This window comes from Ylistrum balloti, unplaced genomic scaffold (assembly GCF_031769215.1).
Source record: "Ylistrum balloti isolate Yb309-2 unplaced genomic scaffold, AGI_CSIRO_Ybal_v1 Utg370056, whole genome shotgun sequence".
Taxonomy (NCBI): Eukaryota; Metazoa; Mollusca; class Bivalvia; order Pectinida; family Pectinidae; genus Ylistrum; species Ylistrum balloti.
Genome location: NW_026782106.1, coordinates 2,183,276 through 2,255,364, shown reverse-complemented (window position 1 = coordinate 2,255,364; position 72,089 = coordinate 2,183,276). Strand labels below are relative to the sequence as shown.

Sequence of the window (72,089 nt, the reverse complement as noted above, 5' to 3'; positions counted from 1 at the left end):
TGTATGACTTTGCTTCTTGTTTTGAATATACAATGAGTGCAGCCAAGCAGAGAGAAATTGTACCGAGACACCCAGTCAATTCTACCTCCGGAGAGAAATCTCAATACAGAATTGTAAGCATCGCTTTCATATCAAATGATACACTAAACATTTCTTTGTTTAATATGATAATTTAATGTTAATATTTACGTTTATTATGTTGTTTGTGATATTTACATTTATACTGATTATGAGCATGAAAAGCATATATATATATATATATATATATATATATATAAGGGCATCATAAATGTGAATATTGACAGTATATTAACATTTCAGAGACAGAACAGTTTGTCTTTAGATACACCTGTCTTCCACCAAACACAGCTCGTTAGTGTTAGTAACCCGACTTGTTCACTCGTATGTTTTCTATTTTATCAACTCGGCCTTTTGATATTTCTGTTCAAACAATACATTACATGTACCCGTATGACATACCAGAGCCAGCTGTCCTTTACAGTATTTGCCTTGGAGTATATATTGCGGTCCAGTGTTGTTCACCATGTCTGTATATACTAATCCCTCTACAGAGTTACACTGGTCGTACGAGCCAATCCAATGTACGTTTCCGTCGGTCAATCCACTGCCTGGCTTTCCAAGAGAGTCGATTACTGAGAAGAAAGAATATAGCATGAAATACGACATAAGTACTGTTTTAATCATAAAGATAACCTTCTGACAAGTAAAATTATTTTAATTCAAACTCTAATATTTACAAAAGTCAGATTTGTTCCGCGACCCCTGGAAAAGCGTAAGGAGAATAAGACCAAGTGTTCTGAAGAGTAAACGTCTACTGCTTTATCGATGACACTCTCCATATAATGAATGGTCAATCCAAAGTAATTGATATCACGTTATCAAATGAGAACAAGCGAATGATTGTGCAACCAGCATGCATACTAAGATCTATACACATTGACTCTTTAGTAATTGAAGATAATATATACTTATTATTGGTAAAAACGAAATGTCGAAAGAATCCTTTATAGAGACTCTCAAGATATGGAATCTTGTACAAATTTCGTTGTACTCCAGCATATGTTATAGTACTAGACAACTTGTGCGGTTTCTGCTAATTCGTTCCAAGTCTTCGATACGGGGACACAAATGCTCTCGTGTTTAATTTTGTCCTGGTTAGATATTCACTGTGATGACACTATACAACCAATCACCATCGTTCTAAATATTCATGGAACCTTCTTTATAGGACTTTGACTGTTGCAAGGACGTAAAGCCCAAACAGATTAACAAATAATGTATACTTACATCGTGAGGCCCAATACTCCCTTCTTTGAAAACCAAGTATGATTTGTTTTGTGTCCCTCAAACAAGTGTCAGACACGTTATACATCTCTGCGGCTTCAGCATCGAAAGTAGAAAGAGCGTCACTAAGCTTCTGTTGATATGGCTGCAGCACATCACTAGAAATACTGTGAAGCAGTTCTGTCTTTTCCTCCATTTCCCGTGCAGTCGAATGTTTTCTTTTAGCAAATTCCAAAAAGTTTGCAAACATTTTGTTGTATTGTGAAATTTCATCTGCTTCCGTGGATTTTGATATAACGATGACGCATGGTACTACCAAGAGAATAAGTCTTTGGAAAAACATAGCTGAATTCTTCTAGGTTCGTGTTCTGTGTTACTAACGTGAAAGAAAAATAAACGCTCAGAGGTAAACCGTGTCTATATACCCGGAGCTGTATTCTGGTTAGATAAGTGATGTAAACTCACGTGATAATGACATTGCCCGACCCAAATTTTCACGTCACGAATTGTGTATTACAAAATCACCAAGCGATTCCTTTGTGTACATAAAGGTTTGGCGTGATATTTTTATGGAGATACGGATTATACCAAATATGGTCACAAACAACAAGTAAAATTGACGTTGATATCTGTGGCCAGTCAGTGCTTGGCAAATAAAACATTATCAAGTTATAATGATCTATTTATAAAATTGTACCCCATATAACATACCTTACCTGTGATTACTGGTCTTTTCTTGGAGAAAATTATTTTCACCAAAGTTGAACTCCTGTCCTAATTTGATAACTTATCTTAATCTTTCTTTGTATCTTATATTTCATTGACCATCAACAAACAAATCAATGCTCCTCTCGTTGTTGATGACACCCATTATACGTCCGTAAAGAACATCTTGGGTGTTGTTGGGATGTCCAAGGCAATTAAATAAACGAGTCGGTTCAATGTCAATTGCAAATATCTTAATATAAACACGATAATGTTGGTGAACAATTAACAATACAGCACTGACATATGGCTTACTTGTTCTAACAAAACATAATTTAAAACTGAATGTCAAGTATGGAGAAGTGTGAATTATAGATTTAGGTTTCCTTATAGTAGACCACATATAGACTTCCAGCTGAAAGTGCGCTGTGCACATAAAGCATTGCCAAATTTAAATAGAGATATTTAAGGAATGCAGCATATCAACGGTTAATACTTCGGTGTCACCCAGACACGAAAGCATATCATTAATTCATGTAAAAAAAACAAATACGGATGAATACTGTATCTGATAATATTAAATGTAAACTGGTAAAATAAACTTGAAAATTCAAGGTTTGTTATTTGGTTGTTTCTCCTTAATAAAGGGAGATGTACAGCATTTAGAAATGTCTGTTCGTGCGTCCGTAATTTTGATACCAGCGGGACAAAAATAAACTGAAACCTACCATTTTTGAAATTTAAAAAAATAAAAAATGTAAGTAAAAACAAAAAAAAACCTTAAAGATCTCATCCTCGACAGATTTAATTGGTATTTTATGTATTAGATCATGTTCTCAAGACTTGTCACCCCGTTAGGTTTTTGTGGTCATTACACGACTTAATAGGTCTTTCGAGTCACTTCAGAATAAAACAGATTTTAAAGTAGGGGTAAATCTACGCGACCCCTTGTTCACAGCGTTGTTAAACTCTAGAAAATTGATGCATATGTATAAGTTGAAAATATCTTGATATAAATTTAAACACTTTTCTTGTGAAAGGAATTCCTTACTGTTATTGGTTATTGTTTCCTGTCCAAATAAAGCTGATGTGAAGGTGAAGAAAACAACAAAGCGTGGCTGACAGCTGATCGGTGTGTATGTTAAAGGTTCAAGGTAAGCGGATCATAGTCATGTCAGCTATTATTTATGTAACTGTAAGATTCGTAAATAGATATCAAAGTTTTCAATGAGCAATATACTGATATATGACCCAGTCATCCGAGTTCGTCCTAGATAGATTAGGCTGTAGTATTTCACCAAAGTGGTGACATCCCCATATATTATCAATGATCATATTAGTCATCAATTACACGGGAATCAGACGTGTACACATATCTTTCTTCATCTTGTCTGGAGATCCTCTTTAATATTTTAAGCCCTTGTCATCATTCAGTGTTTTATTTTCACAGTTGTTTTCTCTTTTACCATTTTAATCCTGTTTTGGTGTTTCCAATTTCTTATCGATTTATTTGAAATTCGCAAGGGCCAATCATCACGAAGCAAAGAAATTGTGTTTTACAGGAGACATGTTGATTCGACAACTCTTACAAGGGTTCTTGTCGTTTCTGTTAAGGCGTGTGTGTGTTGTGTTGTGTGTGTAGGTGTGTGTAATGTCTTGTTACAAAACCTGGATAAATCTATTGAAATTTCGAACTATTTTTGATGATGGAATGATTTATAGGTGCCTTTTGATCAGGCGACTACATGGTTACATTCATATTTTGATTTCTCTTTTTTTCAGGTACCTTGAAAATTTATGTATTTCCCTTTGGCGTCGGATGGGTTTATCGCCATCCTATTCGATATTGGTCAATGATATAAGTATGTACTTTTATATTATAAGCATCATATCATGCCATGATAAAGGTCAAGGTCATCTTTATCTTCATCATATACATACAATATATTAAAAGTCACTGACCAACAATATTTTCTTTTTGTGTCTGGAAAATTCCACATCCAAATTTGTTAACTTGTAGTTTCTTGTAGTGTTCGGTAACATTTGCTGTGACTTCACGGAAGAAAATTTAACACATCACAATTTGTGTTGTAACCATGTATGACAGTACACATTTTTTCATATCATTTTCTAGTGTACATAAGGAAAATAGACATATCAGTGTCTGGTGCATAAATGTGGTGACTGGGTAATAGATATGTCAGTCTCTAATGTCGTTAGGTGATGACTGGGTAATAGATATGTCAGTCTCTAGTGTAGTTAGGTGATGACTGGGTAATAGATATGTCAGTCTCTAGTGTAGTTAGGTGATGACTGGGTAATAGACATGTCAGTCTCTAGTGTAGTTAGGTGATGACTGGGTAATAGACATGTCAGTCTAGTGTCGTTAGGTGATGACTGGGTAATAGACATGTCAGTCTCTAGTGTAGTTAGGTGATGACTGGGTAGCAGACATGTCAGTCTCTAGTGTAGTTAGGTGATGACTGGGTAATAGACATGTCAGTCTCTAGTGTAGTAAGGTGATGACTGGGTAATAGATATGTCAGTCTCTAGTGTAGTTAGGTGATGACTGGGTAATAGATATGTCAGTCTCTAGTGTAGTTAGGTGATGACTGGGTAATAGATATGTCAGTCTCTAGTGTAGTTAGGTGATGACTGGGTAATAGACATGTCAGTCTCTAGTGTAGTTAGGTGATGACTGGGTAATAGACATGATGCCAGTCTAGTGTCGTTAGTCAGTCTAGTGTGTAGTTAGGTTAGGTGATGACTGGGTAATAGACATGTCAGTCTCTAGTGTAGTTAGGTGATGACTGGGTAGCAGACATGTCAGTCTCTAGTGTAGTTAGGTGATGACTGGGTAATAGACATGTCAGTCTCTAGTGTAGTTAGGTGATGACTGGGTAATAGAAATGTCAGTCTAGTGTCGTTAGGTGATGACTGGGTAATAGATATGTCAGTCTCTAGTGTAGTTAGGTGATGACTGGGTAATAGATATGTCAGTCTCTAGTGTAGTTAGGTGATGACTGGGTAATAGATATGTCAGTCTCTAGTGTAGTTAGGTGATGACTGGGTAATAGACATGTCAGTCTCTAGTGTAGTTAGGTGATGACTGGGTAATAGACATGTCAGTCTAGACTAGTGTAGTTAGGTGATGACTGGGTAATAGACATGTCAGTCTCTAGTGTAGTTAGGTGATGACTGGGTAGACATGTCAGTCTAGACATGTCAGTCTCTAGTGTAGTTAGGTGATGACTGGGTAATAGACATGTCAGTCTCTAGTGTAGTTAGGTGATGACTGGGTAATAGATATGTCAGTCTCTAGTGTAGTTAGGTGATGACTGGGTAATAGACATGTCAGTCTCTAGTGTAGTTAGGTGATGACTGGGTAATAGACATGTCAGTCTCTAGTGTAGTTAGGTGATGACTGGGTAATAGACATGTCAGTCTCTAGTGTAGTTAGGTGATGACTGGGTAATAGACATGTCAGTCTCTAGTGTAGTTAGGTGATGACTGGGTAATAGACATGTAAGTCTCTAGTGTAGTTAGGTGATGACTGGGTAATAGACATGTCAGTCTCTAGTGTAGTTAGGTGATGACTGGGTAATAGACATGTCAGTCTCTAGTGTAGTTAGGTGATGACTGGGTAATAGACATGTCAGTGTCGTTAGGTGATGACTGGGTAATAGACATGTCAGTCTCTAGTGTAGGTAGGTGATGACTGGGTAATAGATGTCAGTCTAGTGTCGTTAGGTGATGACTGGGTAATAGACATGTCAGTCTCTAGTGTAGTTAGGTGATGACTGGGTAATAGACATGTCAGTCTCTAGTGTAGTTAGGTGATGACTGGGTAATAGACATGTCAGTCTCTAGTGTAGTTAGGTGATGACTGGGTAATAGACATGTCAGTCTCTAGTGTAGTTAGGTGATGACTGGGTAATAGACATGTCAGTCTCTAGTGTAGTTAGGTGATGACTGGGTAATAGACATGTCAGTCTCTAGTGTAGTTAGGTGATGACTGGGTAATAGACATGTCAGTCTCTAGTGTAGTTAGGTGATGACTGGGTAATAGACATGTCAGTCTCTAGTGTAGTTAGGTGATGACTGGGTAATAGACATGTCAGTCTCTAGTGTAGTTAGGTGATGACTGGGTAATAGACATGTCAGTCAGTGTAGTTAGGTGATGACTGGGTAATAGACATGTCAGTCTCTAGTGTAGTTAGGTGATGACTGGGTAGCAGACATGTCAGTCTCTAGTGTAGTTAGGTGATGACTGGGTAATAGATATGTCAGTCTCTAGTGTAGTTAGGTGATGACTGGAAAATAGACATGTCAGTCTCTAGTGTAGTTAGGTGATGACTGGGTAATAGACATGTCAGTCTCTAGTGTAGTTAGGTGATGACTGGGTAATAGACATGTCAGTCTCTAGTGTAGTTAGGTGATGACTGGGTAATAGACATGTCAGTCTCTAGTGTAGTTAGGTGATGACTGGGTAATAGACATGTCAGTCTCTAGTGTAGTTAGGTGATGACTGGGTAATAAACAGGTCAGTCTCTAGTGTAGTTAGGTGATGACTGGGTAATAGACATGTCAGTCTCTAGTGTAGTTAGGTGATGACTGGGTAATAGACATGTCAGTCTCTAGTGTAGTTAGGTGATGACTGGGTAATAGACATGTCAGTCTCTAGTGTAGTTAGGTGATGACTGGGTAATAGACATGTCAGTCTCTAGTGTAGTTAGGTGATGACTGGGTAATAGACATGTCAGTCTCTAGTGTAGTTAGGTGATGACTGGGTAATAGACATGTCAGTCTCTAGTGTAGTTAGGTGATGACTGGGTAATAGACATGTCAGTCTCTAGTGTAGTTAGGTGATGACTGGGTAATAGACATGTCAGTCTCTAGTGTAGTTAGGTGATGACTGGGTAATAGACATGTCAGTCTCTAGTGTAGTTAGGTGATGACTGGGTAATAGACATGTCAGTCTCTAGTGTAGTTAGGTGATGACTGGGTAATAGACATGTCAGTCTCTAGTGTAGTTAGGTGATGACTGGGTAATAGACATGTCAGTCTCTAGTGTAGTTAGGTGATGACTGGGTAATAGACATGTCAGTCTCTAGTGTAGTTAGGTGATGACTGGGTAATAGACATGTCAGTCTCTAGTGTAGTTAGGTGATGACTGGGTAATAGACATGTCAGTCTCTAGTGTAGTTAGGTGATGACTGGGTAATAGACATGTCAGTCTCTAGTGTAGTTAGGTGATGACTGGGTAATAGACATGTCAGTCTCTAGTGTAGTTAGGTGATGACTGGAAAATAGACATGTCAGTCTCTAGTGTAGTTAGGTGATGACTGGGTAATAGACATGTCAGTCTCTAGTGTAGTTAGGTGATGACTGGGTAATAGACATGTCAGTCTCTAGTGTAGTTAGGTGATGACTGGGTAATAGACATGTCAGTCTCTAGTGTAGTTAGGTGATGACTGGGTAATAGACATGTCAGTCTCTAGTGTAGTTAGGTGATGACTGGGTAATAGACATGTCAGTCTAGTGTAGTTAGGTGATGACTGGGTAATAGACATGTCAGTCTCTAGTGTAGTTAGGTGATGACTGGGTAATAGACATGTCAGTATCTAGTGTAGTTAGGTGATGACTGGGTAATAGACATGTCAGTCTCTAGTGTAGTTAGGTGATGACTGGGTAATAGACATGTCAGTCTCTAGTGTAGTTAGGTGATGACTGGGTAATAGACATGTCAGTCTCTAGTGTAGTTAGGTGATGACTGGGTAATAGACATGTCATGTGTAGTTAGGTGATGACTGGGTAATAGACATGTCAGTCTCTAGTGTAGTTAGGTGATGACTGGGTAATAGACATGTCAGTCTAGTGTCGTTAGGTGATGACTGGGTAATAGACATGTCAGTCTCTAGTGTAGTTAGGTGGTGACTGGGTAATAGATATGTCAGTCTCTAGTGTAGTTAGGTGATGACTGGGTAATAGACATGTCAGTCTCTAGTGTAGTTAGGTGATGACTGGGTAATAGACATGTCAGTCTCTAGTGTAGTTAGGTGATGACTGGGTAATAGACATGTCAGTCTCTAGTGTACTTAGGTGATGACTGGGTAATAGACATGTCAGTCTCTAGTGTAGTTAGGTGATGACTGGGTAATAGACATGTCAGTCTCTAGTGTAGTTAGGTGATGACTGGGTAATAGACATGTCAGTCTCTAGTGTAGTTAGGTGATGACTGGGTAATAGACATGTCAGTCTCTAGTGTAGTTAGGTGATGACTGGGTAATAGACATGTCAGTCTCTAGTGTAGTTAGGTGATGACTGGGTAATAGACATGTCAGTCTCTAGTGTAGTTAGGTGATGACTGGGTAATAGACATGTCAGTCTAGTGTAGTTAGGTGGTGACTGGGTAATAGATATGTCAGTCTCTAGTGTACTTAGGTGATGACTGGGTAATAGACATGTCAGTCTCTAGTGTAGTTAGGTGATGACTGGGTAATAGACATGTCAGTCTCTAGTGTAGTTAGGTGATGACTGGGTAATAGACATGTCAGTCTCTAGTGTAGTTAGGTGATGACTGGGTAATAGACATGTCAGTCTCTAGTGTAGTTAGGTGATGACTGGGTAATAGACATGTCAGTCTCTAGTGTAGTTAGGTGATGACTGGGTAATAGACATGTCAGTCTCTAGTGTAGTTAGGTGATGACTGGGTAATAGACATGTCAGTCTCTAGTGTAGTTAGGTGATGACTGGGTAATAGACATGTCAGTCTCTAGTGTAGTTAGGTGATGACTGGGTAATAGACATGTCAGTCTCTAGTGTAGTTAGGTGATGACTGGGTAATAGACATGTCAGTCTCTAGTGTAGTTAGGTGATGACTGGGTAATAGACATGTCAGTCTCTAGTGTAGTTAGGTGATGACTGGGTAATAGAGTGTAGTTAGGTGACTGGGTAATAAACAGGTCAGTCATGTCAGTCTCTAGTGTAGTTAGGTGATGACTGGGTAATAGACATGTCAGTCTCTAGTGTAGTTAGGTGATGACTGGGTAATAGACATGTCAGTCTCTAGTGTAGTTAGGTGATGACTGGGTAATAGACATGTCAGTCTCTAGTGTAGTTAGGTGATGACTGGGTAATAGACATGTCAGTCTCTAGTGTAGTTAGGTGATGACTGGGTAATAGACATGTCAGTCTCTAGTGTAGTTAGGTGATGACTGGGTAATAGACATGTCAGTCTCTAGTGTAGTTAGGTGATGACTGGGTAATAGACATGTCAGTCTCTAGTGTAGTTAGGTGATGACTGGGTAATAGACATGTCAGTCTCTAGTGTAGTTAGGTGATGACTGGGTAGCAGACATGTCAGTCTCTAGTGTAGTTAGGTGATGACTGGGTAATAGACATGTCAGTCTCTAGTGTAGTTAGGTGATGACTGGGTAATAGACAGGTCAGTCTCTAGTGTAGTTAGGTAATGACTGGGTAATAGACATGTCAGTCTCTAGTGTAGTTAGGTGATGACTGGGTAATAAACATGTCAGTCTCTAGTGTAGTTAGGTGATGACTGGGTAATAAACAGGTCAGTCTCTAGTGTAGTTAGGTGATGACTGGGTAGCAGACATGTCAGTCTCTAGTGTAGTTAGGTGATGACTGGAAAATAGACATGTCAGTCTCTAGTGTAGTTAGGTGGTGACTGGGTAATAGATATGTCAGTCTCTAGTGTAGTTAGGTGATGACTGGGTAGCAGACATGTCTGTCTCTAGTGCAGTTAGGTGATGACTGGGTAATAGATATGTCAGTCTCTAGTGTAGTTAGGTGATGACTGGGTAATAAACAGGTCAGTCTCTAGTGTAGTTAGGTGATAACTGAGTAATAAACATGTCAGTCTCTAGTGTAGTTAGGTGATGACTGGGTAGCAGACATGTCAGTCTCTAGTGTAGTTAGGTGATGACTGGGTAGCAGACATGTCAGTCTCTAGTGTAGTTAGGTGATGACTGGGTAATAAACAGGTCAGTCTCTGGTGTAGTTAGGTGATGATTGGGTAATAAACAGGTCAGTCTCTAGTGTAGTTAGGTGATGACTGGGTAATAGATATGTCAGTCTCTAGTGTAGTTAGGTGATGACTGGGCAATAGATATGTCAGTCTCTAGTGTAGTTAGGTGATGACTGGGTAGCAGACATGTCAGTCTCTAGTGTAGTTAGGTGATGACTGGGTAATAGACATGTCAGTCTCTAGTGTAGTTAGGTGGTGACTGGGTAATAGACATATCAGTGTCTGGTGCATAAATGTGGTGACTGGGTAATAGATATGTCAGTCTCTAGTGTAGTTAGGTGATGACTGGGTAGCAGACATGTCAGTCTCTAGTGTAGTTAGGTGATGACTCGGAAATAAACAGGTCAGTCTCTAGTGTAGTTAGGTGGTGACTGGGTAATAGATATGTCAGTCTAGTGTCGTTAGGTGATGACTGGGTAATAGACATGTCAGTCTCTAGTGTAGTTAGGTGATGACTGGGTAATAAACAGGTCAGTCTCTAGTGTAGTTAGGTGGTGACTGGGTAATAGATATGTCAGTCTCTAGTGTAGTTAGGTGATGACTGGGTAATAGATATGTCAGTCTAGTGTCGTTAGGTGATGACTGGGTAATAGACATGTCAGTCTCTAGTGTAGTTAGGTGGTGACTGGGTAATAGATATGTCAGTCTCTAGTGTAGTTAGGTGATGACTGGGTAATAGATATGTCAGTCTCTAGTGTAGTTAGGTGATGACTGTGTAGCAGACATGTCAGTCTCTGGTGTAGTTAGGTGATGATTGAGTAATAGATATGCCAGTTTCTAGTGTAGTTAGGTGATGACTGTGTAATAGACATGTCAGTCTCTAGTGTAGTTAGGTGATGACTGGGTAATAGACATGTCAGTCTCTGGTGTAGTTAGGTGATGACTGGGTAATAAACAGGTCAGTCTCTAGTGTAGTTAGGTGATGACTGGGTAATAGACATGTCAGTCTCTAGTGTAGTTAAGTGATGACTGGGTAATAGACATGTCAGTCTCTAGTGTAGTTAGGTGATGATTGGGTAATAGACATGTCAGTCTCTAGTGTAGTTAGGTGATGACTGGGTAATAGAAATGTCAGTCTCTAGTGTACTTAGGTGGTGACTGGGTAATAGACATGTCAGTCTCTAGTGTAGTTAGGTGATGACTGGGCAATAGATATGTCAGTCTCTAGTGTAGTTAGGTGATGACTGGGTAGCAGACATGTCAGTCTCTAGTGTAGTTAAGTGGTGACTGGGTAATAGATATGTCAGTCTCTAGTGTAGTTAGGTGATGACTGGGCAATAGATATGTCAGTCTAGTGTAATTAGGTGTTGACTTGGTAATAGACATGTCAGTATCTAGTGTAGTTGCAGACTGGGTTAAAGTCAACATTTAACCATTACTCTATCTCTGTCTCCTTCAAGGTCACAAAGCCTTCATTGAAATACATATATGTCAATTATTTTTTTAGTAAATTTATTATTCCTTACACGAATAATGTGACACTTCTCATGTACACTGTACTCATGTACACTGTACTCATGGAGCAGCAGCATACCTTTTAACAGGTGATATTTACAGAAGATAATGATCAGAAATGCTTATCAAGGCCAACCAACTTCTTCAATTCATACAAAAAGTCTTAGCTTGAGAGCATTTGATTAATGCCCACTTTCAGTACGTTATTTATACAATTCTTAATATCAACATGCATTGCTTAAACATAATCCCAAGTAAAATAAAAAAGACATTTTGTCTGGTTTTTTTTAACTCATTTTGTATTTAAGCAATTGTATTTTCTTATCCTGATACAAAATGTCAGTTCTGGTGTCAGAATTCTGAGTTTATGGAATCAGACAAAGTCTGAGGCTGTTTTCTGATGGATATGCTATAAGCATTATACCTAATTATTTAGGTTATTACACAAATGAATCAACCATTCAACATGAACTAAAAAGGCTGCTGTTCTCTGAAAAATTCCCTTACTGCTCATCTCAGGACACTTACACAACACTACCTGATACAAATTAGTCAAATGTACAGAAATGTTCAGGTTTGAGATCAAGTTACATAAATAATTGAAAGCAGGTAAATTTCAACTCTAGTTATACACAAAGAGATAATTCAAATAATTACAAATCTTAGCACTTATAAGGCAATGCTTTTATATCACAATTAAAAATTTCTATACAGTCACTTAATACTACAAAAATACGTGTTTAGTACCTCATGTACTGATAATGGTGAACAAATGAACCATGAAAAAGAAATCAGGAAATATCTTGTCATATGTAATGTCATAAACAAAATTCACATGTACATTTATATTGCAACTCGACTAGATATCAGTTCACCTACTGCAATGCCCTTATCTTAAGTTACCTCCCCTTTTATGACTCTTTATTAGATAGCGCTGTAAAAGCACAGGTGTCTGATGATTTGTCCATAACAGTATATCTAATATTCGCTATACAAGTAATGGGATATATTTTCAAGTGATTATTATATACGCTCTAATTGGCAGAACGTCGGACACTCCTGTGGTAACAGGCTGATCAATGAGAGAGGATGTATCTAAAGTAAGTAACTGAATTTTTTCCAAGTTTAGAAGGAGTATTAAAAAATTTTGATATACAAAACGACAGATAACAATACATTGGAAATTTGGCATCTCATGCTGTAGACACTATATCCTGGATAACACATTTTTTGTCAACTTCCTGTTTTTGCCCTTAATACTTTTTTAAAATTTCTCTAAACAACTTGAGATAATAATCTTAAACTGTCTAATCCAAGATGGTCACTTGTCTGTCACTTCATTTTCTGAGCATCAAAATGAAAAGGGCACTACCAGGAACCATGGGAAACCTACTTACAAAATATGAGAAAGATTCATCCAGTATATTATCACTAGAAACAGCAATAATAGACTTTCATTGTGAAAAAGCAAAGATGGTGCTCGTCAGCTATTTCTTCTGATCAGTCCGTAAATAAAAGAGACTTAAGTAGGGACTAAGGGGAACCTACATCTGGAATCTGACTAACATCCACCCAGTACATCAGCCCTAAAAAGTGGTAACAAACTTTTATCATTCAAGTTCAAGATTGTTGTCTGTCAACTGTTTTCAGTTTTTTTTTATCAGTCCCAAAATCAAAAGGTCACCACTAGGGATATGTGATAGGATAAAAATAAGGATAGAATTATGGACAGGAACTCAGAAATTTGATTAAAAATTTTCCACTTGAAGTTAAACAATATAAGGGGAACAACTTTGTAAACAAGACAACACAAATCATGACATTACTGCCCACACTCCAACGGTTGACCACACAGACATATTAATCATACCAGGTGGTGTGGGGTGGTACTACTGTTAAGGATATAGGACTGTCTTTTCATGTGGATGTTTTCAGTATGTCAATTTGGCATCATCAGAAGTATGAGAAAGGCAGATAAATACACTAAGTTACTAAGTAGTTATCCAGAAATGTTTCTTTGAGGAATGTGAAGGAAACATTAATCCTTTATTTTTGTTTTTAACCAGCTTTAAAACATGATTAAATATAACAGATTAATCAGTGACACTTATTTCAGTAACCATAAAACATATGTCAATGTTCCTTGATATCTAACAATAAAGTTCTGGAGTGGTTGTCTTGAAGAAGATGAATTTTTAACAGGAGGCAACAACTCCACAAGAAAGAGGTGGGATGAAATAACTATTATTTAGCTAGGGGCATCAACAATGGCTTTTTGCAGCTATATTAAATTTACTACAATCCTAATTTTAAATGGACTTATCCAGGTAACTACCATATAAAGTTCAGAGTTTCAAACATAAAAGCACACTTTAAAGCTAACAATTGTTGTACCAAACAATTAACATACAGAAATCTATGATGGCTGAATGCAGTCATGTTGAATTTTTGTATTGGTTTAAAACCAAACCTATATGAAATATAAGAATTTGGGCAAAAGTCTTGAACATGTACAAAATAAATCTTCATCTTATATTAAATGGACAATTTTAATGATCTTTCTTATAGACGAAAAGCTGAAAGTTTTAAGTCTTTCTTAATAAACAATCTCACACGAAACTTTCGGAATGAAAATTCAGATGCAATGAATATAAAATGTTTTTTCTCACTTTGATAACTCAAACTTAATTACAAAACTTGATACTTGATAATAACACTGTAGTCAGGTTTAATATCACACATAGAACATCCATACAGTGCATTAACTCCAGTTTTCAGTCTTATCAACACAAACATTTAAAGTCAAATTATTTGAAAACACAGACTGATGAAATTTGAAAAAATAAAACTGAAAAATTCTGCTGCTTTATTTATTAAGGACAAAATGACATTACTCTAGTTGAAAATGATTTTGAAAATAATGATCATTTGAAAATGGACACAAAATTGACATCACCAGTTACCTTCCCCCTCCCCCAAAGCCTCGTCCCCCACCCCAGTCTCCACCCCTATTTGCCCCTCTATGGCCTCCCCTGTCACCTCCTCTTCCTCTGTCACCACCCCTTCCTCTGTCACCCCCTCTTCCTCCCCGACCCCGATTACCTCCCCGACCTGGACTTGAGAAATTACGCCCTCTTTGATTATTTTGACCCCACCCGCCAGACTGGTCTGCTTCCATATCAGAAAGACCTTGGTTTCCTTGCTGCTGTCGGAAATCACCAGGCCCTTCTTCCCAGTGTCTCTTGTTGCTAAAGTTCTCTTGTGACCCCCCAAAATTGTGACCCCCTTCTCCTCTTCGTCCACGCCTGCGGTCATCCTGACCCCTTCCCCTGCCACGGTTCTGAATCATGCCACCTCCGCCTCGATTTTCAAATCTGTCATCATGGTCCATGAAATTGTCATTACCATGGTTACTGAAATTACTGTTACCATGATCACCACCAAAATTTGTGCTTCTGTCATTACCACCTCTCTGTTGCTCCCACTGGTTACCATGAAAACCTCTTGGATTACCACCACGCTGAGTGCCGCCTCCTCTTCGATTAAATGTCTGTCCATCATTAAAATTTGATTTGTGATTATCATTCCGTTGTTGTTGCTGCTGTCGGAAATCCTGATCACCCCTGAAGTCCTGATCATTGCGGAAATCTTGGTCACCTTGAAATTGGTTGTCGTTATGCATGTCATTATTTCCAAAGTTACCCTGGTTTCCACTCTGACCATGATTCCATTGTCCTCGGAAATCTTGATCATTTTGGTGGAATCCCTGACCACCTTTAGAATGAGCAGAATTAACAAATTACTATATGACATTAAAACTTCATTATTTCACTGATCACTCCAGGAGCCATTAATCATCTCATTTGACAAAATATGATTTGTGTTTAGGGAGACACCAGTAAATTCTCTATTATCTATTGCTAGCTAAGGCTCATTTGTTCCTCTTATTTGAGATATACAAGGAAATGTGATATTGGGGATTACTGACCTTGGTTTGGACCTTGCATCCTGTGTGGTCCCGACATTGCCTGAGAGCGCCCACCTCCTACAATACAATCATCATTTTTACAACAATGTCTTCAAAGATTTTAGAAATATTTTCTTTTTATTCATAAAAAATCCCAAAGCAAGACAAGACCACTGTATTGTGTACATACCATGAGGCATGCCCTGCTTCTGCTGTCCTGGTCCCTGCTGTCTCATGCCCTGCCCACCAGGACCTCCTGGGCCCCCAGGACCACCACCTGGACCTTGCTGACCCCATCCGACAGGCTGATTGCCTAGAAGCCCTCTACCTTGCATATTGCCTTGTCCAGGACCCATCATGTTTGGAGCATTGTTCTGGTTTCCTGAACCAAGCATCTGATTAGACTGTATGCCTAGAAACAAACACAAATTTTCATAACAAAACTTCCCCAAGGATACATTATATACCTAGACCTTGTCATGATATATTCTACTGATGTAGAGAATATAAGCATGTAGAAAGTGGAAATCAAAACTGATGCAGTCATGTCAATAACAATGAAAAATACTTTTGAAATTAAGAAATACTTTTAAGTATGAAACATGAATTCTCCTGCTCCCTTTCAGATATTACTATTATTGTTACATGAATTTGCAAACATTGTCAAATGGGACAATTGACCCTTGAACTTAAACTGATGACACTTTAGTATGATAAGGTGTAGAACATAATGTTATGATACTATGTGATAAATATGAACCATATCTGTAGAGAGATTCTCAAGATATGATAATGATTCTGAATGAGATGAGACACGACATGACGAACGGACAAGGGAGTTTTATGTCCTGCCCCCTGCCCCCCCCAAAAATACACACACTAAAAAGAATTTGGACATACATATTCAAATTTCAGCTTAAGTCTATAATGTCCATAGTTCATTGTTTCAAGTAACATACCCTGTTGCATGAGAGGAGGAGGGTTATTGTTGGGTGGGCCATCACCTGGTCCCTGTTGGTTTTCATTTGTCCTTTCCATCTGTTGTTTTCTCCGACGCTCCCTGCGTTTTTCTCTACTCCCACCCCCACCACGATTTGCTCCTTCTCCACCTGTCAATTCTTCTCCCTCCCCATCTGGCACCAGGAGGCCTGTGTGTTTTACCATCCAGGCCTGTTCAAATTCCCAGGGAATTGGACGAGCATAAGGAATTTTCTTCTTAGGTATCTCTCTAAGAAGTTGTTGTTCCCTGAAGTACTGTTCATCTGCTGACCAGTCAAGGCCAGGAATGGACGGCAGTTCCTCTGCACCTACCTCATTTTCTGTAACACATGATTGGTATAGTTACAATACATGTATGTAAGCCTAGTAAAATACTAGCCACAAAACATTACTCAGCTAAAGAGAACTTCTCCTTAGCTTGGTCACCTGAGCATGAGCCTTGTAAGAAAGAGGTGCCAGGTTTAAATCTTACTGGAGGCATTGAAATAAATATGAACTCACTTAAACTCATGTATATGTAGTCACTTATAACACTTAACCTAATGAACATGTAGTCAGTTATAACACTTAACCTAGTGTACATGTAGTCAGTTATAACACTTAACCTAGTGTACATGTAGTCAGTTATAACACTTAACCTCATGTACATGTAGTCAGTTATAACACTTAACCTAGTGTACATGTAGTCAGTTATAACACTTAAACTCATTCTTCATGTTATTGTCATTATTTTTGTATAATGAAACCATTTCGCCCTCTCATCCAGCTACACCATTACATTATAATTTTCAGATATAAAGTGACTTTATTCCTCATAGGGCATGTGTATTTCCTTTAGGGTGGAGAGTATTAAAACATCATGATACTGCATCATTCTCATTGATTTATCAATGTTATATTTTATTAATAAGCTTCATACATCTATAGCTATGTGATATCTGTTTTCTCAATTTTCTATATATCCCCATAGCTTAAAAAATACAGGGAATATTGACTTTTTTTACCTTATATGGCAACACTCTTTCATTACTTATAGTTAACATTATCTCCTTACTATCCCACTAGGCTCCACTCATTTCTTACAGTTTACATTATCTTCTTACAATCCCACTCGGCTCCACTCATTTCCTACAGTTTACATTATCTTCTTACAATCCCACTCGGCTCCACTCATTTCTTACAGTTTACATCACCTTCTTACTATCCCACTAGGCTCCACTCATTTCTTACTGTTTACATTATCTCCTTACTATCCCACTAGGCTCCACTCATTTCTTACTGTTTACATTATCTTCTTACTATCCCACTAGGCTCCACTCATTTCTTACTGTTTACATTATCTTCTTACTATCCCACTAGGCTCCACTCATTTCTTACTGTTTACATTATCTCCTTACTATCACACTAGGCTCCACTCATTTCTTACTGTTTACATTATCTTCTTACTATCACACTAGGCTCCACTCATTTCTTACTGTTTACATTATCTTCTTACTATCACACTAGGCTCCACTCATTTCTTACTGTTTACATTATCTTCTTACTATCACACTAGGCTCCACTCATTTCTTACTGTTTACATTATCTTCTTACTATCACACTAGGCTCCACTCATTTCTTACTGTTTACATTACCTTCTTACTATCACACTAGGCTCCACTCATTTCTTACAGCTAACATTATCTTCTTACTATCCCACTAGGCTCCACTCATTTCTTACAGTTTACATTATCTCCTTACTATCCCACTAGGCTCGACTCATTTCTTACAGTTTACATTTCCTTCTTACTATCCCACTAGGCTCCACTCATTTCTTACTGTTTACATTATCTCCTTACTATCCCACTAGGCTCCACTCATTTCTTACTGTTTACATTATCTCCTTACTATCCCACTAGGCTCCACTCATTTTTTACTGTTTACATTATCTCCTTACTATCCCACTAGGCTCCACTCATTTCTTACAGTTTACATTATCTTCTTACTATCCCACTAGGCTCCACTCACTCATTTCTTACAGTTTACATTATCTCCTTACTATCCCACTAGGCTCGACTCATTTCTTACAGTTTACATTACCTTCTTACTATCCCACTAGGCTCCACTCATTTCTTACTGTTTACATTATCTCCTTACTATCCCACTAGGCTCCACTCATTTCTTACTGTTTACATTATCTTCTTACTATCACACTAGGCTCCACTCATTTCTTACAGCTAACATTATCTTCTTACTATCCCACTAGGCTCCACTCATTTCTTACAGTTTACATTATCTCCTCTTACAATCCCACTATCACACTAGGCTCCACTCATTTCTTACAGTTTACATCACCTTCTTACTATCCCACTAGGCTCCACTCATTTCTTACAGTTTACATTACCTTCTTACTATTCCACTAGGTTCCACTCATTTCTTACTGTTTACATTATCTTCTTACTATCCCACTAGGCTCCACTCATTTCTTACTGTTTACATTATCTCCTTACTATCCCACTAGGCTCCACTCATTTCTTACTGTTTACATTATCTCCTTACTATCCCACTAGGCTCCACTCATTTCTTACTGTTTACATTATCTTCTTACAATCCCACTAGGCTCCACTCATTTCCTACAGTTTACATTATCTTCTTACAATCCCACTCGGCTCCACTCATTTCCTACAGTTTACATTATCTTCTTACAATCCCACTAGGCTCCACTCATTTCCTACAGTTTACATTATGTGATCTACCTTGATTTTTGTTAATCTGTTCATTCATCATTTTGTCAGCAGGAGTTATTCCCATCCCTGGAATGTTGCTCATTCCTGAATTGTCTGGCTCTGTGAAAAAAAAATTCAGTAAATCTTATTAAAATCTTTCAGTGTATACAGGAAAATTGTCTCACTAGTTAAACGTTCACAAATTTTGACTCTATATATCAATAACAAAATGATGTTATTAACTTGATGGTGAATGTTACAAATACAAGTGACAATGAATGCATTATGCTTTTAATCAGCAGAGAATTGAAACACCATGTGAATACACATTTTTGTGAAGACAGCTGGGATCACTTGATTGTTGTCCACTATATAAGAGTACTGCTTGAATTGTTTTCAGCACTATTATGAATATATATATGTACTATAAGTGTGTCAGTGTGACTTGTACATAGTTGTACATAGTGTTAAATGTGGTCTATGTCACTCAGCTGACTGAATCTGCTTCTTTGGCTCAACAGGAAGAGCCCGCCAATTATTGTGCTGGAGACACAGGTTCAAATCCTAGTCAGGCACATTGACAGGAATGTATACGTTCTTTGTTCTTTTAAATATATATATATATATTTATGTTTTTTTTTAATTTAATTTTTTTACCAAATTCAGGCATCTCATGTTCAGATCCTCCTGGTAAGGTGTTTAAGTTGTATTTATCCCTCATTCTGTCTCCAGGGCGATTTCGTGTCCAGAACTTCCTGTTTTCAAAAGAAATTAAATTCTAATGTCAACTGCTTCATGAAACCTAACCTACAAGCTTTTTGATGTAAGTAGAGAAATATTAGATCTTATTTCCTATTATCACTTGTGCAGTCTAGAAGTGGGTTAAAAAATTTTTTAATTTATTTCATATTTTTTCATATTGTATGTTCTATAAATGGTAAGGATGATGTACAATGCCAGATGTAACCATTTCCATTACTTTGGTTGAAGCGAAGATTGATTGAATTTTTCAATGATGCATCAGGAACCAATCATTGAAATAGATTTCACAAATATCTGTCAAAGCGGAATCATTTGGGAGAGTTCCACAGGAAAAGGGCCTTAACTCCATCAAGACTGAAAATAAGTATTAGGTGTGCAGGAACGGACGGTATCACTACAACTTTCAATATCAAATTAACCAGACTACATTATAAAGACCTACGTCGTGTGGTCATTGGATCCGGACACAAGAATATGGCCAAGAGGATGCCAAGCTAAACTCCATACCATGCCCTCATGGGCTTCTTCCATCCCTCCAACCTCTCGATCAGTTCTACAACACAATGAAAGTTAGTCAAATATCAACATGTCAGCATTAAATCCCTGTAAGATATTATCTGTAGGCCCCCTTCCCCACTGGCTTTACAGTCAATGTGGAAATTTTGTGTTTGTTGGGGGTGGGGGTGGGGGTGGAATTTACACTACATACACTGAAGTCATCCAGCTGAATAAATTTCACCCATGTGCATGACTTTGCTAAGAATTACAAACATTTTGAAATATACATTAAATATGCTAAAGTACATTGATCCTGAAAATACATGTGCCTACAATTTGCCAATTGAAATCAAGAAATAAAACACCACACCCCAGAAACAGCTGTTTACAGTACTACAAAACACATGTGTTACATCATACAGTATTGATGCCTTACACATTAACTTGAACTGAGCTGAATATAAATGTGGCATCTTTATAACATATACATCTATCATAGACATCTATGTTTAATTGACATTTGAAATGACATATCTTTATTACTACAGTTCTAAACACCAGCATTCAAATTTATTTAAGAGAAGTACAAATACCATTCAATGACAATTAATTTAAAAGAAGAAAAATAGGAACCTCATCACCATCGACTGAAATCACCTGATTAAAACATTATCAAGTACAGTTAGAGTCTTGTGAATTCAGCGACAGCTTCTATAGGATAAATATAACACTTAGGTATCAAAAGTTACCCATATAAACATAGGCAACTGTGACAAAGACATACCCAACCATCCAGAACATGACAGCTCCATCAGACCCTCCACTCACAAACAGCCCTTCATGTACTGGATGCCAAGCTACCGCTGTGGAGATTAAAGTATTTGTATAAGTGGGATCAAACTCCGAGTGGACACTTTATCAAACAAATTGACTGAATATACAGGTTGTAAATTATCAGACATCTAAATATCTAATATAATTAGTATTGTTTTATTTGTGTTCATAGTCCTCACAATATAAAAAATAATCTATATCAGATTACTAGAAGCTTACACAGGTCTGTTCCATGGTTTGGCACATCTCAATAAGACTGTTAGTAATAGTATGGCCCACCCAGTACTGACCAGCTAATCTCTTACATGAGAATTTAGATATCCCTGTCCATGGAACAGACCCATGTTGGATTATATTTCTCAAAATACTTTTTTTTTAAAAAAAGTAACCAATTGTGCCATGGACAATGTCCCAAGAAATGTACATCGAAATGTAACCAATTTGTGACATGATTACTCAATGTCAATGTTTCCCTAACATCCTTACAGATTTATAGAGTCAACCATTAGTAGGTTTGTTGGATATGGATATTCTAACTGAAGGTAAAAAATAAGAGAAAGAACCGAGCACCTGCCAGAGGTAGAATATCAATTATTCAACATATGTACATATGGTGGACTATTTTTCTCCCTCCTTTTACACAAAAACATTTGACAAAAAATGATACAGATCATACAGATCAAGCAACTGATATGCTGAATACAGCGCGGTATCTCAGTGACATACATATAAAGCCATATTTAAAAAAGATCACAAATACTTAAATAACTTAATCATATACTAATTTATCTTGTTCATGAGATCTGACATCATCATGGCTTAGGTCAATTGAGAATATCCTGTATCCTACAAAGGCAGGAAAGGGAGAGCTATCCCATTCCTAGCAACCACAGAATCATTGTGTGAGGATTAGGAGAAAAAAATCTTTACTGTTAGCACGGAAAAAGAAATGAAAAGATGAGTTCAAAAAACATTTCTATGATTTTTAAAACACAAAACAAACCCCAGATATTCATTCAAGTGCATTTTCAGTATATGTATTAAAATTCTCCAGGTATATGAATGAGTTAATGGATAAGTCATTGATGATAATCTTTCTACTTATCTATCTTCCCACCTGAATTGATAGACATAAACTATTACCTGTAGCTTCCTTTTTGTGTCCTTTAAAGGTCTGGAATTCTTCCTTCATATTGCGGATATCAAAAAGTTTCATCAGGTGGTCCCTAGATGCAGTTAGCAGCCAGTTGCCATTCTGGTTCCACTTCAGGTTCATAACTGTTCCTTTATGTGCATGACTGTAAAAAAAACTCTCTTCGTGGACCAATGACGAAAGAACCAACAGTGTTGTTTTATTTACAGGGATACCAGTAGACTAGAGTGCTGGCAAGAAGCATGAAACTATTGGAAGGTAAATTCAGGGGCCCCAACGGAACTATGTGAATAGCATAAAAAATTAGACTTTTCCATTTAGCTGAGGATACTTAAAATTGTGTTTAAGGCACTGTATAACTTGTTACCAGTACCATCATGCTAGGTAACAGTTTATTTCACAACCTTGGACATTTGACGACATATGACACTATAGCAAATTGCATGCTTAGCCCAGAGATCTAAAGTCTTCAGAACTATAAAATATATAACACTATAGCTGTGTATTTGACCGTGAGATGTAAAGCCTGCAGTTGTATATGTAACCCAGAGATGTAAAGCCTGCAGTTGTATATGTAACCCAGAGATGTAAAGCCTGCAGTTGTATATGTAACCCAGAGATGTAAAGCCTGCAGTTGTATATGTAACCCAGAGATGTAAAGCCTGCAGTTGTATATGTAACCCAGAGATGTAAAGCCTGCAGTTGTATATGTAACCCAGAGATGTAAAGCCTGCAGTTGCATATGTAACCCAGAGACCTAAAGCCTGCAGTACTATGCAATATATGACACTATAGCTGTGTATTTAACCCAGTGATGTAAAGCCTGCAGTTGTATATGTAACCCAGAGATGTAAAGCCTGCAGTTGTATATGTAACCCAGAGATGTAAAGCCTGCAGTTGTATATGTAACCCAGAGATCTAAAGCCTGCAGTTGCATATGTAACCCAGAGATCTAAAGCCTGCAGTACTATGCAATATATGACACTATAGCTGTGTATTTAACCCTGAGATGTAAAGCCTGCAGTTGTATATGTAACCCAGAGATGTAAAGCCTGCAGTTGCATATGTAACCCAGAGATCTAAAGCCTGCAGTACTTTGCAATATATGACACTATAGCTGTGTATTTAACCCAGAGATGTAAAGCCTGCAGTTGTATATGTAACCCAGAGATGTAAAGCCTGCAGTTGTATATGTAACCCAGAGATCTAAAGCCTGCAGTTGTATATGTACCCCATAGATTTTAAGCCTGCAGTTGTATATGTAACCCAGAGATGTACAGCCTGCAGTTGTATATGTAACCCAGAGATCTAAAGCCTGCAGTTGTATATGTACCCCATAGATTTTAAGCCTGCAGTTGTATATGTAACCCAGAGATGTACAGCCTGCAGTTGTATATGTATCCCAGAGATGTAAAGCCTGCAGTTGTATATGTAACCCAGAGATGTAAAGCCTGCAGTTGTATATGTAACCCAGTGATGTAAAGCCTACAGTTGTATATGTAACCCAGAGATGTAAAGCCTGCAGTTGTATATGCACCCCACAGATTTTAAGCCTGCAGCTGTATATGTACCCCAGAGATGTAAAGCCTGCAGTTGTATATGTAACCCAGAGATCTAAAGCCTGCAGTTGTATATGTAACCCAGAGATCTAAAGCCTGCAGTTGTATATGTAACCCAGAGATCTAAAGCTTGAAGTAATGCACAATATATGACAATATAGCTGCGTATTTAACCCAGAGATCTAAAGCCTGCAGTTGTATATGTAATCCTGAAATCTAAAGCCTGCAGTTGTATATGTAACCCAGAGATCTAAAGCCTGCAGTACTATGCAATATATGACACTTTAGCTGTGCATTCAGCCTTGAGATCTAAAACCTGCATCCTTGATACTCCAGGGGTTACAATCACTTTCATTTGTTTCCAGGAGAAAAAAACTGACTAATCACAGGACAAAACGTTCCTTTCGAAGATAACAAAGGAATGACACCCAACTTCACAGCCATTACAATATACCGCTTTGCAACCTCAAGATTTGTTTCACGTTCAACAAAGTATCAAACTATTCCTTGTCTTGTCCACAAGGTGTCACCCATTGAATCTTCAGTTTTGAAAAGAAATGCTACAGAGTTGCAGAGATTGAAAGTGATCATAACCCTAGGATTATCAAGGAGCCTCTAGTACTAAACAACTATCTTTGTGGTTTTAGCCCTGAACCTTGTGGTCTTCAACACTCTAAGACACTCTGTATTAAACGCAGCAATCCTGGCATTTTATAGCACTCCATTAGCTAGTATTTGACAAGGTCAATTCATGTTTTAATGTCATTTAGGCTTTGTGAATTAGTTCATCGGGATGGCCTCTACCTTGTGATTCTCATCCTCTTTTATAGTTCACAATAATATCTAACCCCGACCTCAAATCCAGAGACAATCGCTTTTGGTGAATTCTCTTTGCTATATGATGTTAAGAAATCATTTACCAGTTGAGATGTAGAAAATGTGACCTAGATACATTTGACCTTGGCCTTTAGTAACCCCTTCTCATTTGATTTTGTAAACTTTCCTTCATGTCATAAAATAAACTTACCAGTGAAAAAAATCTTAATTTGATTTGATAAGTGAACTTAACATTATGTCATAAAGACTTCGTATTTGATTCTGCTCATACTTGCTTCATGATGTCCGAACAAAATATTTGCTTCGTAAATAAATCTCGATATTTAGTAATGCAACTTCTCCTTTTATTCTTGTCAACTTTGTTTGAACAACTTCGTAACAATGTTTCTAACAGTTAAAAAATTACTTTTCATGATTTCAGATAATTTTGCTTCATAATGTTAAAAAAGGATAATTCTATGCAACACCATATACAATACATCATTTGACATTATATTCCAACTTTATTCTAAGAGCAGTGACTTATACCTTAGGAAATTTTTAACTATCACACACCTGTGTATAATCATGGGAAATTTCAGAATATCTGCTACATCATATCATACACTTTGGCATCAAGGGTATTTGGATATGCTTGTGAAAAAGGAATACTCAAAACAAATTTCCCTCCAGTTCTCTACGAGATATTTCCTTGTTGCAGCACTTCATATGAATGCAATGTTGGCCCTAACCTATGATATCCTTCTTTAGTACCATCTTTTCAAACTCATTGTTCTCTTTAGGTACAGACTCTGAACTGAAATCTGATAAGTTTGAAGCACTATCAGTTTCAGTAAAATTAAACAGGACTACTGAAAGCAGGGTTTAAATAACTTTGGCTGTATTTGATGTAAATGACTACATACATGGTGGCTAGACTGGATCCAGACTTTGGGTCCCATAATTTGAGAGGCTGCTGGTTGTCCTTGCTACCAGAGGCAATCAGGCATTTCTGGGGGTGCCAGTCCACACACTTGACATCTGCTCCGTGACCTAGGGATAGCAATAGGGCATGTGGTCTAGCTTACAGGTGGGCATTGCTCCATATATTTTCTTCCACGTTTGGCTCTTCTTGTTAGCTTTTTGGATCAACATCTAGACTTGTCATTTTATTAATGTTTAATGACTATTAATTAATCAGAAATATATTACATGACTGTGTGTGACACGACATATCCCCCAAACATAACAAGTCTTTCAATTTTTACAATTTCGTTCACTACATATTAATAGTACTCAAACAACTCTCTTCGTTTTTTGTCGTTAGACATAAGAAAAGTATGGATTACTGTCCCTTCATAGAAATACAGTTTCCCACCAAAGTTTTTAATACTTGACCTTTTAAGTTCATTACTTCTGTTCATAACAGAAAAAAGTTTGCAGATTATAAAAGTAACAGAGGTCATCAACTATTTCAATGACTCCGCTAGGATTCGAACCTATGACCTCTGGCTTACTAGGAGATCAGTTCTCTCTCGCCAAGTGGTATATTGCAGGCTATGTATACTTACATATGAAATCAATGTTTCCCTAACATAAAAGTTCAAGCGTATTAGTGAACACAAAATATTTCTTCATAAGCACGGACATTTGAGCAGAGGAATCATAACCTTGAAAAATTCACAACACTAAGTTAGATCTTGGTTTCACAAAAGGGGGGCAAATGTTGTATAACCCATGTAGCTTGTGCCCACTATCCCAATTTTTCATGCACATGTATCGTAATAACTGTAATTAGAGTTGGAGGACATGAAATCTGCCAAATGTTAAAACCTGTCCTGTATATATACATAGAATTACTTCTCTTCACAAGAATTTGCTTTTTTTTCTTCTTTTCTTCTAATTCTAAAATGGACATGACCAGTCAAGTACACATATTCACAGAGAGGCTTGGTGACTAGTACTGAGGGAATCTATATCAAGTGTTACCCAGAAGTTTCTCCATGAACACTTAGTTTCTTGTTAAACAGAACTAAGAAATACAGCAAGTCTTGCATTGCCAGTAAAAAATCATTTTGATATCATATGTTATTAGATTATGTTTGGATTCCACTAGACATATCTACACCGGAGGAATCTAACTTAACACTTGATCTACAGTTTCCACAACAAAGTAATACAACGTACACCACTGATATAAGAGTCTATATGAAAATATCCTGGTTATACATTCAACCATCAAAGTTCACACTTTCCAGAGATGATAATTTAGATAATTTGTTATTTAGGAAAGGTATGCAACAATTAAATTGTATCTCAAGTTTTGCTATGACAAATGTATTTTTTTTGTTATTACTTTCTAACCCTAATCCTTTCTACAGAAAGTTTTACCTTGTAGATTGAAATAGAAAATGTTTTTTCCGGTCTAGTGTTTTTTGCTTTGTCCCTATTATACCTTCTTATCAAAGCAATAACCTTACTGGGCATCATTTTCATTCATGAGGCAAGTCTTCAATAATTAAGCTGAATCTCGGTATCAATATATAATGGTTGTCAGCAAATCAGTTGGATGTTTCGTTACACTTTCAAAGTCTTTCTGATTTCACTATATCTAATAGAAGTCACGATTGTTCATGGCTACTGCAAACCCCAAGTGCTGCCTATAGTCACAAACATTTCAGTAAAGATCGAGGAACGATAGTCTAAATGATTGTATTGCAGAATTCTGTTCCTGGAACAATCTAAATTATATATTACTACAACAGCATTCTGACTAATGGCATTGCACGTCAACCAGCTATGAGGCGTCTTCTCTATTCAAAATTATTGTAAGAATCATTTTGCCTGAAATTTTGTTACCCATGAAGGGGTAATCTTTGTCGAAAAGACAAGTGAATAACCCTATTGTGGAAATACACAAACATACAGATAAAGAGTTCTAAATACCTCCTCCTAGTTGTAATGGTTAAACAAGATACGTCAGCAGTTGGTTTGGACGAGTTGTTTCGCAGCAGATTATCACTCCTAACGTCTCATGATGATGTTTCTATCTTCCAATAGACCTACCTCTCAAAATTTTTTCTTCATGACATTTCAAAAAATCCCATATTCGGACTGTTCCATCGTCTGAGCAAGTCGCAAATTTATTATCCGTTGGACAAAAACTGTGCAGAAAAAAGTAAACAAACAACATATGCAAATATTAATAACATAAGCATATTTATTGCAAAAAGAAGATAAAAAAATTGTGTCAAAAAAAAAAACAAAAAAACATACATACAGGAACTCCTTATCTTCAATCAGAAATACTGGAAAATAGGCAAGAATGCCTTTGATTAAGATTGCATGAGCAGGATGTCTTTATTGGTCAAAGATCTGAAAGGACCACATCATCACCTGGGCCAAAAAGTAAATGGATGTAGCCAGTACCAAACTTATAGGAGACTAACAATTAGATCAAGAACTCGGTATAAAGCAACTATCATTTTACTGTCAGTTCAAAGATATAAATCCATGTACACATGCTATTGGGCTGAAGCCTTTATTGAAAAATTCTGGAAAGTTTTCTATAAATTGTGATTGTGATGAAATCCTCAAGTATGATGCTGGTAAGATGATGATTAGGGCTAGAAGCCTTTATTCAAAAAATGTAAAAAAAAAATCGGGCAAAAGCCTTTATTGAAAATTCTTCGATATTACATAGACAGCTAATGGCAAATCTTCAAAGCAGGGTGCTTAAATATTGATTTGTGGAGGAGCTGAGCTCTTTGGCTTAATGTAACATTTTGTTTATGTTAGCAGTCTAAATAAATAAATATGTCCATCTGGGCCAGTGCCTTTATTGATAAATCTTGAATTCCAATTAGAGCATAAGCTGCAAACAGTTTGGGCTAGCGCCTTTATTGAAAATCAATCAAAAAGTTGATGTTAGAAACAACACTGAGAACTCTTAATGTATCCTTGTAGGGCTAAGAGCCTTTATTCAGAAGAAATCTAGTAAAGGTTTGGGCCGCAGCCTTTATTGAAAGTTATTCAATCACAATTAAAAACATTGCAATTGATCACTAAATGTATTGTTGCAGGGCCAGAAGCCTTTATTCAGACTTAGATGCAATATGTTTGGGCTAATGCCTTTATTAAAAATACTGACTCGCACACAATAAATGGAAACAAGGAATGACATCTCAAAAATTCTAGATCAAAGACAGTAAAATGTCTAAAGTTAAAAATGTGTTGGGCTAAATGCCTTTATTGAATCCTTAAAAATGATTATGTATTTGTTGAAAGATGCAGAAGTTATTTCAAACTTTCTTTAACAATAGAAACCATTCAGGGAAAGTAAGCTAAGCTGATGAACCACCACAAGATCCACTGTACAGATTTCACATAATTACAAATATCTCGAATCCAAGACCACATCGTTTTAGAGAAAATGAGAGGGATAAGCAGTCTTTCAAATGGATAAATATCCTTTTTTAAATTGCTTTGTTTAAAAAAAAAATCTTCCTAACAGGATGTCTTAAAAAAGTTTTAAAATTAGTTTGCATGAGCAAGATACAGTGAAACAAAAACAAAAAAAATAGATATTGGAATTGCATTATCATACACTGACTGATGTCATACTTAAATAACGATATTTGTTTTTCTTTTCATTAATATTGATTTATTAAAGAACAGGTCCTTTTAAATCTAATATCAAAAACCTATTCTCAAACTGATTTGAAATTGAAGGTTTCAGAAAAATATCTGTCAAATCAGTAATTAGTCCTGAAAAGCTAAACCAACGTATATATATATGTACTCAAGAAATGCAGGGTGAACTTTGAAAATGATTCTAGGCAAGACGTCAAGTATAATGTTCAATATTTTCGATTAAAAATGAGGATAAATCCATACACAACAAACTGCGAAGTCAACAATTTGTACCTGGCAAGTGATTTAGGAGTAATTGAAGGGAATGGAAAGAGAACTCTGGGCCCACAAGTGCTCAATTGGGGATAGGTCGGGGCTGTATAGCAGCCAGTCCAGTGGGTGGATATTTTTGTTAGTGAGAAAGTCGGAACAGATCCTCCCTACATGAGGCGAGCATTTTCCTGCTAGAATACAAGGTTGTTTTAATGCAATAATGGGACAACATAAGGTCAGAAGATCTCATGTCTATACCTAGCGGCAGTTAAATTATCTGCTACCACAATCAATGGTGATTTAACTCCATTTGAGATTCCTCCCCACAGCATAACTGATCCACCCCTAAACCTATCCATCTCTACTACGCAGCAGACTGCAAAACGTTCTACATGATGTCGGTATACACGACATCGAACATCCGCTGGAAACAGGGTGAACCAGGACTCAGTTAACAAGACCCACCTCCACTGCCTCAATGGGAATATTATTGGGGCATGTGCCACAACCCAAGCCATACGACGCTGGTGACAAGCAGGGGTAAGGTGCAGACCTACAATCGAGTGATATGCCTAAAGAACAGCTTCCTACAATCGTTTCCTTACAGTTTTTGCATGGATAGGATGGTTATGGGTACTTATTGTATGAAGGACAGATTCAGTTTCAGTAAGGTGCAAATGTCTTGATCCCTCTTAACTTCTGTCAGCCCTTTCATTGTTTCATGCTATCAGAAATTAATCAAAATATTGGAAAATGATGTGTCTCTATGAAGACTACTAATGGTATGACAAGCAGTGTTACTCAATGCCATAACACTGCTGTGTATGAGATTTTCCCGTTTCGTGCTTTTCCCTGAAGACATTTAATTCAATAATGCAACATTCAATACAGGACCATGTGCACTGTAACCTAGAGAGTTGATCAACAAATTTTCTTTGTTTTTGAACATAATCGCAAAATATTACAAATAATGTCACCCTGCTCTTTATCTCTCGAGTATATTTATATATACATATAGAGAATATATAACTATATACTGAAGTCAATATCAAAAAATAAATCTGATTCAATATCTGACCTAATTTGAGAGTTGACCACTGACTAAAACTTTGTAAGCACCAATCTTTCAGATGAAAAATTGAGTTTAATAAAGGGTAAAAGACGAATTCTAAACTGTGATTCAACAGAATACTATGGTTTAGGTGTTCAGTTTTTATGGATATGCAAATAATGTCCCAATAATCTGTTTGAAAGCATGTTGTTAGAACTAGCTTTGAGAAAAAATGAGGCAAAACAATTTCCTTAAATATACTATAAATGTGGTAATCCCTATGTTTGTCTAATAGTAGATTTTGATATAAATATTTTGTTATTACTGACACCAGAGACATGTAGGAACTATGATATCGAACATAAGAGAATATTAGTTGGTCTTCGGAAAAAGCAACTATGCAAGAGTTTAGACGAGCACGCAGCAATGGCGTAGCTAGAATGCTTGTTGTGACCCGAAGTAAAAGGCGGGCCAAGTAAACATAACAGTCCCGCACAGAAGCCCACCTTATCCCGCGCACCGGCTCCTTGTGACCCTGGTACATCTTCACATTATTCATGTTGGTCTGCCAGTACTTGATAAAGCCGGAGTGGTCTGCTGTCACCATCCACTGGTCATTGTGGCTCCATTGCATGGCTCTTACTGATGTGTCATGGGCCTGTAAATGAAATAAATTTTCATTTTAATTTCTCAAAGTCAAGTCCTGATGTTACAGTTGTGTGTTACTTTCCAGTCTGAACTAATTTAACGAGAAGCCTAGCAACCTTGACGGTCATTTGAGATAAGCAATACTGAGCATAAAGGTTAAAGGATAGCTTTCAAATGTCATAAAAAAGAAATTGTGACATTGAATAGAGTAAGCCTGTGTCAATACAAGCATACCATCCAAACTGTCATCCTATCCTAATAATTCCATTGGGAAATACCAGGTAAACAATGTTATGCTCAAAAATGCTATTTTTCAATGAATATTACAGTAAACTTAACTTCCTCCCCAGGAAGAAAAGTGATATCCATTTTGATAATTAAAGCACCTTCAGATGCTACCATCCATACAGAGCTTTTGATTCTAACATACCTAGGTATTGAGAAGAATATTTTTGAAATTTAAGTCAATTTGACCCCTTTTGAACTGCCCACCAGCAACTTTGGGTTAGCCAGGATCAATATGGGCATGCAATATAGCCATCATCCCTCCCTAATAATTCTCACCAAGTTCGAAATATTTCCAATGGAAATTCAACAAATTATATTCCAGAATCTATTTTCCTATATAAACTATAGTAAACATTACCCTCCTCCCCGTGGAGGGAAACGTGGAGCCCTGGGTTCATCAAAATCACATTTTCGTAAAGCATGTTTAGATGCTTACATCCATAAAGAGTATTTGATTCTACCATATCTGGGTGTGGAGAAGAAGATTTTTTTAAATCCAAGTCAATTTGACACCGCCCCTCAGGCCCCTAGGGTAGGGACTGTATAATTCACTATTTGGTTCATCTCAAACTAAGGAAGATTTATGCAAAATTTTATTGAAATTGGTTCAGGGGTTTTTGAGAAGAAGTTGAAAATGTTGAATTGTTTAAGAATGCACAGCACAGGACAAAGGTGATCACGATAGGGCACTATGAGACTTCTCAGATGACCTAAAAATATAATTTAGTCTGGAAAAAGCAACTATACAAGAGTTTAGAAGAGCATGCTGCAATGGCGTGTTAGTAAAACTTCAGTAATCCTCGAGCTTCTCTTCATAGGAAAATATCTACAGTCAATTTGAAATTAAAATATGCATGTTTCTGGAAGCTTTGAATCTGCACACAAGAAATTTCCTGAATGGATTATTGAAAATCGCTAAAACATCTTTGTAGTCAGTATGATTGTTACTAATTTAAAGGATATTTAAAATGAAAGACCATTATGGATCATTCCTGAACTCTAGCAATTCCAGTGTGAATACTTTTCTTTACAGTTAGAAATTACAGTTCATTTCCTTTTGTTACTTTATCCAGGAATTTTATATGAATCTAGATCATTTTTATCGTACATCACACCATAATTTATCATCAATCTTGTTACCTGCAAAATAGTTTCAAAGTTAAAAGTCAGACCGTTCCACAAAGTGAACTCTCCACTTGATGCTCCCGTCACTAACCGCCTGCCCTCTGGTGTCCACTACAGAAATATAAAAGCTTTCAGTCAGATTTGCAATGTTGAAGAAATCAAAAGCTGTTGTTAATGTATTTCTTTTCGACGAAAAGTAGAAAATGTACATGTACATATATGAAATCCAGTAAAACAAGACCCCAATCCTTATCTAGTGTAATATAGCGGAACACCCACCATGATTCTATAGGGGACTCATAAATGTCTTCAGAGAGTGGATTTACATTTTGGAGAATTCTGTGTCCAAAGTGTTGTAATTCTGAGCTTTTATCAATATATATATTTATATACTCAAGGGATAAAGAAACCCAGGGTAAACTTTGAAGATGATTCTAGGCAAGATGTCGAGTAAAATGTTCAATATTTTAAAGTAAGAATGCAGATTAATCCATACAGAACAAACTACAAAATCAACAATTTGTATCTGGTAAGTGATTTATGAGTAATTTTAGGGAATTGAAAGAGAACTCTGTAATCTGAAATTGAAATGGACTGATTGTGGGAGCTGGCTAGTCAATTCCAGGTTTGTCCCCCATTTGCTCTATCCACAGCTCTATTTTTTTTTACCTAGATATGGAGTTCATGTGCGAGTTTATCTTCCTCATTGGAATGTTGGCTCATTCTTCCAAGAAGGTTGCTCTCAGTTTAGCCAGAGTAACAGGGGGAGGCTGGCATTGTTGAACCTGTCTACCACCTTGTGCAACTAGTGCTCAATAGGGGATAGGTTGGGGCTGTATGGTGGCCAGTCCAGTGGGTGGATATTGTTGTTAGTGAGAAAGTCGTGACAGATCTTCCCTACATGGGGCCAAGGAATGTCAGGTTTGTTTTGCTGCAATAACGGGACAACATGGGGTTGGGGGATCTCATCTCTATACCTTGCAGCAGTTAAATTACCCACTACCAAAACCAGTGGTGATTTAACTCAATGTGAGATTCCTCTCCACATCAGAACTGATCCATCCCAAAAACTTATCCATCTCTACTACACAGCAGTCACCAAACATTCTCCACGATGTCAGTATAAACGATAACAAATGTCTGCTGGAAACAGAGTGAACCAGGACTCATCAGTCAACAAGACCCGCCTCCAATGCCTCAATAGGAATATTCTGAGGATATGTGCCACAACCCAAGCCATACAACGCTGGCAACGAGCAGGGGTAAGGTGCAGATCTACAAATGGGTGATATGCCCACAGACCAACTTCCCACAATTGGTTCCTTACAGTTTTTGCATGGATAGGATGGTTACGAGCACCTATGGTATGCAGGACAGATTCAGTGGCAGTAAGGTGCCGATCGTGCCAATGTGCAATAAATAATAAAGCTGTCCTGACATTGACATCACGCGCAGACGCCCAGGTCTTGGTCTGTCAGCAACCCACCCTGTTTCCTGTAGACGTCTAACAAGACCTTCTGTTGTGCAAATATGGTCACCGAAATGTCTGGCAACCTGTATTTGCCATTGACCTTGAATAATCATCGCAATGGCCTGATTCCTCTGAACTTCTGTCAGTCCTGCCATTGTTTAATGATTTAAGAAATTAATCAAAATATCGGAAAATGATGTGTCTCAATGAAGACTACTTAATGGTATGATGAGCAGTGTAACTCTATGTCACAACACTGCTGCGTGCGAGATTTTCCCGTTTCGTGCTTTACCTTGAAGACATCACCTTGCAATACAATAATGCAACATTTGATACAGGACCATGAGCACTGTAACACTAGTTGTTTGACTGATTTTCATTGTTTTGAACGCATTCACAAAGATTTTGCAAATAATGTCACCCTGCATTTCTTTATCCCTTGATTATATTTTTTTTTTTCAAATTAACACTGTAAAATCGGTGTCAAACCAGAAAAGATAGATTTTAATAGTTTGATTACACTTACTGCTAAACAAAAGATAGGACATCGGAATTTATTTGTTGAAGTACGAATGAACTTGGTGGTTACACAGTTCATAGGATTGTCCTTCATATGCAAAGGTGGTGTCAGCTGAAACAGAAACAAGGCATGTTTGTATAACCAAATCAATAAAAAGAAGCTACAACATACTGGCTGTGTATTGTTACCTTTCAGAGTTTATGTATAAAAAGGGGTTGTAACACTCATCAAGTTCCGGAAATGTTACAACATTCAGTACAGATTAAAATGGAACAAATTTTATGATTAGTTCATATACTGAATGTTGAAAGGAAATCTATTTTGAGCTTTACATTTAGTATATCTAATAACTGATACAGATGTATTTGTTTATTATGAAATATTCTGCCAGGATGGCCAATAGTGATTCTGTTACCTCAATCTGATACAGATGTATTTGTTTATTATGAAATACTCTGCCAGGATGGCCAATAGTGATTCTGTTACCTCAATCTGATACAGAGACTCTGGTTGAAGAGCTCGTCTATCTCTGTGATCACGCTGCCATATCCTATCCTGTTGAAAAATTCATATCAAAAGAGGTAAGATTATCTACAAGTTGTAATTCAAATGCTTGTTCAGAGCTGTCCCTGGTTATATATACCAAGTTGTTTAAAAGGAAAACTATGGCATTTAAAAGACAGCATTACTCAAATATTTCAATAGTTTGTCTACTTGTAATTTATATCAAGCAAAATCTAAATGAATTAAAATGTCTTACTTAAAAGCAAACATGGCAATTCAAAATCACAATGAATTATTGATAATTATAGGGTTGCCGAGATTAAAGTCTTGGCTCATGTAACATTATATGATTTCAAAGGGCAGGATTATTGTATGTCTACTCAAATGCTTCTTCCTAAAGATTTATACCTGTAGATAATTTATCACTGAAGAATTATAATCTATAGTTTTTCTGTGGACTGCCTTTCGCATACGTTTCCCATCAAACATGACTGCTTGTCCCATAGCTCCTCCAGAATCGCCTCCACCTGGTTGACCTGCCCCACGGCCAAATCCTCCCCTGCCATATCCTCGTCCCATTCGCTGCCCACCATACCTTGGGGCATCCATTTGTGCAGTTGCTATACCACCATCCATTCTCAAATATTTATGTGATCTAAAAAGAAGCAGAAATCAATTGAAAATTCAGTCAATGCAGATTCAAATCTTCAAATCAGAGAGGTTTCTGACAATCTATCCACCATTCAATTTTGGTCTTGGTTGCTGTTCATATCAAGACAAAAATAAAACTGCAAGCAGATGATCAGAACCCTCCTGAATTGTTTAATAAATCAATAAATGATGAACAAAACTATTCACATCATGGGACAATTACCAATTTTTTAGTCAGAAAATAAATATATTCTTTTCAAAAGATTAATCATACTTTCTGTTTAGTATCACTCTTTTACTGACAAAATCTCTGGAAATACTATGACTTTGCATTGAACATGTAAGGTATTTAGACAACCTTTACTAGACAAATGGAAACTTTCCTTAATGGGACTATCAATGTGACAAATTGAAAAAAACGATTACAATGAAAAATGAGCTTAAACTATTGTTGATAAAAACCTTCCTTTACATTCTAATAAATAATATTCTCTACCCAATGAATGTAAATAAGCTTTGTTCAAATATCAATTAAGATTGTCACGTTTCGTAGTCTTATCTATGTTGTGACCTTTTTTTAACAAGCTAACTTATGACTTTGACACAAGAGACTCAAGTCAGTTATCCCCGTCACAAATTAAGTAAATGCTTGCATACAAACGTCAGGTATTATTTTAGATTTGTTCACATGTCAATGTTGTCTGCCCCGTTCCAATGTTCCACCTAATACGTGGGAGCGTGGATAATGCAGTTGTATTCCTAATGAATGGCTGAAAATTTTACGAATCCAAAATTGACGCCAAATTTGTGCAATGTGACGATTTGCCACCCTGAAGAACATAGACTAGTTAATAGTCCGTCGTCTGGTTTCTGTAAACTTATTGGAACTTTCCAGTTTTAATACTCGAGTAACATATTACAAGTGTAACCAGGCCAATATCAACAAGCCGTTTTGTGATAAAGAAAATGAATCAAAACCTATATCCCCATACCCTAGAAAATACTTAAAAGTTCTTGGAATACTTTAAGAGTTGAAATTCAAGTGGCAAAGCTTCTGTGATATGATCATGATTGACATGCAATCGAAATTGTTACTCCATGTTCCGCAGATGCACATAGCCGCCACATTTGCAATGTCGCAAATAACCGACATGTAGTCATATACAACAAGGTTTTCGCCTCCAGTTCCTTACCAATGCCCTTAAAAGGCGTTTCAGTTTTGTATTACACCACCATAGACATTATTTATAAGTGTCATGATTTCATCCGAAGCTACTAGGCCTAACAGTGAAAGTTTAATTTAGCACAAGTCGCATGCTGACTGAAAAATGGCGGACTCGTTGGGAAATGTTATTTAGCGGAATCATAGAACCGAAACGAACACACAACTTGTTTTTAAATCTTTCAATTCATTGACCCCGTTTTCATTTCATTAGATTTTCTTTAATTCTAACGAGCTTTATAGAAACAGGTAATCATATATTGACAATTTTAGAAGCAAGATATATAGTTTTTATTCCGTTCTATTTAGAAAATTGTATTGACACAGCGGAAGTAAACCGGAAGTATATAAATGTAGAAGAATAATTCGTAGAAAATTTCTTATCCAAATCTGCGAAAATCTTGCAATTTAATTGTCTATTATGTTATCGGTGTTATTATATAAATTGCCCATATTCAATCGGCGTTGATTAAACAAACATTTTCTCAAGTAGGTTACAGTTGTGGCAATATTGTCGAAATGGCTGACACAAACCCCACTATGAGTGTGAAATTTGCTGTGGTCTGCTCTAGCAATCAAAACAGAAGTATGGAGGCACATAACTTTCTCAGGTGAGAGATCGATGTCTTCGAGTGGTATCAACCATTAACTTCAGATGTCACATTTAAATAAACGCTGCGTAGGTTTTGAAGCCATCCCCTTCAGTGGAGTTTGGACCATTCAGAATACACATATTGAACGAGTCCCACAGGTCTTGACAACGCCTGTTTCCCGATATCCCTCTATTGATAACATATACTAATAATCTTATGCCATCAGTTATTGGATGTCCAATATACAAAGAATCGAAGCCGGGGAATCCGGCATGTCTTCCCCGTTCTTTCAGAGTTTGCATTACAGAACACAGGAATGCTGGATGTGCCGGTTTTAATTTATTTTTGTGCTTGATTGCTTACCATATATATTATGTCAGAGAAAGAAAGGAACTCGATTGCATTTTTCGCACTACGACTTTATTTTTAAAGGTTAGCTAAATCCGTATGAGAAATTATCTTTAAAATTTATTCAGGAATAACAAGAATTTCTCAGTGTTGAGTGTTAATATAGATAAGTATTGCATATACTTAGCTTTCTCACATTGCACTCAGTATTTTTCACTAGTCAACTCTAGCAAGTGATTTGATCTGGTGCCAGTGACCACTTCATGCTGTAAACCTGTCACTGTTTAAAATGCTTCATCAATAACATATCTGAAAAATATTGAAACAAATTTTGATACATAATGTACTTGAAATACTCTTGTTTCTGCCTAGAGGGTGCTAATCAGCTGATCATGGTTTTGCTTTTCTAGGGGCTAAATATCATTCACTTTGAAAGATTAAGTATTTGTACATCGTTTAAACTCTGCCTCCTATATACCAAACCTCTTTATATTAAAGTAATATGGGTGAAATTACCGTATCTCATGTCTCACACTTTTTGGTTGTAAATATATACAGATATAAGGAAATATTGAACCATTTATCCTTTAACAGATCAATGTATTTAGTTTCCTCATTAAATGCTTGAGAAACTCTAAATTTTACCCATGTCACCTAGAACAAGTTTGCTCTGCCACCCGCGATATAACTAGTATCAAAATAGCATTACACAAATCACCAGTAGTATGTACTTTGGTGAAAGGATTTCATCACACCTAACCTCATGCCTTGATATTGGACCAAAGTCATTAATACAAATGTATGTTGACTATTAGCTCACTCAGCATTCTATATACTAAATATGATCGAGTCTTGTGGGTATTCAGAAATTTTTGGTAGAATTTTATGACTCCACCTCTTTATGACAATAAAGAGTGAAATTAGTTTAGTCTTATTATTTGACCTGGAATTTATAGATGAAATTTGTAAATTATAGTGAATGAAGAGTTTTTTTTTATGTGAAAGTTGACCCTCTTTAGATGCAACTGTAGTCAAGTTTGTTCACTGATCAGAAATATGTTGATAAGGAATACATTTTTTTGCACTCCACTGGATAAGTTCATTTGATGGGAAAAATTTAAGGAAGCAATCAATATTGGAAGAGTTAGTGTCTCTGAAAAAATGTTTGTCGTAATCTATTCCTGGTCACTAATCATAACAACACCATCCTTTTCCACCCCTGTTAGCTCCTTGTCATAACATTGCCATCCCACTTTGCCAATGACTATGAAAATGCTGTCCCATTTCACTCCTGATCATAATATAACTGTCCATTTGGCACATATCCTAGTCATTAAATCTGATCGTGCCGGGAACAGACATCTGACTGCATTGTGTACATAAAGTGTTTACTCACAGACAGTTCATTTGAAATGAGTATTTTACATAAACACTTTGTAGTCAATTTTGAAAGAAAAAGAAATCCTACCCCTAGCTAATACATTCACACTATTAACCTAATAACTATACTCTTGATTCTATTGACAGCAAACGAGGATATCGTGTCAAGTCATTCGGTACAGGAAGTCAGGTCAAATTGCCAGGTCCTGCACCAGATCGTCCTAATATTTACGATTTCAACACCACCTACGATGAGATGTACAGAGACTTAGTGGATAAAAACCCTGAACTGTATCCTATATGAATCGTACAGATGTACACACATGGTTAATGGTCTTTCTGTCAATTTCCAGACGGCTAAGTTATCCAGGGACCTGGTTTTGACTCCTCCTGGAGTTACTAAAAAAAGAGGATATCTGGTATCACAAACGAGCTGTGGATGTCGCTGCAGTAAAACTGCAGTTGTGTTCAACATACAGAATTGAAAATGATTCATTTATGAATCAATTCTTAGCATTGTTCCCTTTAGCTACACTCTGGCAAATTAAAATGAAAAGTTTAAAATGAGTTTGGTCAGTGATATAGCTGTCATCTCCATTATGATATTGTAATCTATGTGACGTCACTTCATTATTTTATCCTGACATCACAATAGGTCTCCTGCACAGAAATAATCTGAGAAAAGTGCTAATGGGAAATACATTTCATGAGGCACATATGATTGATGTCTAGTTGCTGACAGCTGGTATTAAACTTGCTTCAACTGAGTCGGAAAAGCATTCGATAAGTAAAGTTGTGATCAAATATTACTCCATGTTGAGACAACAAGGAAGCAAGTTATATTATTTGTAACAATAGTGTTCTTCATTACCTAGTGAACGAAGGTACAAAACCTTCAGAATTAGCAAAATTCGAGCACTCTTTTATTAGTACATTGTCAGGTGTTCACTGTGTACGCCCTGGTTTCAAAGGGGAACACCTGTTTGAAATTGCTTTGTCTTCAATTTAGCAATGCACTCTTGATATGTGGAAAAAATATGCAAAAATGTATTAATACCGCTGATTGACAATGATATCTGTAAGTATAAATTTCACCATAGAAATCAGGTTTAACATATGTATAAATGTTGCTTCATCAACAGAATTTATCTTTATGAAAGACAAACCAGATATGAAGATAAATTCTTTCCATTTCAGAGGTGCTTGACTTGCCTACATATTGAAGACGATGATTGGTGTATCATATCTATGTGGACTGCATTTGCCAGTAAGACAAAATTAGTTGGAGAAAAGGTGGTATGATTTCGTACTCATTCTACTGTCAACAATGCTTGTGTGTCTGATTGGTGAAAATTCAGCCTGCTGGAAACAAAAATTGTGTGTTGGTTTTAGCATAGTGTGTATGAACATGCTTCACATTTCAGTTTGTAGGAAAGATCAGAAAAAAGACAAGGATTGAAATTGTGCATTTCAAATCATTACCGGTATCCCATATACCATCCTAAACAAAAATGTGTCTGGCAATTATGAAGTAAAGTGATCTTACATAGAAAAAAAAACAAAAATTGTAGTAGGCTATTGATTAATAATAGTATGCTTACAGTCCTTACATTTGTATAAGCAATTTTATTTCGTTAGAGTTATCTCCCTTGTGCATTTAAATTGCATTGCACACAATATGCTTGTGATTTTTTGTTAGAGTTACCTCCCTTACATATTGATTGGCAGCTTTAATCAGTTTGAGGGGGGAAATGCTGTGTGTTTTAAGCAGCTTGATACTCTGGCATTTGACACCCATTATGTTTAATGTGGAAATGCATTTATTATTTGCTATAAATTGAGGAGAAATGTATCAAATAGTATGTTGAAATTAGAATTACTCCTCATTATCAGGTACAAAGCATATGATATTTTGTAATACTCACGTTGGAGGTTAAACCATCTCAGTTGATGTGCCTTTCATCATTGTTTCTTTTTATGAGAGTTATAACAGCATAGGTGCATTTATTAGCTTACACACAAGTTGCTACAGAAAATCAGTTTTAAGGTGGGTAGTAACTTTTTGTGTGCTGTTGATTGAACTGTATGAAATTTATTATTAAACATGTAAATTTTAGTTCGAGTTGTAGGCTTTGTGAATTAAATTACTAGTTTAATACCAGGACATGGATAAGCTTTGTCTCCTTAATTTCGATCAATAGAAGTATTCAGTATTCAATCACTCATCTTCATTGGCCATGATTTTAGATAAAAGACTCTCACTTAAGAGACTTTTGTCGTTGTTCAAGGATGAGTTTAAAATGTTTAAATACATTGTTTTATAATCCTTGAAATAAAACAGAATATCATTTTATCTTTTAGATAGATGACAAAGCTTCTACCATGTAGCTTTAATGATGAGGAACATCAGATTCCTGTGTTAACATCTATAGCCGAAAATCACAACCAGTACAATATGGAGAGTTGTATTTCTGTTCTAGATCATTGTGTTTGTCAGGCAATGTTAAACAATCTTTCTAAGCAATATGGATCTATAGTGAAAGTTTTACAAATATCGTGCAGAAATTAGATTCTAGGATTAAAAATTTTTTTAAAAATTCAAAATCATTTTCACAGTTTGAATCTGTTAATATATTCAGCAGTTATAGATTTGAAATCTCATGGTTAAGTAACAAAACCATTTTTTCTAAAATCAGTAATTCATTTTCATAATAACCTTGGTAAAGCCATACACATTTATTTAAAATGCAATCATCTAACATTTTAAGTTTGAAGATTAACTTTAAATATGTAAAAAGAAAAATGGGGGAGTATACTGTAAATAAACCACAGAGTGTTTTATACCAAGAGTATACTAACGGATCACACTTTTTTTGAATTTGCCAATAGACTCTTTTTACTTCGTTAATTCTTACACCAGCATTTTTGACAATCAAATTTCAGGTGATAACAAACAAAAAGAACTACCGTATTTCTCCGGCAATAAGCCCATGCTCGGTAATAAGCCCACCCCCCCTTTCTGCCAACTCCCATGCACAGGGGGGATGCCCGGTATTAAGCCCACCCCCCATTTTTGACCTCAGCCGACCTGTCCCGGTTGGAAGACTTACCAATCGGGAGAATGAACTGAGCAAACTGAACTGTTATTCTGTCGATGATTGAAAGACTTAGGTAAGTAAGAAGAAGTAAAAAAAAAAAGGTCATTGAAAATGCCTTATTCATAGAGGATTAAATTATGATGAAATAACATTTAAACATACTGGACACGTGTTTTGTAATTGAAGTCTGCCCTAATTAAACACACTTGCCATTCCAAACAGCATAATTTAATAGGCATTATGCTTATGATCCTACCAAGACAATATTCAAGGCAGAACTCAAGATTCCTTTCCTTTGGGTTGTTGAAAATATAATAATAATAAAAAACTGTTGAAAAAATTTGACTAACTTCATATTTATTGCATATTGGGGGAAACTTGTGTATAGAGGCCCTTAGAAAATCTAACAAACAGTTAAAATGTGTGAAAATAAGCTAAAAAGTTAAACATGTAATCCCTTTGAATAGTTGAGTATAATTTCAGAATTTCTTATCAATAATAGCAAATATGATTAATTTGAGCATAGATATAGGAATAGAGTTAATTACCAAATTATTGCTACGTACAAATAGACAAGGTTTTTTAAAATAAAGATTTCTTGCATATCTCTGGATGTCTTTAGCCCTTCATCATCACATGGTGAGCAATTCATATCGCCTTTTGTCTGTGGTCATTTGGTTTATCCTGAAACAAATGTCACTGGATGGATCTTCTTTCAGTTAATAAGATTTGCCATGACTCAAGTTATACCCTTTCGATTTTGTAACTGTCAGATCAGATAAAAACAATAGCTGACAGGTGGCCATCTTGTATTTTTAACAAAAAAATTAGTTCGTTGGTATTTCCAGAAAGGAATTGAATGGATTTTATTTTGTCTGAAGATTCCCCTTGGTGCTTATATGCACCTTTTTATCTTGCCAAATTAAACCCACAGAAACCCTAAAATCAAATATCAGTAGCATAGTACACTTATACAGCATTTTCTTGATGCCTTTCATGACTTGTACCAGAAACCAACGCTAACGCCAGGTTATCAACATTAGCTCCTCGTCTCTTTTCTTTGGATTGATCAAAATGGGGGGATGGAGTGGGGGAGAGGGAGTGGATGGCTTACAGGTGACCAATATGTTTTTCCCAATAAAAGTTTGTCAATACTTGTTGTTGGAAAGAGGTTCCACTTAGTCCCTAGTTGTGTTCTAGTTAGGTTTGCCTGATCTTTTGATATCAATTTCCTCTGTTAGAACAACATGTCAAGAGGAAAGAAGGGAAGACATCTAACAAATCAGGACTGTCCACTAAAGATCATACAGTGGTGGTTGCCAAGGTCCTTGAGGATCTCTTGTATTAAGGTCCCAATCGATAGAACTAATGTACAAATGTAGCAGACTGACTTTTCTACGAATTGGAAGCAAACAAATAACTGTTACATACACAACCATCTAAATTTTATTCAGTAGAATTTTGGTTTTATGATAAGATCAAACTAATGCAGAGAGCTTCTTACCAATATTCAAAGTATCTTTTTGAATGTCCTTGCCTTTTCATAGGATATTACATACTGTTATCATAAATATAAGCATATAGCATCAACAAACTCCTTTGAAATATTGCATTGCATTTTAATGTGATGTAAGAAAAAGCAAAGATAAGAAATTTTCTCACATTTATCACCTGCTCTGCCAAGACTGATTATGCTATCCACATAGAAGTTTACCTTGATAAAATCTTACTAACTTAATAAAAATTGGTCACACGACTTCAAACAAACATGATTGATCATCTATAATCTAAACTCTCAATGTCTTGCAGGATTTCTCTGCATTGCAGTTGATTTCAGAAACCTATACCATACAAAGGAACATTTTCATTACACTGGGCTGCTGAAGATGAGGTCCTGATGACTGATATTGAAGTCTAAAACCTGTCAAGAACTGTCAAAATGGTTGCAGCTATGAAGAGAAGATTGAAGGCAGAAGAAAACACATTTGATTGATTTTGATAAAAGAAATATGGATGTGAAATTGATGTATTTATCAAAAAAACGTCCATGTTTCTTATTTTATAAATTGTTTCATATTCCTATGAAAGAGACATTGACAGATGTCATTATATTGCATTGTCAGTGTTTCTTGATCAATCATTTCATTGTTGTCTGTAAAATTACACCAGAACAATTCATTCATTACATTTCTAATTCATCTTTTTACATACTATAAAATACTCCTATATACTGGACAATCTATTTACATTACATACATGTGTATTTACATACTACTGTATTTATCCGCCAATAAGCCCATGCCTGGTAATTAGCCCAGCCAAAGTTATGGCTGTTAAGTAAAAATAAGAAATCAGACCCATTTATTGTCCAGTAGTAAGTCTGCTCATTAGTTTTGGGGAGGAAGTTAAGTTTTACCCATGGGTCTGTTACAGGATAAAAACAGGAATTGACTTCCTTCATACCACAAAAAGCCAAAGGGCAACAACACACTTTCCTCATCTGTACTTAAAATTCTTTCACATCACTGCCATATGTCAACAAAGCACTGTCCTAGTCTGTAGTTAAAATTTGTTCACATCACAAACAGCCATAGGGCAACAACACACTCTTCTTGTCTGTAGTTAAAATTTCATGATCCACAGCAGCCTGTGTACACATTACAAAATACAGCACATTGTTTTTTACATCAATTTAGATCATACACATTCTTAATTACTGTAATAGCATTAAATTTCATGGGTATTTATTTTCATGGTCTCCATGGGTATTTTCAGTCCACTAATTCATCTTGTCATGAACTGTTAAAGTGTTAGTAGATTTTTAGAATAACATCTATTCACAAAATCAAGCACCTACAATAAAGTATTTTTTTGCAAGACCACAAAAAAAGAGCCTCGCAAAAAAACATGATTTTACAATGATCCCAGTCATTACCAGACATATCTTCATGCAATAACAATGCAAATACCCAATGATGAATTACTCATTTCCAGTTTCCTTCTCTATGACCATTGCTATCAAAAGGCATGGTCTTTTCTGACTATAATTAAGTCAGTTATAATCCAGGATAGATGACATATATTGAATATGAGCGGAGACCAGATTTATGGGTCAAAGCCATGCTGTCATTGAAAACCATATTAAATCCCATTTCACCTTGTTCATTTGCTCTAAATAGTGAGAAATGCTATATATAGATTACAGAAGTTGTGTGACCATTATCACTGAAGTGAAGTGATTTTAAATAGAGATGACCTCATCTGAACCCCATTCAACAATGTATTATTTACTGGTCAAAGTTGACCCAAACATCCATTCCACATACATTCACTTGCTGCTGATACTATAGTCTACTTCTCCAGACTCTCTAGGAAGGTCATACTTTCCCTCATTCACCATATTTAATATCTGGCACACTCTATACACTGGTAATTTGTCTAAGGAAGGTGACCTCAAATATTCTAATGGTTGTTTTATAAGAACTTCTGTTCTATTGACATTACCTGAGGAAGGTCAATTACATTCATGTATAAAAGTCAAGGCCCATTCTCAATACAAAACTGATACTCTCATCAGTTGAACATTGTCACTTGAACTATTTCAATGTATAATACAAATCTCATATTGTCATCTGTTGAACATTATCAACAGAAATATTTCTGTCTATTTTTCCAAATACTTCAGTCGTAACTCGAAACCAGATTAAGATGTCCTCTTATTATTTTCTGTACTTTTTGATACTTCCATCAGTCACTGAAGTCGATATAAATGTTATAATCACTCTTAACATTTAGCTCACTATTCATAAAGGCACGTTTTCGGCAAGAATTTAATATCTGTGTTCCACTATAGGATGTTTTGAAAGTACTAATGTCTTCTGTTCAAACTTCACAGTCCTTTAGCAGATGCTGAAAAATCTACTGCATCCATGGACATCATGAATTTAATTCCATAAGGTAATTCTATAAACAAGTCAAACAATAAAAATCTTATAGAAGGAGATATATATCAAAATATATTGAAATGACATTGACTAATGAGATCTCGGAGAGAAATAAAGGCCATAAAACACACAGGCTGCCTTAGTACACTAACAATCGGATCACCTGAAAACACAGTACATACCTGGATACACTAACACAGGTTGTCTGTATACTTTAACACACTGGTCACCTGAATACATTAACACAGGGGTCACCTTGATACATTAACACACAGGTCACCTGGATACATTAACACACAGGTCACCAGAATGCACGATCACACAAATCAGCTGTATACTGTAACACAGAGGTCACCTGAATACATTAACACTCAGGTCACTAGAATACATGATCACACAAATCAGCTGTATACTGTAACACAGAGGTCACCTGAATACATTAACACACAGGTCACCAGAATACACTAATATAGGTTGCCTGACTACACTGACCCTAATTAACTAACATACAGGTATTCTGAAGAATTAACACATAGGTTACCTGAATACACTAACACAAATCATCTAGATACATAAACACACAAGTCATCTGAATACATTAACAATTCATTTTGGATGCGTTAACACAGGTTACCTGATGCACTAACACAGTTCACCTGAATATATTAACTTGGGTCAGTTGAATATATGTATACATGGGTTTCTTAATTGCACCAACAAACAGCTCATCTGAAAACACACTGGCCTTAATGCACAAACTTTTGGAATATGTGAACACAAAAGGTCATTTGAATACATTAACACAGGTTATCTAATTACATTAACGAATAGTACACCAATATACACCAACAAAAAGGTCACCAGAATACATAAACACACAGGTCACCTGAAAACAATATTAATGAATAAGTTTTTTAAGAAAGTAATGCATTAGAATTCAGCATACATCAAAAAACATACAGCGCAGACATTGAACCATAACTTCCCACTCTCACAAACAAAAATTACGTATTAACTCGGATTGGCTTATATAACTGGTATCTACTGTATGCCCAACAAACATTTACATGATTTCACAAATTGTCACTAGATGATGCATCATAATCATCTGTCCATATTTATCAGATCACATTGACTAACTTCCCCTTGGAACCAAATTCACAAATCATACGCATGTTTCAGAACTCTGATTTATCCATCCGATCACTCAAACATCGAACAAAAATGTACAGGATGAATCTTAACATCAATATGTAAGGGAAAACTATTCACTCTACAATGCACATCACACATTAATATGTAGGGGGAAACCAATCCCTTACAACACACATCACTATATAGGGGTCAGCCATTCACCCTACAACGCACCTCACATTAATATATAGGGGCAACCATTCACCCTAAAACATGCCTTCCACATCAATATGAAGGGGTCAACCCTTCAGCCTACCACTCACCTCACACATTACTTTGTAGGGGTCAACCATTCATCCTACAACACACCTCCCACATCAAAATGTAGGAATCAACCATTCTCCCTAAAACACAATTTGAATGTAAATATGTAAGGGTTATCCATTCGCCCTACAACACAAATAACTACTATGTAGGGGTCAGCCATTCATCCTACAGCACACATCACTATGTAGGGGTCAACCATTCACCCTACAACACACAATACTATGTAGGGGTCAACCATTCACCCTACAACACACATCACTATGTAGGGGTCAACCATTCACCCTACAACACACATCACATATTGATATGTTGGGGTCAACCATTCGCCCTACTACACATCGATTTGTAAGGTTTATCTTTCACCCTACTACACAGCTAACACTAGTGTGTAGAGTTCAGCCATTCACCCTAGTATACACCTCACACACCAACATGTAGAAGTCAACCATTTACCCTACAACATAGCTTGCATATCCATATGTAGAGGTCAAGCATTCATCTTTCAACACAACTCGCAACATCTTGTTGAAGTTAGTCATTCATCCTAGTACACAGGTCACACACCAACATGTAGAGATCAACATTTCACCCTACAACACAATGCCCACAACAATTTAGGTATTAGTCATTCACCCTAGTGCAAATCATGTTCACACAAATACCCTGTAGAGGTCAACCATGCACATTATTACACAGTTTGCTCAACAATAGGTAGGAGGTAGTCATTCACCCTTGTGAAAATCTCATTCACACAAGTACATAGTTCACATTCCATCATGTAGAGGTCAATCATTCATCCCAGCACACATCTTTGACACCAACATTTAGGGGTCAACCATTCATCCAAGTACACAGCTGACAAAAGGAATATGTACTTGTCAAATGTACACTCTAGAACACAGCTCATTCACACAAGAACAAAGCTTGCACACTAACATAAAGAGATGTATCATTCTTGGACACAGCTTGCACAAAACATGAAGAGGTCTTTCTTTCATCCTAGACAAATATGAAAGTCACATATTGACTCTCATATATAAATGTTACACATTGCCTATCATGTGTACAGGTCACTCATTGACTCTATATAAAAGTCGTACATTAACACTCCTATTTACATGTCTCATATTGATTCTTTTTTGTATAGGTCACATATTTAAACTCCTATATACAAGTCACACATTAGCTCCCCTATATACAGGTCACACATTAACTCTCCTATATACAGGTCACAAATTGACTCCTAAATACAGGTCACAAATTAACTCTCCTATATACAGGTCACAAATTGACTCCTATATACAGGTCACACATTAACTCTCCTATATACAGGTCACAAATTGACTCCTATATACAGGTCACACATTAATTCTATATACAGGTCATACATTAATTCTATTTACAGGTCACACATTAATTCTATATACGGGTTTAACATTGACTCCTATATACAGGTCACACATTAATTCTATATACAGGTTTAACATTGACTCCTATATACAGGCCACACATTAATTCTATATATAGGTCACACATTAATATTCCTATATACAGGTCAAATATTCACTCTCCTTTATACAGGTCTCAAATTGACACTCCTATATACAGGACACACATTGACTCTCCTATATAAAGGTAACAAATTGAATCTCCTTTATACAGGTCACACATTGACTCCTATATACAGGTCACACATTTACTCTCCTATATACAGGTCACACATTAACTCTTCTATATATAGGTCACACATTAAATCTCCTATATACAGGTCACACATTGACTCTCCTATATATAGGTCACACATTGAATCTCATATATACAGGTCACACATTGACTCCTATATATAGGTCACACATTGACTCTCCTATATATAGGTCACACATTGACTCTCTTATATGTATAAGTAACACATTGACTCCTATATACAGGTCACACATTAATTCTCCTATATACAGATTTAACATTGACTCCTATATACAGGCCACACATTAATTCTATATACAGGTCACACATTAATTCTCCTATATACAGGTCACATGTTCGCTCTCCTTTATACAGGTCACAAATTGACACTCCTATATACAGGTCACACATTGACTCTCCTATATACAGGTCACATTGAATCTCATATATACAGGTCACACATTGACTCCTATATATAGGTCTTACATTTACTCTCCTATATATAGGTCATACACTTAATTTCCTATGTATAGGTCACACTTTATCTCTCCTATATACAGGTCACACACTGACTCTCCTATGTACAGGTCACACATTGACTCTCCTATATACAGGTCACAAAATGACCCCTATAAACAGGTCACACATTCACTCTCCTAAATACAGGTCACACATTGACTCTCCTATATACAGGTCACACATTGACTCTCCTATATCCAGGTCACACATTGGCCCTCCTATATCTAGGTCACACATTGACTCCTATATACAGGTCACACATTGACTCTCCTATAAACAAGTCACACATTGACTCCTATATACAGGTCACACATTGACTCTCCTATATACAAGTCACAAATTTAATCTCATATATTCAAGTCACACACTGATTCCTTTAAACAGGTCACTTATTTCAACTTGCATACACATGTCACACATAGCAATAATTCTATAGTGTATTTTACTGACATTAAAGTACAAAAATGATTCATCAACACAGTTGTTTCTGTTCATGGTGAGGCTAGGTCCTTGTCACTCTAGTAGGACTCCATGTAAGCTTTTTGATGACTAGGATTTTGTGACATTTTTATCTGAAATCTTAAATCTGAAATATCAGTCTACCTAGTGTTCACATTCTTACTATCATAAGACAATTGTCTATATATAGTAACAATAATGTATACAAAATTTTGTATGAAGGTCACATGATGACATTTGATAAATCTTAAGTTTGGTGTTGATTGCTTATACATATGATCTTGCTGACTTTTACTTCAGCAGATATTCCACCAGGGTCCTGTTAATCTGTGCCACTACCACAAGGGTCCTGTTTGTCTGCCACTACCACAAGGGTCATTTTGGTCTGTGCCACTTGGTAACATATTTGTTTGTGCCACCAGAGTCCTGTTGTGCCATTTGACATCATTTTTGGTCACTAGATATTATGTTGGTTTGTATTATCAAATGTCAACGAAATAACTTTTTATTTAATAACAACATGTTGTGTTTCTTTCGGATATGCTTCAAAGGAGGAATCAGCAAGTCTGAGTTTTGGCTGGTATCTACACCTATTGTTAGACATTTTAACCTGGTTACTTCATCAAAATGTCTAAACACCCATTTAAGGATACCGAGGAAACTTGGGTATTAGCATGTGATTAAATGTAACAAGGGGAATCTTGGTATGTTTTTCCATTTGAACCTTAACTCAGATGAACAGATATACACAAAATGGAATCCTACACATGTTGGACAGAAATCGACGGATCAAACCCAAACCAGAAAGGTTCCAGTCCTGCATGGAAAAATTCAATGTCATTGTTACATGTGAAGAGCGTGTGTATGACCAAGTGATCGATGGTAAGTCATGTGTGAATCAATATCACCTTACAACAAGAGATATTTTTGAGGGGATCTATTTTTCCATTTTCAAGGACACATTTAAGTCACTATAAATTGAATGTCAAAAAGATGTTTTGCTGTAATAGCTTTTGTTTTGGACATTTTGCCCTGACATCTAATTAACTACACATGTGAACAACACTGAAAACTGCTTCATTTTCCATTGCCTGTGTTTATATATAAGAACTGAATTTTTCTGATCAAATGTCCTTCAAACATATAATAAATCTTTGTTTACTGAAGGAAGGGGGCTGTTTCCATTATTTTCTACTGAAAACTCATGTGGTAAACTCTGCATTGTTGTACAGATTTGGAAAACCGTATAAAGGATCAGAGTGAACCTGTACACATCATCAACCTAGATATTCAAGACAACCATGAGGAGGCAACTGTTGGGGCTGTCATGATTTGTGACTTGGCAGGCATGGTGAGTATACAGACTGGTTTTTATATAGTATCCTGGATATTAAAAATTTCTGTGGAAAAACAGTGCCAATTATGTTGTCTGTTTTCATATGTGTTCATGTTTAGACATAGATACGATAATGGTAATATTAATTTTGGGAAAGAAATAATGTTGTTTCTTTGTTGTAAAATAGTAGACAAGATTGAAATTAAGTAATGTAAACATATTTATTTTGGTACAATCAAATTTGAGTGTAATATCAATTTGGAAATAAGCCTGTTGACGAATTCATGCTTTCACAATAACTCCATGTAAGGTTTCTGATGGCTTGGATTGTGTAACATTTTTATCTGAAATCTATATATATATTATAAGTTTACCTAGTGTCCACATTCTTACTATCGTAAGACAAAAGTTCATATATAGTAACAATAATGTATACAAAACTTTGTATGAAAGTCACATGATACTTGATAACGTTCATCTGATCTCGTTGATTTTTACTTCAGGAGATATATAATTGATTTTTCAGCTGGTGGAATCAGATGACCTTGATAATGATGTGGATGAAATTGTTCAAGATTTTGAAGCTAGAGCACAGCGACCTATTCTCCATACAGTCCAATTCTATTGAGTACTGTGGAATTTTTATTCATCTGCGATATGGAACTGATTACGTCTTAAATTTTGGAGATTTTGCAATTTGTGTTTGACATTACTGGTGTGTGCACACAGTGGACAGTTGGTAATTGCATTTGTACACATGCCTTTGTGAGCATTTGATTATGCATTTTCTCACATGCTGTTGACGAAAAGTTGTCAGTTGTCTTTCATTTGGTGACTATTGATTTTGTGTGTCATTAATGTTCACAATTAATTGTATTTGCAGACTTTGTAATAAGTAAGTTGTATACATATAATAATATCATTTCTGTTTGTCATTTATGTTATGCACTTGATAAACAATCACACGATTGACTTTTATAAGGTCATCTGACCTGAGGGGTCAAGATGACCTAAGGCCATAATGTTTCGTCTGTCGTCATGCATCAAGTGCTTTCCGCGGTCCATCATGTGTAAACTTTTAATTCAGATAACTTCTTCTAAGTTACCGGAAGGCTCAGGTACTGGTATTTGGCCTGTAACATGATGGGATGTAAGGCTATCAAGATTGTTTATATGACTGACCTTTCAAGGTCACAGTGGTCAAATATGCTAAAATGTTCAACATTTTTTCTCAAATGTGCTGAAATATGTATTCAAGTTCTTCTTAAAAACCAAAAGGACAAGGGTCTTGATATTGGGCAATTTAGCATTTATTTTAGGCCTATTTGGCCTTTTTTATATATAGGTCTTTATAGTCAGATGACCTTTAAAGCCTGTTAGCCTCTATAAGAACTGAATGATTATGAAAATGCTACCATTTCATTATTTGAGTCTATCAATTTATGGAGAAAGCTTAATGTGTGGTGTTGTCGGTTCACTATCCTTTGACATTTGGTCTGGAGATTTCAGATTTCAGTCGAAATTTTTTTTCTTTGTAAATCATATCTGCTAAAAGCTTAACAATCTCTCAATCTTTCACAGCAGCCATAGCCACAGTTATGAAATACACATAGATACTTACATCATTTTCAACATACAAATTTTAAATGAAACATATCTTGTTGAGTCTCAGAATCAGAATCTACATACTCACAAACTCTACAAGTCTGTATAGTATAAAGATCAAGGGATAATTAACTTGACAAGGGAAGTAATTCTAAGAAGAAAAAAAACATTTTTTCTCAACAAGGGAAGTAACTCAGACAAGAAAAAACTTCCTGACACAAGTCAGAGTGAGACTTTTCTAAAGTCTATCTATTACACTTGTACCTCCACATTGAAAGCATGAGGATCACAGTGCAATAAAGCTTAACTGAGTTGTTACTTGTGGTATAGAAATGATGAATGATTGATAGGCTGGGATCATATTACAGGTGAGAGAGCTAATACAGTATTTAGAAGTCTATATTGCTACTTTTTCCTTTACCCTTCAAAACAGATATTTTGAAAACTTTCCAAAATCTTCTTTTATAATGAGACATAAATTGATAAAGGAGAAAAATATGTTACTTAATGTGTTTTGAGTATTATTTTAGTTGGTGTTAATGTTAATTGACAAATCCTTTTAGAGATGACAAATCTATTGTCTTAGAATAATTCATAGAATATATGTAAGGATATGATTAGAGGTTATTGTAACTCAGAATAAATCGTTTTAATATCATTTGAACCATGAACATGTTTCTGTAAAGTGCTGAAAGAGATTTGTAAATAATATTCAATTCAAATGAAAAAATGAAAGTAATAAGATAAACTTATTAAATATGTACATGTGTATATGTTCAGTGAAACACTACATGAATTATACATGTACAGTGTACATACCAATGCTTTATAGTAAGTGATAAATTGTTGTGATTCTTTAATGGATATAAAGAATATTGCTGTGATTTTTTTTACTGTTTTGTTTGATAGAAAAAATTAACTAGAAGAGTTTTAGTTGATTTCTCTCCAGGATTAAACAGAAATTATAAAATCAATATGCAGAGAATTTAAATCAGTCCATGTATGAATTATAACAAGTCAGTATCAATACCAGAACATCCAATTAAGATAGCATTATACAGAGTATAACTTCCTTGTCTTTCATGTTTAATTGTGTTGTCCTCCTAAACAGGTTCATTAAAAACCTCTCAGTGTGAATGGACATTAAAGATTCTGTCAAATTTTATCAGTTCAGTACTTTTCTCCAATTGTCAATGGAAACTGATTTCTGTTAGGAAAAGAAAACTTTAACAGTTTTGATTTCTAAACAAGATGCTAGAAAAAGCCTTCCTGAGGCAAAGATGGATTTTATCTAGAGATAATTGTATATTTAAGTAAGAAACTAATTTCTAAGGAAAGAAGTGATTGAAGCTGATACACTTTCCATGAAGATATTGTTATTGGTTGTTGTGTACATTAGCAACAGTAATAAGAAGGAGTATTGAAGCAAACTTTAGCTCTTGACTTGAAATGTAATTCGGAATGGACTGCTTAGTATCACATCAGCTTGTATAAAATCGTGGTGTAAAAAAAATTGACACAATTTTGAATACCGGGTACCAGATTTGTATTTGACATACAAATAGTATTGATAAAAATGAAGATATAAAATTCTGTTTCTTGAAGGTCCTGGTAGTCATGGTACCATATATCTAAACCTAAAGGATCTTTAACACTTTGTAAAGTTGGATAGCTTTTGAATTCCTTAATGTTGTATTTATTCTAAATCTTCATTGAAGTAGATCTTCAGTAACTGGACTCTCCAGCTTCCTTGTGTGTGGGCCCAATGTCTCATGTTAATTTTTGGTACTTTTTCAGTTAGATGTGAAATGGAAGTCCGCGCCACCTATGTTTATTATATTGATCAAGCTCACTTGGTGACGTGAATTGTACATATAGGCTTGTAAGATTAAACATTTATCACAAAAGTGATTTGTAGGTTTGAATAATGATGTAAGTGTTTACCTTCTGTCAAAGAAAGTCATAAATGATCTGTTGATTATAGGGCAAATTATCTCAGTTTCTTTACCAGTCTACTGAATATAGAATTCAACATTATGTACAAAAGATAGTATTGGTGTTATTATTTCTGTTATTTTTCTTCTAGACCAGTCTGATTTCCCAGAGTTATTGCCCTTCATTTCACTCTGTCAGGCATGATATAATGATAAGCTTGACAGCAAATGGGGACTCAGAATAGTCTAGACAGGCAACACATGTTCTGATAACCCAGATTATACTGTAAGTATTGTTGATGTTGGTAATGGTAGAGAAATGAAGCACACCTTTTATCATTTTCTTGTCAATTGTAATATGATACTTGGATAGACACATTTTATGTACATGGAATAAAATATGCCAAAAATCTTCTGATTTCATTTTAATCATTTTGGACTGGAAAGGTGAAATATTAAAACAATACTAATGCTGTGGTGTTAAAGCTGTTGTATCTTTTTCTAACAAAAAAAATTAAAAAAGAAATGCTACTCCAGAATAATTAAAGATAGTATTATGTTGAGGTTTTAAGCTGTTCACATAAGGAGACTCAATGTGGATTAAACTGATTTGCCATGCCTTGAATAGATATGTTGTATCAATAGAGGAAATACTCTTAGTTACTTAAATTCCATCTTGAGATGCATGTAAGCTTGATTTACTCAATTTCACCTTGATCGTCGGGGCTGAAGGACTTAATATTGTATAGTGGAGGCTGTACCATCCTACATGGATTTATGCAAATAAAGTGTCATGAATAGATTAGCACTATAGCTATGCCAAGTTCTAAAGATTTGATAACCTGAATTAAGCTGCACTGAAGACTTGGTACACAAGGAAACCCCCCTCTGAAGATTTTGTTCCCATTGTCAACCCACTCTAAATCTTGTTACCGTGGGTTATGCTTCTCTGAATACTTGGAACCCTATGTAACAATGTTGTGCAATGGGTTATCCCGCTCTGAGACTTGGTACCCAAATAAACCCAATAGACTTGGTACCCTGGCTTACCTTGCTCTGAGGACTTGGTTTCTCAGTTCACCTGCTTTGAAGATGTGGTACAATAGGTTTTCTATTTCAAAAACGTTGTACTCTGGCTTACTCTGGCTTACTCTGCTCTGAAGATTTGATACCCTCAGTTACCACTCTCTTAATATGTGTTTCCTGCTCTAAAGACTTGATACCCTTGGTTACCCAACTCGAAAAACTTAATACCCTAATTTGAAGACCTGATACCCTTGGATACCCAGTTCTAAAAAGTTGGTACCCTGCTCAGAAGACTTAGTATGTAGAATCACCTACCCTGAAGACCATGGGTTAGCCTGCTCTTAACACTTGGTTTCCTGGTTTACCCCACTCTGAAGACTTTGCACAATTGGTTACCCTGTTCTGAAGACTTTATCCTGGGCTAACCCTCTCTGAAGACTTGATAACCTAGGTTACTCTACTTAAAAGACTGGTATCCTTGGTAACCTCACCGTTAAGACTTGGTACCCTTGGTTACCCCTCTTTGATGACATTTCAAATGACCTATGTACAAGGATCTAAGTTCACTGAATTTTATAAGTGTAAAGCATTATGGGATAGAAATTTACACAAGATCATCAGTGTAATGTGTTAACATTAAGTCATCAGTGTAATGCATTAAGTTAATCAGTGTAAGGTGTCAAGGTCGTGAGGGTCATGTGTAAGGTCATCAGTGCAATGTGTTAATTCAAGGTCAACAGTGAAATATTTACTTGGGGTCATCAGTGTAATGTGTTAACTTTAGGTCATCAGTGTAATGTGTTAACTTTAGGTAATCAGTGTAAGGTGTTAAGGTCATTAGGGTCATGTGTAAGGTCATCAGTGTAATGTGTGATCTCAAGATCAACAGTGAAATGTTTACTTAAGTTCATCAGTGTAATGTGTTAACTTAATCAGTGTAAGGTGTCAAGGTCGTTAGGGTCATGTGTAAGGTCATCAGTGTTATGTGTTAACTCAAGGTCAATAGTGAAATGTTTACTTAAGGTCATCAGTGTACTGTGGTAAGGTAATTACTGTAAGGTGTCAAGGTCGTCAGGTCATGTCAACAAGGTAACGTGTTGACTTAAGGTAATCATTCCAAACGGACACTAGTATACTGAAGCGCAATGTAATAGGACAAAAGTGTAATTAATATCGTCACTTTACTACAGGCCCTTTAGTGACGCCAGTCTACTCACTTTCCGTTCTCTGTAAAGATTGCCATAATAGCGAGCTAATTCGATAATATGGACGGTCTTGTAAAACACTTTCCAACTATTTAACAGTGATATGTTGACCGACGCGAGGTGATACGGGCACCTTGTTACATACACGCAATGTCGGTGAGAACTATGGCCAGACTCCTGTACATGCTGCCGTCGTTGAATGATGCAGGCCAGTATTAAGACTTCGTGTTTGTATATCTCATCTGACAGAAGTCAGGGCGGGTTCGTGGGAGACTGATACACTAGATCTCATTTACAGCCCTCTCAGTATACCGTACAAATGAGGTTCTGTTTGTTGCCGACAAGAAGGACATACTTTTATCTTAAGGCTCGCGTTTCTTTAGTATACCTAAAATAAATCTGCTTATCTCAATTCTTTCAGACTTATCACATTAAATAAGTAACGTCGTTTTGTTTTCGCTTGCAATCGACTTCCGACGGAATACAAAAACGCACTATTTCCATTAAAACCACATTTAATCTACAACTATTATAAGACAAGTTTTATAAACTTTTACCGGAATCTGTCGAGTATTTTAAGGAAGGCGTATTAGCCTGACGAAATCCACGTAGTCTACCAGAAAACCTTTCTCGCGATCAGTAAATCGAATCCCCGGTTGTCATGGTGATATACGAGTATTATAGCCTCTGCGCCACCCATCTATCTACATTTCGTGATAAATTCATCAGTGAGAACTAGCTAGCACTGCTGATTTAAAATGCCTTATACAATCTAACTTAATGCACCGTAGGCCTTCCACAATGGGTAATTAACATATGTCGGCCATGTTAATGCCGAATGATATTGGTCTGTTGTGATTTCAGGTCTGCACGGACATACCCGATTGTAGAATATCATGAAATAAGACTTTTTTCTGGAAAGCATTACACGAGTTTACATTCATATTTTTTTTTAATTTCATCAATGGACATTCGAGGTTTAATTCCCGCAACATTACTTGACAGCATCTAGATAACATTATACTGTATCTGAGGTCATTATTTCGTTCTAATGTCTCAGCTTGGATTCGAACCCGGAACTTCTGGCTTACTAGCTCAGGAGAAAGTTGCTCCAACCGAGCGGTTTATTGCGGCTAGTATCTTGCAAGGGTTACAATACCAAACATTTGTGACATTGATCTGTTACCAGGACCCTTTTTCTACCATAGACTGATAGTCTTGTTGGCACCAATATGAATGGTATTATCACTTTCTTGTACCAGTACAGGGAAATCTGGCATTTCTGGGGAGTCCCGACAGGAATAGAAACGGGTCTAGGACGTGATAATCCACAGTCCATCTTGAAGCCGAGAAGCACACACGTGACCTGAGTAACCGCTCCTTTCACCATCAACATAACATTGTATGGCCTATGTATCGATTACAGTTTCCATGGTACGTATCCCGACTAGTCCCATGGATTAACTTAGATTAATGATATCAACAAAGACAAGCTTCCGAGATACAGTTCCAAGGTCAGACTATATCCAAGCCGATTCTGATCTTCCAGAGTTACTTCCCTTCATTTCAATCTGTTAGATGGTACATGTATAGCGATAAGCTGACAGTCGGAGGGGGCGATAATGGCCCAATCAGACAGGATCCCGGCGCCCCGTCTGACAGCAAGCTACTTCACTGAGTAAACACACTTACTGTTGACCGCAACCGGTCACATGGACACGGGTTTGACTCACATTTATACTTCAATAAGAACAAACAGAAACAATGTCACAACAGAAAAAGATTGGACAACAATGTGCATTAATTTTAGATTGAATATTCAATTAAATTCTACGTGAAAAGTTTCGCACGAAGACAACATGATTTCACTAAGTGACCTTATTTATTTTTAACTGTAAAATGTGAAAGAAACTTCGATGTGTAACAAAGAATCAGAAAACGACCACAATTCTCACACCCTACCTGTAGATATCTGGCAACAGCCTGGAACAATTCTCACACCCTACCTGTAGTACCTGTAGATATCTGGCAACAGCCTGGAACAATTCGTTTTCACACCCTACCTGTAGATATCTGGCAACAGCCTGGAACAATTCTCACACCCTACCTGTAGATATCTGGCGACAGCCTGGAACAATTCTCACACCCTACCTGTAGATATCTGGCAACAGCCTGGAACAATTCTCACACCCTACCTGTAGATATCTGGCAACAGCCTGGAACAATTCTCACACCCTACCTGAAGATATCTGGCAACAGCCTGGTACAATTCTCACACCCTACCTGAAGATATCTGGCAACAGGCTGGAACAATTCTCACACCCTACCTGTAGATATCTGGCAACAGCCTGGAACAATTTTCACACCCTACCTGAAGATATCTGGCAACAGCCTGGTACAATTATCACATCCTACCTGAAGATATCTGGCAACAGCCTGAAACAATTCTCACACCCTACCTGAAGATATCTGGCAACAGCCTGGAACAATTATCACATCCTACCTGAAGATATCTGGCAACAGCCTGGTACAATTATCACATCCTACCTGAAGATATCTGGCAACAGCCTGGTACAATTATCACATCCTACCTGTAGATACCGGGGGACGGCACTGGTACAATTCTCACACTCTACCTGTAGATACCGGGCAACAGCACTGGTACAATTCTCACACTCTACCTGTAGATACCGGGAACAGCACTGGTACAATTCTCACACTCTACCTGTAGATACCGGGGAACAGCACTGGTACAATTCTCACACTCTACCTGTAGATACCGGGGAACAGCAGTGGTCTCACGCTCTACCTGTAGATACCGGGAACAGCACTAGTACAATTCTCACACTCTACCTGTAGATACCGGGGAACAGCACTGGTACAATTCTCACACTCTACCTGTAGATACTGGGGAACAGCAATGGTCTCACACTCTACCTGTAGATACCGGGGAACAGCACTGGTACAATTCTCACACTCTACCTGTAGATACCGGGGAAAAGCACTGGTACAATTCTCACACTCTACCTGTAGATACTGGGGAACAGCATTGGTACAATTCTCATACTCTACATGTAGATAGCGGGGAACAGCACTGGTTTTACACTCTAGATTTAGATACCGGGAACAACACTGGTCTCACACTCTACCTGTAGATACCGGGGAACAGCACTGGTACAATTCTCACACTCTACCTGTAGATACCGGGGAACAGCACTGGTCTCACACTCTACCTGTAGATACCGGGGAACAGCACTGGTACAATTCTCACTCTCTACCTGTAGATACCGGGGAACAGCACTGGTCTCACACTCTACCTGTAGATACCGGGGAACAGCACTGGTACAATTCTCACACTCTACCTGTAGATACCGGGAACAGCACTGGTACAATTCTCACACTCTACCTGTAGATACCGGGGAACAGCACTGGTACAATACTCACACTCTAACTGTAGATACGGGCAACAGCACTGGTACAATTCTCACACTCTACCTGTAGATACCGGGGAACGGCACTGGTACAATTCTCACACTCTACCTGTAGATACTGGGGAACAGCAGTGGTCTCACACTCTACCTGTAGATACCGGGGAACAGCACTGGTACAATTCTCACACTCTACCTGTAGATACCGGGGAACAGCAGTGTTCTCACATTCTACCTGTAGATACCGGGAACAGCACTGGTACAATTCTCACACTCTACCTGTAGATACCGGGAACAGCGCTGGTCTCACATTCTACCTGTAGATACCAGAGAACAGCACTGGTACAATTCTCACACTCTACCTGTAGATACCGGGGAACAGCACTGGTCTCACACTCTACCTGTAGATACCGGGGAACAGCACTGGTACAATTCTCACACTCTACCTGTAGATACCGGGGAACAGCACTGGTCTCACACTCTACCTGTAGATACCGGGGAACAGCACTGGTCTCACACTCTACCTGTAGATACCGGGGAACAGCACTGGTACAATTCTCACACTCTACCTGTAGATACCGGGGAACAGCACTGGTACAATTCTCACACTCTACCTGTAGATACCGGGGAACAGCACTGGTACAATTCTCACACTCTACCTGTAGATACCGGGGAACAGCACTGGTACAATTCTCACACTCTACCTGTAGATACCGGGGAACAGCACAGCACTGTAGTAATTCTCACACTCTACCTGTAGATACCGGGGAACAGCACTGGTACAATTCTCACACTCTACCTGTAGATACCGGGGAACAGCACTGGTACAATTCTCACACTCTACCTGTAGATACCGGGGAAAAGCACTGGTACAATTCTCACACTCTACCTGTAGATACCGGGGAAAAGCACTAGTATAATTCTCACACTCTACCTGTAGATACCGGGGAACAGCACTGGTACAAACTCTACCTGTACACTCTACCTGTGTAGATACCGGGGAACAGCACTGGTACAATTCTCACATTCTACCTGTAGATACCGGGGAACAGCACTGGTCTCACACTCTACCTGTAGATACCGGGAACAGCACTGGTACAATTCTCACAGCTTCACACTACCTGTAGATACCGGGGAACAGCACTGGTACAATTCTCACACTCTACCTGTAGATACCGGGGAACAGCACTGGTACAATTCTCACACTCTACCTGTAGATACCGGGGAACAGCACTGGTACAATTCTCACACTCTACCTGTAGATACCGGGGAACAGCACTGGTCTCACACTCTACCTGTAGATACCGGGAAACAGCACTGGTCTCACACTCTACCTGTAGATACCGGGGAACAGCACTGGTACAATTCTCACACTCTACCTGTAGATACCGGGGAACAGCACTGGTACAATTCTCACACTCTACCTGTAGATACCGGGGAACAGCACTGGTACAATTCTCACACTCTACCTGTAGATACCGGGGAACAGCACTGGTCTCACACTCTACCTGTAGATACCGGGGAACAGCACTGGTACAATTCTCACACTCTACCTGTAGATACCAGGGAACAGCACCGGTACAATTCTCACACTCTACCTGTAGATACCGGGGAACAGCACTGGTACAATTCTCACACTCTACCTGTAGATACCGGGGAACAGCACTGGTCTCACACTCTACCTGTAGATACCGGGGAACAGCACTGGTACAATTCTCACACTCTACCTGTAGATACCGGGGAACAGCACTGGTACAATTCTCACACTCTACCTGTAGATACCGGGAACAGCACTGGTCTCACACTCTACCTGTAGATACCGGGGAACAGCACTGGTACAATTCTCACACTCTACCTGTAGATACCGGGGAACAGCACTGGTACAATTCTCACACTCTACCTGTAGATACCGGGGAACAGCACTGGTACAGTTCTCACACTCTACCTGTAGATACCGGGGAACAGCACTGGTCTCACACTCTACCTGTAGATACCGGGGAACAGCACTGGTACAATTCTCACACTCTACCTGTAGATACTGGCAACAGCACTGGTACAATTCTCACACTCTACCTGTAGATACCGGCAACAGCACCGGTACAATTCTCACACTCTACCTGTAGATACCGGCAACAGCACCGGTACAATTCTCACACTCTACCTGTAGATACCGGGGAACAGCACCGGTACAATTCTCACATTCTACCTGTAGATACCGGGGAACAGCACTGGTACATTCTACCTGTAGATACCGGGGAACAGCACTGGTACAATTCTCACACTCTACCTGTAGATACCGGGGAACAGCACTGGTACAATTCTCACACTCTACCTGTAGATACCGGAACAGCTACAATTCTCACACTCTACCTGTAGATACCGGGGAACAGCACCGGTACAATTCTCACACTCTACCTGTAGATACTGGGGAACAGCACTGGTACAATTCTCACACTCTACCTGTAGATACCGGGGAACAGCACTGGTACAATTCTACAGATACACTCTACACTCTGTAGATACCGGGGAACAGCACTGGTACAATTCTCACACTCTACCTGTAGATACCGGTCTCACACTCTACCTGTAGATACCGGGGAACAGCACTGGTCTCACACTCTACCTGTAGATACCGGGGAACGGCACTGGTACAATTCTCACACTCTACCTGTAGATACCGGGGAACAGCACTGGTCTCACACTCTACCTGTAGATACCGGGGAACAGCACTGGTCTCACACTCTACCTGTAGATACCGGGGAACAGCACTACCGGTCTCACACTCTACCTGGTACAACAGCACTGGTCTCACACTCTACCTGTAGATACCGGGGAACACACTCTACACTGTACCTACCGGGGAACAGCACTGGTACAATTCTCACACTCTACCTGTAGATACCGGGGAACAGCACTGGTACAATTCTCACACTCTACCTGTAGATACCGGGGAACAGCACTGGTACAATTCTCACACTCTACCTGTAGATACCGGGGAACAGCACTGGTACAATTCTCACACTCTACCTGTAGATACCGGGGAACAGCACTGGTACAATTCTCACACTCTACCTGTAGATACCGGGGAACAGCACTGGTACAATTCTCACACTCTACCTGTAGATACCGGGGAACGGGGGGGAACAGCACTGGTCTCACACTCTACCTGTAGATACCGGGGAACAGCACTGGTACAATTCTCACACTCTACCTGTAGATACCGGGGAACAGCAGTGGTCTCACGCTCTACCTGTAGATACCGGGAACAGCACTAGTACAATTCTCACACTCTACCTGTAGATACCGGGGAACAGCACTGGTACAATTCTCACACTCTACCTGTAGATACCGGGGAACAGCACTGGTACAATTCTCACACTCTACCTGTAGATACCGGGGAACAGCACTGGTCTCACACTCTACCTGTAGATACCAAGGAACAGCACTGGTACAATTCTTACACTCTACCTGTAGATACCGGGGAACAGCACTGGTACAATTCTCACACTCTACCTGTAGATACCGGGGAACAGCACTGGTACAATTCTCACACTCTACCTGTAGATACCGGGGAACAGCACTGGTACAATTCTCACACTCTACCTGTAGATACCGGGGAACAGCACTGGTCTCACACTCTACCTGTAGATACCGGGGAACAGCACTGGTCTCACACTCTACCTGTAGATACCGGGGAACAGCACTGGTCTCACATTCTACCTGTAGATACCGGGGAACAGCACTGGTACAATTCTCACACTCTACCTGTAGATACCGGGGAACAGCACTGGTACAATTCTCACACTCTACCTGTAGATACCGGGGAACAGCACTGGTACAATTCTCACACTCTACCTGTAGATACCGGGGAACAGCACTGGTACACATTCTACTCTACTGTAGATACTAACAGCACTGGTACATACCTGTAGATACCGGGGAACAGCACTGGTACAATTCTCACACTCTACCTGTAGATACCGGGGAACAGCACTGGTACAATTCTCACACTCTACCTGTAGATACCGGGGAACAGCACTGGTACAATTCTCACACTCTACCTGTAGATACCGGGGAACAGCACTGGTACAATTCTCACACTCTACCTGTAGATACCGGGGAACAGCACTGGTCTCACACTCTACCTGTAGATACCGGGGAACAGCACTGGTACAATTCTCACACTCTACCTGTAGATACCGGGGAACAGCACTGGTACAATTCTCACACTCTACCTGTAGATACCGGGCACTGAACAGCAGATACCGGGGAACAGCATTGGTACAATTCTCACACTCTACCTGTAGATACCGGGGAACAGCACTGGTACAATTCTCACACTCTACCTGTAGATACCGGGGAACAGCACTGGTACAATTCTCACACTCTACCTGTAGATACCGGCAACAGCACCGGTACAATTCTCACACTCTACCTGTAGATACCGGGGAACAGCACTGGTACAATTCTCACACTCTACCTGTAGATACCGGGGAACAGCACTGGTACAATTCTCACACTCTACCTGTAGATACCGGGGAACAGCACTGGTACAATTCTCACACTCTACCTGTAGATACCGGGGAACAGCACTGGTACAATTCTCACACTCTACCTGTAGATACCGGGGAACAGCACTGGTACAATTCTCACACTCTACCTGTAGATACCGGGAACAGCACACTCTACCTGTAGTATTTTTTAATATATAAAAGAAAAGCAAATCAGAAAGAGACTTTAGAGAATTAGTCCACGTAAAACTAGTGTATAATACAGCTTTTCCCTGTCAATGTAAAACACAGCGCATATATATGTGACAAGTGCAAAATCATTTACTTAATACATTTACCTATGCCTCTATAAATTGTCCCGTTTTTATCATACAATCAATGCAGTCAGCAACGGAATACGTGAGCTCAAACACACATTTCGGCAAGACAACTTGTCATCGCCTAATTCAATATGAGTTTGTCTGCACACCGATCGATACAGCATATAATCATTCTAGCATGTAATCTGTTAATTATCGGTTCACATATCTTATTTCCCATGCGTCGTTTCAGGTACATCGAACGCGCCATTAAATAAAAATCCAAGGTGTTCTAAAAATGTAAAAATAACTTGTACACGAGTTTTGTAGCTCATTTGACAGTGTACTGATTAATAGCATCTCCCCCCTTAAAAGAAATAAATAAGGTAAAAAACAATGAACCAAACATACATTTAAAATACAATCCTTGGGTTTTGTAGATTCGCTAAAATAAAACCGGAAGTAATTGCGCAGGCCTGGTGTTAATAATTCATTCGAATAGGGAGTGCACCTCCCCATCTAGATTTTGGCTCTTCTTTCGATCACATTTGATTTTCCTCAAACGCCTCTTCGGCCTCAAAATTTGGACCCTTAGCATTAATGTCGAGTCCTCGTATGGTGCAGTTCAATGAATTGTTTGGCTATGATACATCTAACTCTAGATTTGTATTACAATGTGTTATTCACTTGTGTGCCTTTTGTACGATCTTACAATCAATGTCACTGTGTCTGTATAATCTCTCATTGGTAAGGTTTGGTTTATAACAAACAACCAAGGTCACAACTCGACTGTGTCAAACATCAACAATCGTAAAATAGGTATTTTATAGTTGGACCACATTGGCGATAACACGACGTGGTCACGGGAGAAGGTCATCCTAATTGAATTCTTACATTTGACCACCAGCTCGCCACAGCCTACCGAAAATAAATTCGACAGACACATACATCAAGCACTGCTCCTGATTTTGCAGACTAGACAAAGCCGTTTCAGGACGGAATGCCAGATAAAAAAAAACAAAAAAACGATGATCACCGAGGATGCAGCTAAAACAGAGTTATCGTGTCGTTGTGTCAGTAATTAGGGGTTAGTAACCCATTTATAGACTTTGATTTTATTTGTTTTATATTTTTAACGCCCTTTCAACAGCTAGGTCATTTGAAGACGACTTCTGATGTAGGCGTGTAAAGCGGCATTATAGTGCTACCGCACTAAAGCATACCACAAAAAGCACCGAACAGGACATATTCATCAGTTTGTCTCATCTAGTGAAATGGGCCGTATAATTCTCAACGGGGTCGACGTTCAGCTCAAAAGCTAGGTCTTGACAAATAAGGGTTAACAGGAAAATTGATATACCGATTATTGCATCTGGTAGTAGAATGCACATGTTGCCTTTAAAGATCATGTAGTGATAATTAGTGTCTTATTGTGTTTTTTTTTTTCAATCCTAGATCTTTGTATTTGGGAATTTAGGATATGATATGCTACTGCTTCCTGTTTTCATTCAGATTGGGGACAATACAAATCAGTGGTATCAGGAGATATCCTGGAAACGGAAGGGGATTTCGAATAGTGCAAAGGGACAGCACGTCAATTTGTTCTCTCGTTGAAACATATAACGGCGTTGCTAGGCCAGGGGTAAGAGTCCAAATACTACACAGGGGCGAACGCTCAACAAAAGATAAACAGAAGTTGATAGAGGTCGGTATATGAGCTTAGAGGAGAGCACCTATTAAATATAGATAATATCTTCTGTCACATTAACATTATATAGATGAAAACGGTTAATAGTCATATAGAAATTATCAAATTGAGTGTCGAATAACACATGGTTGACTAAATCTGCCGCTTTGATGTCAGAATACTAAATTGATGAGAAGCTGTCACGGTCACTCACTTGTATGTTTACTGGTCTCGCCAGAGAAGCAATCAACCGTGGAAAGTAGATTGGTCGCGTGCTATATCTATAATATCAATGACATCCAAACAGTTATATGACGTAGATTTGATCCGAATCACGACCATTCTAAAGCTTGATACTTCTTGTTCAAGTCTTCTCTTTAATCCTCTGGCAGCAGGGTGTCTCCCACAGCGGTCGTTAGAGTATTCACATTGCGATAATACATAGTGTTAATTAGTAGAGTACACTACCAACAGAAGCGCTCATTTATGACTCTATGACCTGGAACGTGAAGCCAGATGTCACAAACCCAGTAAGTTTGCTACGTGATGTGATAAACATCGAAAATGTGAAGGCTTGTCATGTTTCGTTATGCAATTTCCTAAGTTTGTTCAATCCTAACCAATATCATTCAATTGAGATCGATTGAAAACTGTGGGAGTTTATCGTCATAAAAAAAATTCAGACTGTGAAAACGGTTGAATCTAAATGCTGTTTAGCAAAACATCACTTCGTTTTGTGTTGATTAAGACTGGTTGAAAGAGGACCATTTGAAAATGGGAAGTCTCCGGACAGATAAATGGATGTTTATGACGGACGTACGGACAATGCCATGCTGTTATACGTCACGTTAATATTCATGGCGGACTTATCTAAAGCCTGGTTTTACATTCATTCACCAGCTAAAGTCGTAGAAAATATTTGGCCTCGTCAGTTTTATATGTTTTACCACAGAGAAACGGTTGCAAACAATTTGTAAATATTATCTCGACAGCGATCGAACCTGCCTTTTCAGCGATTCGCCTTGGGTTGTCTCAGTACAGGGGAACGAGTCTGTCACGATCGGGATGTTCGCTCCCAAGTTACTGTCATGGTCAAAATCGAGATGTTACCTTTTAAAGAAAACAATTGTAAGCTAAAACAGTTTAAAGAAGAAAGAAAATTGAGTTTAGTCGGTTAATTAATAAAGTACACTACCAACAGAAGCGCTCATTTCTGACCTTATGACCTGGAACGTGAAGCCAGATGTCACAAACCCAGTAAGTTTGCTACGTGATGTGATAAACATCGAAAATGTGAAGGCTTGTCATGTTTCGTTATGCAATTTCCTTAGTTTGTTCCATCCTAACCAAGATCATTCAATTGAGATCGATTGGAAACTGTGGGAGGTTATCTCCATAAAAAGATTCAGACTGTGAAAACGGTTGAAACTAAATGCCGTTAAGCAAAACACCACTTCTTTTTGTGTTGATTAAGACTGGTTGAAAGTGGACCATTTGAAACTGGGAGATCTCCGGACAGATAAATGCCTGTTTATGAATTACTTCTTGTTCAAATCTTCTCTTTAATCCTCTGGCAGCAGGGTGTCTCACAGTGGTCGTTAGAGTTTTCACATCGTAATAACATATAGTGTTAATTAGTAGAGCACACTACCAACAGAAGCGCTCTTTTCTGACTCTATGACCTGGAACGTGAAGCCAGATGTCACAAATCCGGTAAGTTTGCTACGTGATGTGATAAACATCGAAAATGTGGAGGCTTGTCATGTTTCGTTATGCAATTTCCCTAGTTTGTTCCATCCTAACCAAGATCATTCAATTGAGATCGATTGGAAACTGTGGGAGGTTATCGCTATACAAGATTCAGACTGTAAAAACAGTTTTATATGTTTTACCACAGAGAAACGGTTGCAAACAATTTGTAAATATTATCTCGACACCGATCGAATCTGCCTTTTCAGCGATTCGCCTTGGGTTGTCTCAGTACAGGGGAGCGAGTCTATCACGATCGGGATGTTCGCTCCCAAGTTACTGTCAAGGTCAAAATCGAGATGTTACATTTTAAAGAAAAAAAATGTAAGCTAAAACAGTTTTAAGAAGAAAGAAAATTGAATTTAGTCGGTCTTGTAGCATTATGGAACATCTGTATCGCTGCAGGGATTCCATATTTAGCCGTTTCTTGAAATAAACAATGTAGATAGCAGGTGTTATCATATATAGATATTCAAGGGTGCTCAAACAAAGCGATGTACTAAAACAGACCATAAAGCACGATATTATATACCTTGATTCGTTTTCGCTTTAAAGTGTTTCTATTTTGCTATGTTTATTTGCTTTTGTTCCTCAGGCAGAGCATAACAACCGTTACTACTGTCCCCAATGTATAGTCGTAAAATTGCATAGATAAGTAGATATTCTGTTCACCCATTACAAACTTTTTGATATCTCTCTTGTCTATGTCTGACTTTTTGTCTTGAGATTGAGATTTTGCCCATGTTTGGAAGGCTCTGTCTGCGGGTCGTGACGTAATAAATGTTTCCTGATTGACACATAGCGATGAATTGAATGCTGAAGGAAGCGAATACAGGTGCTGCGGGTGTCAGTATAACGGAGAGAGGAGGGTCTCATGCTAATGCGTTCGTGGTAACCCTAATGTCGCCCAATTGTTTGTGTTATATTAAACACAGGTCAACAAACGTTTCGTGCATTTCATTTCCATCATTTAATCTTCAACACTGGGCCCGTAGTTTTTCCCACTTTTCTCAACTCTTATCACTGGACATAACTTTCCTCTCACTTCTCTGTGTTCTCACCAGTGGGCTCATAGCTTCCCTTTCACTTCTCTGTGATCTCAACACTGAACTCATAGCTTTCCTCTCACTTTTCTGTTTTCTCATCACTGTACCCATAGCTTTCCTTTCTTTGGCGGACGCTTAACAGTGTATCCATAGTTTTTTTCTTGATTTGGAGAACGCCCATCACTCGGCTCACAGCTTTCCTACCTTAATATCGGACCCATGGCTATTCCTAGACGCTCAACACTGTAATCACAGCTTTCTATCTTTGACGAACGCTCGTCACTAGACACAAAGCTTTCCTCACTTTTCTGGACGCTCAAACGACCAAACACTGGGCCCATAGCCTTTCTAAATTTTGGCGAACGGTCAACACTGTACCCATAGTTTTTCTCACTTGAGTCTACTCTCAACACTGTGCCCTGTGCCCATAGTTATAATTTTCCTTACATGGAGAAGGAGGAGGGGAGGGACTCTCCTCACTGTACCCATAGGCTTCCCCACTTGAGTTGAACGCTCAACACTGGACCTATAACTTTGCTGACTTGGACGAACGCTCAAGCCCAGGGGGAAGAAGTGATTCGGTATCGAGAGGACAGTTGTTAATGTAGAGGAGAAAATCTAGAGGTCCTAGAGTTAGTCCTATCTTACATTACAGTCTGTCAGACTTTTGATTTTATGATTATATTACTAAATATTTTATCTGCATGTTTAGTCATTTAAGGTACTCGATATGAGTGTACTTCTGTGTAATCCGAATTTATAGTGTTAACACACTGAATTATACTGCTAAAGATCCCCAGCAGCACATTCCACCCGTTCACAGCATTCTTTCCAAAGCAAAATAGAATTAATAAAATATGTTTAGAATAGGTCATTGGTACGTGTTAAATTTCGGTGTTTGTCAAAAGACGGACATTAAACCCGGAGTGACCTTTTGTTTCCTGGTATATATGGAAAGCTGATTATGATCACACAAATCTGAGTAGATCACACACACAGCAGAAATTCTATACAATTCTGTTTCGTTTGCTTGATTAAGGCTATACTATACGTGCTGTTCCTTGACACTGTAGTATTTCATTATTCATCTTGTTTATATAGACCGTTTTGTAAATATATCATATTTACTCGAAACTCTGAAGCTTTAATACATCAACTGGGAATTGTATTATTAACCAAATCATTAGCAATATGATACAGAATGCATTTTGTCACAAAAAACATCCAATGTATAAATGTAATAGAGAATGGCGGAAACCGTATAATGTTTCACCATAACATGCATTTGATACACCAGAGACCCGATGTGTCGTTAGTAACAGCTGTATCGTCTATGTATCCTCGTGTATCTTCAGGTTTCCTGGTCAGGTTCATATGACCAGGTTAGATATATTCTGTTTTCCATTGAAATAAAATTCACATGAGAATTATTATTTACAAAGCACCACGCAATTCTAAAATATCTCTAAATATCCTTTGTGTATTAGTGTATAGCTCCGCACTATCACAAGGAGGTTTGGACGTGCATATTTAAGTCTTGGTTTGTTTATATTGCTTAATGTCTTGTTAAATTACATGGGTCATT

General features: G+C 37.6%; 3 protein-coding genes across 3 annotated transcripts in view; 1 reads left to right on the top strand and 2 right to left on the bottom strand.

Moving 5' to 3' along the window:
* LOC132549386 (nose resistant to fluoxetine protein 6-like) overlaps positions 1-1,555 on the bottom strand; it is a gene marked incomplete at its 3' end in the record, with an annotated part of 10,038 nt that extends 8,483 nt beyond the window's left edge. The window contains exons 1-2 of the mRNA XM_060213313.1: positions 1,309-1,555; positions 481-653 (exon numbers count right to left, since the gene is read on the bottom strand). Of these exons, the coding sequence (XP_060069296.1) occupies positions 481-653; positions 1,309-1,555 (420 nt within the window). The remainder of the gene's footprint in view (positions 1-480; positions 654-1,308) is intronic.
* Positions 1,556-14,474: 12,919 nt separating this feature from the next.
* Positions 14,475-37,276, bottom strand: LOC132549385 (pre-mRNA 3' end processing protein WDR33-like). The gene is made up of 17 exons (XM_060213312.1): positions 37,165-37,276; positions 35,729-35,975; positions 35,303-35,371; positions 34,823-34,927; positions 32,841-32,936; positions 31,271-31,422; positions 27,875-27,972; positions 25,735-25,861; positions 22,424-22,578; positions 21,231-21,309; positions 20,391-20,501; positions 19,844-19,941; positions 19,217-19,306; positions 16,442-16,801; positions 15,673-15,894; positions 15,504-15,560; positions 14,475-15,289 (listed from the first exon to the last, which is right to left on the bottom strand). The coding sequence occupies exons 2-17, from the start codon at positions 35,954-35,956 to the stop codon at positions 14,475-14,477; spliced, it is 2,862 nt and encodes a 953-aa protein (XP_060069295.1). The 5' UTR covers positions 35,957-35,975; positions 37,165-37,276.
* Positions 37,277-37,531: 255 nt separating this feature from the next.
* LOC132549427 (RNA polymerase II subunit A C-terminal domain phosphatase SSU72-like) lies at positions 37,532-55,965 on the top strand. The gene is made up of 5 exons (XM_060213361.1): positions 37,532-37,804; positions 39,662-39,805; positions 51,421-51,560; positions 51,911-52,029; positions 52,541-55,965. Exons 1-5 carry the CDS (start codon positions 37,713-37,715, stop codon positions 52,640-52,642), a joined length of 597 nt encoding a protein of 198 aa, XP_060069344.1. The 5' UTR covers positions 37,532-37,712; the 3' UTR covers positions 52,643-55,965.
* The last annotated feature ends 16,124 nt before the right edge of the window (positions 55,966-72,089 follow it).

Excerpts from the sequence above, each read along its gene's own strand:
- LOC132549385 (XM_060213312.1), bottom strand. The coding sequence starts at position 35,956 with ATGGATGGTGGTATAGCAACTGCACAAATGGATGCCCCAAGGTATGGT. Across the intron at positions 25,862-27,874 it reads TGAAGAAAAAATTTTGAGAG|GTCACGGAGCAGATGTCAAG; the intron begins GTAGGTCTATTG and ends TGCTATCCCTAG. Across the intron at positions 21,310-22,423 it reads ACACAAAAAGGAAGCTACAG|CGGTAGCTTGGCATCCAGTA; the intron begins GTAATAGTTTAT and ends TAATCTCCACAG.
- LOC132549427 (XM_060213361.1), top strand. The coding sequence starts at position 37,713 with ATGGCTGACACAAACCCCACTATGAGTGTGAAATTTGCTGTGGTCTGC. Across the intron at positions 37,805-39,661 it reads GAGGCACATAACTTTCTCAG|CAAACGAGGATATCGTGTCA; the intron begins GTGAGAGATCGA and ends TTCTATTGACAG. Across the intron at positions 51,561-51,910 it reads GTATGACCAAGTGATCGATG|ATTTGGAAAACCGTATAAAG; the intron begins GTAAGTCATGTG and ends ATTGTTGTACAG.